Source organism: Myxocyprinus asiaticus, chromosome 40 (genome assembly GCF_019703515.2).
Source record: "Myxocyprinus asiaticus isolate MX2 ecotype Aquarium Trade chromosome 40, UBuf_Myxa_2, whole genome shotgun sequence".
NCBI classification, from domain to species: Eukaryota; Metazoa; Chordata; class Actinopteri; order Cypriniformes; family Catostomidae; genus Myxocyprinus; species Myxocyprinus asiaticus.
This window is the reverse complement of record NC_059383.1, coordinates 33632208-33698800: the sequence shown is the minus strand read 5'-3', so window position 1 is coordinate 33698800 and position 66593 is coordinate 33632208. Positions and strand designations below refer to the sequence as shown.

The window sequence follows — 66593 nt, the reverse complement described above, 5'->3', positions numbered from 1 at the left end:
GCCATGGTACATTTCTGTATTACATTTTTGATTGCGATTTTGAAATCTGCGCGTGTGCGGAGATCTTGTAATTATGATCTCGGCCCCAAAGATGCAGGTAATCCCAGCCCAGCTTCTTTTATGTCTACATAGGCCATCGTGATCAAGACATCTGGAGAGAGAAAATATGATTTAAGATTTATGTAAGGCGGTTTATAAAGCCCCGAATAGAACCCACTATTGTGCCCACAAGGATCTCTGGGAGGAGTTTAATACTCAGGGACAGTACTAGATCACTCTCTCTGGCCAATCTGACGTTTCTTGACGTGTCGAAAGGTGATGTCACTCGAACAGTAGGGTGCAGATAGAGGGGGATCCATATAAGGCCCCTGGGGGCCATTGCAACCTCACTGTGTGCGGGACCACAACTGGAGAAAGTTGCATCAATTCCCTCTGCTGGGACAGAATCCTGGAATACTGGAAATAGAATATTTTCTAGCATAAGGTGAACAGGAGTATTTTTACTACATAGAAAATCAGAGGAAATCATTCTTTAGCTGAAAGTGAGACTTTTTATACTTTACTACGTTTTTTTATTTTGTATTTATTTATTTTTTTCGTTTCATCTTTCTAAACAAAAAGTTCGATGCGGCTTGTCGGATCTCAGTCTCAAGACATGGAAGAGCGTCTCTCCCCATCTGCGCGCATAGTTCGCAGTCCTGGATCCCAGACCAGAATTCACAGCATTGAGTCCATTTTGGGATTTAAAGGAGAGAATATGTTCCACCCAGCGTTTTCCTATGGATCAGGAAGACCCGTTAAAGACACTGAACTCTCCAGTACCGGCGTTTTGTCGTCCCCGAAAAAGGACTCCAATAACTCCAAAAACTTTACAGGTGAATACAAAGGTTATAAAGAGTTGTTAAAAAATATAAAAAGTTAGTAAATTAAATATACAAATATTATTATTATTATTATTATTATTAATAATAATAATAATAATAATAATAATAATAATAATGTTGTAGGCTAAAAGTTGGTGGAAGTTGTCATTTTTCAAGGTTTTAAATTATCATAGTAAATAAACTTTCTTTTAAAAGTCATTAACAAACATCGCAATGCTTAACAGATTCACGTTTGATGCGCATTAAAATATGAATATATGCCTATAGGCTAATGCTATTAATTAAACTTGTAAAAAAAAAAAAAAAAAAAAATTATAATAATAATTATTAAAAAAAAAAAAAAAAAAAAAAACAAACATTTAAAGAAAACTCTGTTGTAAGACCTACATTTTATTTAGAATAGGAAAACCTCGACACACCCACTTCAAGACAAATGTCATTTTCTAGTGCAATTCTTTTACAGGTGTCTGTAGGTCTGGTGCCATGGTTAGTCCAGATCTGCCGGACGGGGATGGCAAATTATCGGACGATGAAAATCTCAAGAAAAAGCACCGGAGGAACCGGACAACGTTCACCACCTTTCAGCTGCACGAGCTCGAGAGGGCGTTTGAGAAGTCGCATTATCCTGACGTGTACAGCAGAGAGGAGCTCGCGCTCAAGGTCAACCTGCCAGAGGTCCGAGTTCAGGTAAGCACTAACAAATAGCATTTACACATGACGTGCTAAAATGATGACAATGCAGACTATTATGAGAATAAAAACGAAAGAAGTGCAGTACTGATCTTCCACATAGACACATAAATAACTGTCCGCACAAGTAAGTGTACTCATTTTGCTAGTTGCAATACATACGGAATTATTTCTATGGCTTTCTTTTGTAAGTCAAGAAGGCTTTCTTTGAAATACATGGTAGGCTATTTAAGTGCAATTGTGCATTTAATATCTTACAATTGTTGCTAAATCAGTGACATGTCTGGCCCTGCAATTTAAATCCACGGTTTTCAAACTTTTTGATGCCAAAGACCCTCAAATGTAATGAACCCCTTGCGAGGGACCCCCTTCCTTAAAAATAAAGCCGGCTATATATTTTCATGTATATATTGCATGTAATAATAGTGAGCATGACATTACAAAGAAATGTTTCCAAACATTTTCCAAAACAAAATAATTGGGTTTTATGTAATTAAAAAAACACAACATACATATGTTTTACAAAACTATATGCTGATTTCCTTTCCTTTAAAAACTATGGCTGTCAATAATTTACAAATAATAAATCTATAAATTTCCAACCAGTCTGACTTACACTTAAATTACCTTAGAAAACCTCTGATTTAGATTACAACCATTTGTTTCTAGAAATATATATATATATATATATATATATATATATATATATATATATATATATATATATATATACATATAAAATAAAAATATAATATATATAAATTCACTTTTTATATATATATATATATATATATATATATATATATATATATATATATATATATATATATATAAAGTGAATTTTAAACCAGTCAACAATCAAATCGAAGTACATTTTAAGCTTGGCAAAGAAATGACCAGGGCCTCGTTTCCCAATAACGATTGATCTTAACGGTTAAGAGCGTTTTCTACGAGCGATTTTACGAAGGTTCTATATTTTTTACGTGCGTTTCCCAAAACTGCACTGAACATGAACTATCTAGGACGCGCTTTAAATGCTATTTAAGAGAGACGCTGTCCACAAACATGAAGTGCTGAAATGTGACCATAAAGTGCTGCTCGTCATTGTAACGTCATTAGCCTATATTTGTTGCATAACTTTAAAAACCTTTGTAATTTTAAAAAATATTTTCTTAAATGCACAACTTAATTCACCACATAGCTGCATTTTGTTTTGCAATCGTTTTGTGCAGAACGATATATTTCTTTTACACAATCACTGCTTCGTTCATCAGATGTGCATTTTAATATTTCGTTTTCAAAATTTGCTCTGTGGGTCGAGATTATGCTTCCAGGATCAGTGAAGACAGCGGAGACCCTGTATATGGTCCTGCTAATGACACGCATTTATTGAATATAACGAGGTTCACCGTGTTACTGCAGAGCTCAAAATAAGGAGACATGTGGAAGATGCGCTTTAGGGACATTCGCCAATCAAAGGGAGGACTGCTCTTTACTCCCAAAAGTGGTAACGGTTACAGCAATGCTACATAACATGTGCGGTATTACACAAAGCGTGGTGCAGGCAAGAGCGCCCTTAGGTGTCAGACAGGAAGAGGAGACGAGGATGAGGAGCCAATATACTGTATGGACGATTTTCATGCACGGCATCAAGTTATTGACTGTTCATTCAATGTTGACTAACCATTTTCTGCATTTATGATTGCTATTATTATTATTATTATTATTATTATTATTACTACCACTACAACTACTATCCTTGTCGGTTAAAAATAATAATAAAATAGAACGTATGTATATTGATATTAAATGGGCATAAAGTGTAGCTATAGGTATTTAAAATGTATAAAGTGTAATTTCACGATTGTCCTGCAGGTGTCTGCATGAGTCTGTGTCCTAACGATGTTCTTAGTGGTGTACGATTACTCCAGAGCACTCGTTAATCTACCAGCATGTATTTTTTATTTTTTTTTTAAGTGTCTAATGCAGCTAATTTATTTTGGTTCTCAAATATCTTAGCTAATTGCTAACAAATTCAGATTCAGTCAGATTGAGGACATCAATTCAGACAATCATTAGTCATAAACACAATCTAATCATTATTAGATTAAGGAAATGCAAATTCCAGCACGTTATTTATTTTTGCAAGACAATTGTGTGGGCTGTTTGAAGTTAATCTTAAACCAATTTTGAAAGTTGGAGTGTTTTTCTTATTCTTTTTTATACTTTTCTATAATTTCTCACAGTGTAACTTTAAAATATAGATGCTGAATTTGCACTGTGAGTTCAGTTCTCCCTTTGTCACATTTTAGGTGTGGTTCCAAAACCGTCGTGCTAAGTGGCGCCGTCAAGAGAAACTGGAGGTGAGCTCCATCAAGCTGCAGGAGTCCTCAGTGCTCTCCATCCCCAGATCCGGGCCACTGTCTCTGGGAGGTGGTCTCCAGTTGGAACCCTGGCTCACCGCACCCATTTCCTCCTCCACCTCACCCCTGCAATCCCTACCCGGCTTCATCACCGCCCAGCAGGGTGTACCAGCTAGCTACACCCCTCCACAATTCCTCAGCTCATCTATGCTCAACCATTCTCTGCCCCATATAGGGGCGGTGTGCCCCCCTCCTACATATCAGTGCTCTGGGTTTATGGATAAATTCACACTGGAAGAGGCAGACCCACGAAACACAAGCATCGCATCACTCAGAATGAAAGCTAAAGAACACATCCAGTCTATAGGGAAGACATGGTAGAATGAGACTTATGCAGAGACAATCAAAGACTTTGGAAAATATGGTGCATGTCCTATAACCTGCTGTATAAGAGACATTGGGGCCATCATTCAGGAATCAAGAAGAAGTGATCCTGAGATCTATTTGTGGTTAGGAAATTTCCCTGAGTTGTTCATTGTGGTTGACAATCTTTGTAAAATGATTGAATTGGGCTTTGCGTACAAGTCTTTTTTCTTTTATTTTCATCCTGAGTTGATTTCATAGAGTGAACTGATAATCTTCTCTGTAAATTCTAATAGACCGTCAGACTCTTTATTGTGACCACAAAAAATGTACCGGATTTAAAGATGAGTAAATGAAATCATGTTTGCATTGCTTCATAATGCATGCATTTTATTTCATTTGAATCAACTGTCTCCCATTCAAAATTCCACTTATGTAAAACAACCCATTCAGTGCCATTGAAACAAACTATTTAGGCTATTGTACAATACATCAGGCCACTTTCCATGACTTTTGTTGTATTCTCTCACATTGTACAGATTAAGTTTGTATTTTATAAAAAATCATAATAATAATTACAAAAATCCATTAAAATATTAAATGCAGCCTGTTTCCAGTAGTTCTTTGTCATTCATTGACACTGATGTCTGGGCTTGTCATAGCACTATAAAACAGAACTTTAATAATTCTTATTTGTTCTCAAACCTTCCACTTAAATGTATGTTTGTTGATTGATTTATTTGTTTGTTTTTGTTTGTTTGTTTGTTTGTTTGTTTGTAGATTTATTATATATCTTCTATGTCTTTTGGTCTTCTATTGTAGGCTATATTTAGGTATTTACAGCCTGTTCTATAAAAATCCATCAAGTCAAAATACTAGTTTTTGTTGTCCAACATTTATGAGCAACTTTTTAAGATGCTTAAGGCAATTCTGTATATTAGTGGTCAAGCCGGAGAGAGGGTTTTTATGTTTATTTGTGTTTTTTTACTTTACTTTTTTCATCAGTTGGCGGCTGAAAAAAGGTCCATAGACTGTAAAATGACAGTAGACAGCAGTGTAGCGCTTCCTCAATATTGAGTATGCCGCCCTCTAGTGGCTGAATTTGGAACACTGTGTTAGTGAGGCCAGCAGGGGGGTGCTGTAGAAAGACAGAGGTCATTGGGAACACCAATGCACTTCTCGTAAAATAGTAGGGGTATAACCCCAGTGTCCTGGCCAAATTCTCCCATTGGCCCTTACCAATCATGGCCTCCTAATAATCCCCATCCATGAACACTACACAAAGGCACTAAAAGTATTTGTGCAATGTATCCAATGCATAGGGGCGCCACATCAAGGGGGACACTGGCGGCACACCACGGGGGTGCCAAGAGGCACAAATCACCCCCACCCCCTAAAGGCAAAATGGGGGCGCCAGTGTTGGTGTTGCATATTTCCCTGTAAATGGGTAGTTGCACCCCTGACTCTACACTCTCCTCTCCACCAATATCTGGTGTGCGGTGAGCATACTGGCGTACTATGGCTGCCGTCGCATCATCCAGGAGTCCCCTGTCCTCTATGTAAAGGCTTTGAGTGTAGTGTCAGAAAAGTGTTACTCACTATAAAACTGTAAAATTCATTCATTAATTCAATCAACACTATTTTCTGCCCATACTGTGATAATGAAGCAGTCTATGTTACACCGTCTGGCCTTTACAGTTCTGTCCCTAGGCTGAACCAAGGCAGAAAGATGCCATCCTCAAACCAAGAACAGAGGTTACTGCATTCAGCAATGCAGTGTAATAGCACAGAGTGCAACTTTTTAAGTGTAAAGCCTAACCCATTTAAGAATGTTGGCAAAAAAATGGTTGAAGTCCCTACCACACTGTAAAATGTAATAAGTTGACTTAAAAAATGTGAGGAAACCAACTGCCTATTCCTAGTTCACTTTACTTGAGTCAAATAAGTACATTTACTGCCAAATAAGTACATTTACTTAGATTTTTTAAGGCAATCAGTTTACATGCTTTTTTTAAGTAAAGTTAACTAATTAGATTTTACAATGTCTCTTTTTCCATCTGTGAATAGTTTTTGCGAGACCATTAGACAACTTGCTGGATGATGTTTCATATGGTGGTGTATAATTCTTGCTGCCATTTCTGTTTACGAACAACTGCACCTGGCAACTATACTGGCCGGTGGGCAAAACCACTTGTTATCTAAATTTTATACTGTAAGTTTCTATCCACCTTGATCCGAAATGCGGAAGTGTTCCACAATTCAAAACGGAAGCCAGTTTTCGATTTCCGGTCTTGAGTATTTTCTCACATCGCCATTGCCGAATGCTTTTAGCAGATAATATGATGTTTTGTATATTACATTTGTACAAGAAATTTGTGATAGCCTAGTTTACAGAGTTGTGGTGACCATCTTTTGACAGTGCCTCAAGATAGTAGATTACATGATGCTATGGAGGTTAGTTATGTTGATATCACTGCAAGGTGGTATGACAGCCAACAACTGCACAAGTTGAGCCGAAACGCGATTGGTTTTTTGTTTTTTTTTACTCTGACATTTAAAGGAGCAATATGTAACATTGACATCAAGCCTTTAAAATGGGTACTGCAGTCCAAATTCAAAATATTGTAGAGAGTTGTCTCCCCAGATTCGAAACTCACACGGGTTGCCAGGTTGAGGACACGCAACAGGAACGAGCAAACTGACCATGTCAAGCGACGAGCCTTACACTGTAAGTTGATCAGCTAATGTATAAGTTTGCAGTGTTTTAATTGTGTGCAAATTATGTGCCAGCTCATGTGAATTTTTTTTAACTCTGTCAATGTTAGCTAGATGTATTGCTGGCTTCCATGGCTGCAGTGCGCTGTGTTTGCTTGCTAACTTGTTTCAAATCTGGCAACCTGGGGTTTCGAAATACTATTGGGAAATGGGCATTGGGCGGGATCACACAGGCCAAAACACAAACAGAAACAGACATTTCAAAGTAGAATATACTGGCTGTAGCGTTGTTTCCAGTGAAGCCAGTTTTTCAACTTAGCATGTTTCCTAAATCTCTGGTAACATATTATGATAATTTTATGCTTTAGTACAGTAAACATATTACATATTGCACTTTTAAAATTGATGTTTTTCATCTGGATCGCTCGTTTTGGTAGTTTTTACATTGCTTCTAATGGAGACCGGAACCAGAAACCATTCTAGCAGCAATCAGAATCATCATGGCGCCGCTCAGTGGCTGGTCAGGAAAACTGTGGGAAGGAGTTTCAGTAAAGAGATGCTACATAGGGATTATGGGTGCCCTCTGGTCACTTAAGTTGTATTTAAAGTATTTAAAGCATTTCTGGCAAGAAAGGGCATTAATGGTTCAATAACATGCAGTTTTGCCTTAACAGTTATGCACAATTACACTAAAATCTGCATTCATGTCATATCATGTCTGCATGCAGTTCTTTGAGAGTGCACAACACTGACTATCATTTAACCAGGCATCTGGCATTTGTGCAGTGCCTGGTAAACTTTATCAATGCTGCAACTGGATTCAGGTTGATGGAGGTCACAAGTATTGTGAATTTCTATTGTTGGTCATTCGCATGTGACAAATGAGAAAATCAAACATCAGAGAAGAAACAATCCCTCGGACTGTGTGAACTAGAATAGTTTAACCAAATGAAAGCGGCTCCAATTGTTAGAAACATCAGGATTTATAATTGGACCCATCATTATGCATGGGCAGCTGAGAGCGGGGAGACAGCTAGGCCATCAACAATTTCCTGCCAGTTGTCACAGACAATGCTGAAGTAGTGATGTAGTCTGTCACTTGGTCATTAGTGTGCGCTGAAGAGCTTCCCTGTCACCTGCTTGCATCTGTTAAGTGTCTGCTTGACTAATGGGTAGTTTATGGTAGGTCAACCTCAATAAATCAATCATAACCAGCAGGCATATTAAATGAAAGAAATTAAAGAAAAGTGCTTTTTTATCCTATTTGACACACATAGCTGTACTGGCCCAGCACATTCATTGTATATATTTAATTCATTACAAATACATAAGGAATTCCTAAATTGTCTTTTGCTCAATATAATCAAGACATTTCAAATTACACACAATGATACTAGTCCACATTGTCATTTTTTTATGTCACCTTAGTCATTTTACTGCTGATAGTAAATCAAAATTAAAATTGAAATTTGACTACAATGGATTAAAGATGAATTAATTTCTATAAAACAACAGCATAAACATGGAGAATGATGATACATAGTATATATGTATTTCATAGAGAGATTTTACATACAAAAATATAACATGCTTATTTATAAATTGTTGAATAAAGAGATTTGTATCCGTCAGAGTCAGTTGTTGAGGAACTGCTGTTAGAAGCATGCCCTCAGCGTGTGTTGTCATCCTTCATGCTCACAGCCTGTAAAATTAAGTCGTCGACCTGTATATAAAATAAGGAAAAATAAATTAGGCATTCTTATAAAAGTGCCAAATGGAACATTTACCCTTTGCCCTAGGAAAACAGCTATGTTTATTAATCATAGGCAAAACATACACAATGTCATACCATACCCAACAAAAATCTGTACAATTTCTAAAAAAAAAAAAAAAAAAAAAAAAAAAAAAAAACAAATAGAAAAGAAAATTATTCTTCTTTGACTGAGTGTTTCAAAAGTGTTTTTGTCATTGTCAAAACGATGATTTTTTTAATTTTTTTTAAATATTTTTTTATAGCCTCTTTGTAGACCAGCTTGAGGACAGTTATTTGATAAAACCACCTTTTCACTCTAAATACGTTTTACATGCACAAACTATAAAACCAGAATGGGCATAACATAATTTACCAGTTTGAGTTGTCTTTCCCTCTCGCGCTCTTCCTCCAAATGACGCCCCTTTACTAGCACGCGCTGGAGCAGTTGCAACTCGCCGGTCTCCCGTGTGCTCTCTCGCGCGCTCTCCGGTACCACCTGCTCTCTCACAAGCTTCTGCAGGAGTCGCAGCAGAAGGGAGTCTTGATTTGGGGTCGCCATAGAGCGCTCGTCATTGCTGTCTGGATCGTCCGTGCTCAGCTGCTCATCTATACTTTTCTTACCCATCAAGTGCCCTAAAAGAGATATGCTGAAAGTCATTAAACAGGCAGTATAAGAAACTGCTGCTGTTTAGGTGCTCTGAATACAAGATAAATGCATGCAGTTAACACAAATACCAAAGTACGGATAAAGAGCATCTCTACACCTGAATAAGACCAAACTGACACAATACAGACTCTGTGTGCATGTTGCAAACAAACTCTTTTTGAGCAATTGTTTAATACAGACCAAGGTTTTAACGTAATTAATTCACTATCAGCACAACTATAAACGACATAATTTCACATTACGTTTGATTATATCCACAATTTAAACCCAGTCATCAGTTAATACTAAACACTCCAGCCAGTTGCATGGCACTTATTTTGATCCAATCAAGACACAACTGTTAGTCTGCTCACTACACCCCTGTGGATCCACTTTCCCTCTTCATTCTCAAAGCTTAAGTGACATTTGAGAGACTTGTAATCACTCCAGATATGTACCCAATACATGTAGCCAACCTAATACATTTAATCAAGTGATTTCAATGGCACCCTGTCGTATTAAATATAGGCTCCATTAAAGTGTTACATATGTTCTTCTATGTTTCTTTGAAGCACCAGCAAAGGATCATCTTCTCATCCAAACATTTATGGCTACAAGTATGTTTTTTTTTTTTTTTTTTTTTTGTTTGTTTTTTTTGGCAGAGATCAACAATGTTCTTGATGAAATAAGTTCTTCAGATCAGTGTATAGAGCTCTTAGATGTTTATATATATATATATATATATATATATATATATATATATATATATATATATATATATATATATATATATATATATATATATATATATAACCATTTTAGGTCTAATTAGAACCCTTATTTTTTGGGTTTATATGACGCTGGCTGTCGTAAAGTCACAATGCGATCTTTTATGTTTTCAACATCCAGTCTTTTCGATCACATATCAGTGTCTCTATTCACTTTAACACATTTTTCATTTTGAAAGTATCTAATTTAAAAGCAAAGTGTAATTTATCTTATCAATGTATGGAATATATATATATATATATATATATATATATATATATATATATATATATATATATATATATATATATATACAGGCCTACACTTTTCTTCACAAACAAAATTATGCAACATTTTACATTACAGTATCCAATTTGGAAACAGAAATGAATTTCTTTTCAACAAGGATGCAAGCAGCTCCACAAAATGTATTAACGCTCCTTAAGTGCATTATATGATACTTGTTAATTACACGGTAACAATGTAAAGTGTGACCCACAGTGACGTTGTTGTTGTTGTTACAAATACAATAAAATATAATAAACGCTCACCAACAGCCCAGTGGTTTCCACGTGGATAAACTTTTCCAACTGGTTGCGCACCATCCGTTGCATACACATCACAAACCACTAAAACCAAAATAACTGAAACAGCTAATCTGTGTCTCCATACGAAGCACATAACGCCCATGTAAGACTCGGGTCTCTTCACCTTCCCTTGATCAATATTCCTGTAATTGCTCGTCCAGTTATGAATACTGGCCCTTCTAATGGTGCATGTGCAAAATCGGTTAATTTATATGCTCCCGTGACGGCGAGCACTTAGTAAGTGAGGCGATAATGACGCGATAATTTCGTGAGCTATAGAGTAATTGTCGTGCCAATGTTTGAATGACGGATTCGTGTGTAGGGTGATACGCTGAAAGTTTATTGCCCCCTCCCAGGGATTCTGCGTCAGCGGTATCTTGGCGGGTTAGTCTGCTTGACATAAAAAACACCGAATGCCTTGTTGAGCTAACCTGTCATGGCTATTATGCTCCCCAACGACAGCTTCACTGTGAAATGTCATCGGTATTTCATTAGATGGGGGTAAAAATAGCTTGTTAATGGTTGCTCATTGTTTTCTTGCGCCATTGGTGCAATAGAGTCCCAAGAAAAAAATTAACAGGGGAAAAGCATAAAGACAGAGAGAGAAAATTAGATAAATAAGTTCCAGGTAATGGATAGGTCAAGCCAATAACCCTGGTTGCTCTCTATGTCAGTATATCAACAGTTGCAAATCCATGCATACTATAAAATTATTTTATGAATGGATTTTAGACATAATAAGCTATACATGCAATACTCAATTACCCAGGATGACCTTATTTTTTTTTCCAGCTTAAAATTCAATTAAACTGACACAATGACCACAGAATGCATGAAACCATACAGTATGTCATTAAATTTAACACAGTTTTTGTTTAATTTAACTCTTCATTGCAAACCAGAAGTATTTTAATGAAATTAAAACTATAAAAAGAATAGGAGAAGAAATCCCAAAGCATAATAAGGTTGTGAAGGTTTTTGAGGGGGCAAACTTGCACTAAACTGTACATTAATGATTTTGATAGGATTTCAGCCTGATTAGCAATTACTTGGCACTCATCACTGATACATCACTCATCACCAGCAAACAATGACCGAACGAGGGTTTCTGCAAAACCATGCAAACTAACAAACACATGACATAAGCCGTGAAACAGAAGAAATAAAAAGAATGGTCTCATTACATGTTAAATACTGCAAATATGGCTGCATTGAGTGCCACTGTATGAAAACAATGTCCCTGACCACCTATTATAAACTTGTATTGTTCTGTAAACCAGAAAGAACAGATGATCTTTGTGATTGTGGCTTTACTTGGATGGAAATATCAACAAGTAAACAATAGATACATGCAAATGAGGTGTTGCAGTTTTTTCTGTGAATTTTTGTAATGATTATACATGAGTGATCTAATTGATATAATATTTAGGGATATACTTAAGGATATAATATTTCAGGATAGCATGACCTATACATGGCAGAGCCTGAAAAGGAAAACTTCCTTTTCACGTACTACACCACCCAGCCCCTGGCTCTCTGACGTCCTTCGTGAACATTGGACTGACCTCAGGGCAGCTGAGAGGAGATGGTGGAAATCTAAAGATCCAGCAGATCTAGGTAAGAATCAGTCTCTGCTTGCAACTTTTTCAGATAACCTTAAATCTGCAAAAACTTCCTGTTTTACCAGAACAAGATCAACAGCACCACAGACGCAGCTTGTTTAGAACATTCAACACACTTCTCGGCCCTCCCCCTTCACCACCTGACACATCACTGACAGCAGATGTCTTCGCCACATTTTTTACTAATTAGGTTACAACCATCAGCAATACATTCTCAGCACCACACCCTGTCAAACACCCGTCTCCTGTATGCAACTCTTCTGTCTCTATGTTCTCTCCTCTGACTGACACTTAGGTCTCTAAACTCCTCCTCTCTAACCACCCCACCACCTGTTCCCTTAACCCCATTTCTTCTCACCTTCTCCAGGCCATCTCTCCGTCCATCCTACCTGCACTCACACACATAATTAACACATCTCTACTTACAGGCACTTTTCCCACTACATTTAAGCAGGCTCGAGTAACCCCGCTGCTGAAGAAACCCGCACTTAACCCCACACAAGTAGAACACTACAGACCAGTCTCTCTCATCCCATTCATGGAAAAAACACTTGAAAGGGCAGTTTTCAATCAAATCTCTGCCAATCTCTCAAAGAACAAGCTGCTGGATGACAATCAGTCAGGCTTCAAAAGTGGACACTCCACCGAGACTGCCCTGCTGTCTGTCACTGAGTCACTGAGATAGGCGAAAGCTGAATCCAGATCATCCGTCCTGATTCTGCTGGACCTTTCTGCAGCCTTTGACACAGTCAATCATCAGATCTTACTCTGCACCCTCCCTTCGCTGGGCATCACAGGAACTGTGCTTGACTGGTTTAATTCCTATATCTCAGGTAGGTCCTTCAAGGTAGCCTGGAGAGGTGAGGCGTCCAAGCCACATCAGCTACTTACTGGGGTACCTCAGGGTTCAGTGCTTGGGTCACTTCTCTTCTCTATATACACAACATCACTGGGACCCATTATTCAGGCACATGGTTTCTCTTACCACTGCTACGCTGATGACACGCATCTCTACTTGTCTTTCCAGCCCAACGACACCACAGTAACTGCTCGAATCTCTGCCTGCCTGGCAGACATCTCGGCCTGGATGAAGGAGCACCACCTGCAACTTAACCCAGCCAACCCTGCTGTTGAACATAACATCACCGTGCAGCTGGGTGCAACTACAGTAACGCTTTCCAAAACAGTCAGAAATCTAGGGGTAACCATCGATAACAAATTACATTTCACAGACCACATTTACACTCTACAATATCAGGAAGATAAGACCCTTCCTCTCTGAACATGCAACACAACTTCTTGTTCAGTCACTTGTTATAACTAGATTGGACTACTGTAACGCTCTCATTGCAGGCCTCCCTGCATGTGCAATTAGACCCCTGCAAATGATCCAGAATGCAGCAGCACGTATGGTCTTTAATGAACCAAAGAGAGCGCATGTTAAACCACTCTTTGTCTCTCTTCACTGGCTGCCGGTTGATGCACGTATCAAATTCAAGTCTCTGATGCTGGCATACAGAACAGTCACTGGGTCTGCTCCAGCATACCTAAAATAATTTCTGCAGAGCTACGCACCCACTAGAAGCCTGCGGTCGGCTAAGGAACGTTGCCTTGTTGTACCAACACAAAGAGGCACCAAAACACTTTCCCAGACTTTTGGCTTCATCATACCACGTTGGTGGAATGACCTTCCCAACTCCATCCGTGAAGCTGACTCACTTTCTGTCTTCAAAAAACGGCTAAAAACACATCTTTTCCATGAGCACAAAAAAACAAACAAAAAAAAAATTCTTGTTGCACTTTAATCTGATTTGAATGCTACTATTCTGATGCTAGTGAAACTTTGTAATATGGCACTTTTCATACCACTGTCTCCTTAAGATGATTCGCTTATGTTTTCCTCTTTTAAGTCGCTTTGGATAAAAGCGTCTGCCAAATGAATAAATGTGAATGTAAATGTAAAACTTTTGGAATGGTAGAATATGTCTGAGAGTATCTAGAGGGTACTGTCAGCTTTGTGAACAGTTCAGTATGGTGTAGGACAGGCATGATTTCACATGTTGTTTATTTTATCTCTGACTGAGGTTTCATTATGCAAATTGTTAATGCAATTAAGTGTAAATGTCAAGACAGAAATGTTACATTATAAAACCGCATATAGGTGGAATAATTATTTTATGTGGATTGCTTATTTTTGGGAAAGTCTTATGCTGCATTAAAAATGCTATTTTTTGACAGTTGAAAGATATGATAAATACTGTTATAAAAGCTTATTTGGTGTGTTGCCATCAAGTGGGATTACATTTAGATTTATTAAAGTACTGCAGTGAATAGAATTGTCATTTGTAACTCTACCTAAATCTCTTTTCCTAACTCTCATTTTCTATCTCTTCTAATTTATTTTACTTATCTTTAGACATGACCAATAAATGACAAAGCAATATATATATATATATATATATATATATATATATATATTGCTTTGTATATAAATATATGTATAATTAAAGAACACTGAAATAATCTACAAACGGAAAGTGGTGGACATGATTGCAGTTTGACTGGCCTGAATGAAATCACTTTCACCACTAGATGGAACTATTTATTTTCAGTTGAAGCTTACACACCCAGGGCAAAACACTGCACTTACTTTGGTGTTGACATGATAACTTCTCAGTTTACAAGGACAATAACTGCAGTGTACCACTTTAACCTATGATAACAATAAAAGCCCGATGACAAGCATGATCTATTGTAATTTGATTATTTGATTTCACCATGTGAAGAGCAAATACGTTTATTTACAATATTGGATGTTATGTCTTTTAATTTATTCTCAGTTAGACAGGCGATGGTCTGCATGCTGTATTCTGTATAGAATGCATTCAGAGAATTAAAATCACTAAATTACTTAGAAACGAGAATTCAAGTGAAACAATAACTAAAGGGATAGTTCAGCCAAAAATCATTCATCTCATCATTTACTCACCCTCATGCCATTCCAGATGTGTACGACTTTCTTTCTTCAGCAGAACACAAACAAAGATTTTTAGAAGTAGTTATTATCTCAGCTCTGTGGGTTCTTACAATGCAAGTGAATGGTGATCAGACCTTTGTAGCTCCAAAAATCACAGAAAGGAAACAGAAGTAAACCATAAGACTCCATTGGCTAAATCCATATCTTCAGAAACCATTGGTGGGTGAGAAAATGTAAGTCCTTTTTTTTTTTTTTGTACTCCTAATCTCCACTCTCACTTTTACATCTGAAAGTCACATGTGGTGCCTGTTTAGTTTCACTTTCACATCTGAAATTGAAAGTTAAAGGGGAGATTTAGAGTACAAAAGGACTTAAATATTATTCTGTTTCTCATCTACACCTATTATATTGCTTCTGAAGATATGGATTTAAATGCTGGAGTCATATGGATTACTTTTATGTTTCCTTTATGTGTTTTTTAGAGCTACAAAGGTCTGATCACCATTCACTTGCATTGTATGGACCTACAGAGCTGAGATATTTTTCTAAAATCTTATTTTATGTTCAGCTGAAGAAAAAAAGTCATACACATCTGGGATGGCATGAGGGTGAGTAAATGATAAGATAATTTTCATTTTGGGTGAACCATCCCTTTAAATAATTATAATAATTGTCTGTTTTTTCATTCTCTTTAATACGCTACAATGGAAACAGACCTTAACGCAGCATGTGTCATTGTGCACCCATTTAAATGGTAAAAGCACTGTCTTTTATGGTGAGATAAATGTTGCTTTAAAAACATATTTTATGGGCACAATCATTGAATGGCTGTCTATTATCAGCTTTGAAAGCTGAATATTTTTTGCTTGGTATGGCCTTTAAATGAACAGTTCCTTTTAGTAATGACAGTCTGAAAGCTGGTTTGCTGAAACACTCAACTGGAAAATCACAATGATTATTTTTATATGATTTATGAATATGAATGGCCATAAATGCAAAGTGTGCAGAATGTTCCGGAATGTTCCATGCTTTAACTATTAACTTTATGCTTTTGAAGCAACAGAGATTTATCTTCTACCTAACTCAGTAACCATGAGAAAAAGGCCATCCACATAGATATTTTAGATCTGTGGTTAATAATGATAGCCTACAAATTATGCTGCACGGCCAGTGAGTAAATGAGTAACTCTTTGTTTGGGGAACAGATTAAAAATGAAAAGGTCAGAAATCAAAATATGTCAACACAATTCTGCCCTTAAAAGCAGGTTTATCCAGCTTAAGTATCAACCAGGTGTACCATTTGGACAAGTTTCCACAGGCTACTGCTGTCCTTTAAGGTCATATGTTGACCAAAAAATTACCAATCATACCAACCATAGTCAACTCAAATGTGGTATTCAGATTTTATTGATGGACATGTAACTCATGCGTCTGGGTTGTTTATTTGTGATTCAGCCAACACATTGTTGATGTGTGCAGCAAAGACTTCTGGGAATCAGGTTTGATCCCAGAGGAACTGAACTGGGTGGCTGCCACAAACGAAGTGCTTGCATCCATTATGTAAATATCGTAATGCAATATAATCCTAGCATACAGTCATTTACGTATGACAACAGCCTCATATTATAATAAAAACTGTATCGGGAGCATATTTAGATATTATCCGACTTTGAAGGCTATAAAGCGCGAGCTCGGTATCACCGCAGTGATTCATGGGTAAGTGTGGCACAAAACCAACAATCCACAAGCTTTCCCAAGAATCGACCGTTATGTCCCATCGTTTCGCTATTATAACGATATTTTAGTAACGTAAGAGCAGAAATGCATTGCATGCACATGTTTACCGACAATTGCGACTTGAGAGAATGTCTCCAAAACGAGATGAAAACTAACTAAACCACAATCCTCATTCTTTCCGTTAATAGGAAGCGTGTGAACAGTAATGCGCTTTCTATTTCGATCGTGACGCCATAGAACGTTCTAATACTCGAGTGTAAAAATGTTGGAAATGGCAGTGTTATGGCACAATATGAGGAATCAATAGGACACAGTCGCGTCACGTGACTGCGCTTGCATCTCGGGGGGTGGGCAGCAGCAGCCTCTCCATGTCTTACTGCTGTATTCGGCAGGCAGGCAGGGGAAAGCCATGTATTCTCGATCATTTTAGAGCTATGCTGTCATGAGAGCTGCATTCACCCATGAGCAACGTTTTGCAAGGCTTTTTCTAAGCACTGCAATGTATTCCTCTGAGTCCCTCTTGCATGCATACTGATGATGTGTGTCATTCTAGGCTCTGCTGAATTTGGTGGTGCAGCAAGAATCATGGCTGGCCTTCTTGCCTTTGAAATTTGCCTTTGCTGCCCTGCTGAGAAGAAGAGCCCTCTCATGCAAGCTTTTAATTGAGACACAGCCCCGCTCTTACAATAACCCGCAGGTAGGTCAGCATCTGTTCTTTGCTCATTTCCAATAGCTGTCATTGTGGATTTTCCTGGTTGCACAAGGCCAGGATGGTTGCTGATAATGGGGTGTAGTGGAGAGGATACATGCGTTGCTGCCGTCATGGATTTCTGATTTGAATGGGGCTTTTTTGTTCTGTGTACTTTGAGTCTGTGGGTTAATTGTGCAATAGCTCCATGCATTCATGTTTTTCTCATTCCAGTTTTCCAAAGTCATCACAGAGATGTGAATGAATTACTGCTTATAAATGATAGAAACCTCACGTAGGCCACATTGAACAACAATCATTGACAGGCTTTTCATTATTTAATACAAGAAAAGATGTTTAAAATAATAGTAAATGTTTATTTGTTTTCTGAATCATAATTTTCTTTGGGTATTATTTTATACTATTATTATTATTATTTATAATCTTTATAGTTAAAATAGACACTTTCTTTGTATTTTTTATAATGGGACTTTAAAAAAAATGGAATGTGCAAGATCTCCATGGTAGGGGTCAGGGTTCAAGTTCAAGTTTGGCCCTCTATGGGCTGATCTGTCTGGTATTTGAAATAGTAGGCTATTTGATAGTTCTCCAGTATTGGGTTGCATTTTTCTGCTTTCTCAAAGGGCTTTTCTAATCAATGTGTTTGCTCAGCTGAAGCTGAGTGTCAGAAAGTAGAAGCATCTAGTGCTTATTTGTAAATTTGCATCATTACTAGCATGTAGAGTAAACAGAAATGGTACCATAGGGCCATAATTAAGCAATAATTTACAAAAGGCTGTGCTGTGTCTATCATGGCTAAAGGGTGTTGTCAGGCACAGTGCAGAACATTGTATTAGCATTAAATATTTAGGAAACAAATTTCCATTAAAAAGATATTTTACTAAGCATATTCAGTAAGTGTCATGCTTCACTACAAAATGTAGTACCATAAGTCTAAGCTAAGTTTATTAGTCAGCCCAATGTGTGCTGCACAGTGATATACACAGTATCTAGGTGGACACACATTTTGTGCCATAACTGACTATATCATGTATTTTAATACGGCTGGAATGCTGCCTTGACCAATCAGCATCCAAGACTGGGATTATCTGTTTTATAACTTAAGAATTTAACACTAATGCATTAAATGAGTATTGTAAATCAAATCTGTAAAGCTGCACTTGGCCTCAAGGAAATTCCTGCCTTGAAATTGGCATTTTAGGATGTATAGAATGTATAGCAGCAGTTTGGAAATTCTATATATGCTGTAATATGCTAAATACAAACATGCTTGAGCCCATATCATTTGAAAATGTTAGGAATGCTAAGAATGGAATAGTATAATATTGCTAACTGAATGTTTCTCTACACACCTGTGTTTTTTAAAAAACAAAGAAACAACAAGCATACAGTACATGATATGCCTCCATTCTGTTCTGTCTGGCTGAAGCTTGCTAGCACCATCATGGGCCTTTGTTCTTCCTGCTTGTTGTCTTTCTGTAAACGTCATTCCAGAAAGGCTCCCTTCACCCCTCCTTTCAGTCCCTTTTTATATGCCTAATTCTTTCTCCAGCTCTCCTCTGCCTGTTCCCCTCTCTCCTTAAATCTGTCTCCTGCCTTTAGCTGCCGCAGCTGGTTGCAGTCTGGAGTCTCATCCCTTCGACCCCCCCCACACACACACCTCCCCTCCCCCGCACCTCCAAGTGCATGCTAAGACAAAAGGCCAGAGCTTCTTGATGGAACACTGCCCCCTTCCTCCCTGCACCGACTTGCATTTGCGGAGGAGAGCCTGACCTATAGAACAGTAACCAAGCTCATAGTGTGGAAAAAAAAGTCACAAAGACAGAATGGGGCCTGGCTGGACTGTTGCATAAGCCTTTCCATGGAGATTACTGGTAGTAGGGGAGAGGAGAACTAGGGTAGGGCGAAAGCCTAGTTTTTCCCATTTGTGTGTGTGTCTCTCTCTCTTTCTCTGTTTTTATATGTGTCACGGCCTTTGTTTTGCCTTTTATTTGGCAGAGAGAAGATAGATGTTTGCCCAGGGCTGGAGGATTAGGAGCAAGCAGCTGATTTTAATTGAAAGATCTGTTTTTTTTTCCCTTTCTCACTCATTTTCTGAAAAAAAAAAAAAAAACAGAGGAAGAAGCAGGGACACTGGATAGAACAGAGGAACAGGAACCACGGAGTGAGAGAGAGAGGGTGGGAGAGGAGAAGGGAGGCAGAGTAGGAAATAGAAGCAGTCCAGTGCTACAGAATGGGTAAAACCGAGAGGCACAATCAAACAGAGGTCAGGTACCGAGCCTGTTTAAATTCTACTTGCTATCTCTGTGTGCTTGATGTGTTTTTGGATAACACAGCGTTTGTGGTATTTCCTGGAATGTGCATCTGTTATTTGTCTTTCATTTTCCTTTTTGCCATCCATCCTTCTATCCATATAAACCAGATTTGAATCTCTGGTGTGCATGTTTTTCCAAATATAGTGTGTATTTTCCAGGCCTACCATTTGATTCAGCTTGGCAAACATGAATTCCAGCCTCATTCTGAACACAAACCTCTTCAAATCCGCACCCAATAATATTAACAAACACCCAAGGTGATATTTTTGAAGGAATATTGGAAATTTGATGGTGAAAACGGGCCCTCCTGTGCCTCTAGTGTGGTTACACTGCAGCACACGCATTATGCAGGGTGACCGGAACCAGCTGAAACCGATTTGAAGCAGAAGGGGAGGCTTGGAAACAATACACTCACTGTGCGACAGGCAAAAAGCTGAGTGCTCCATGGCAGCCAAACCAGCAAAAGGGTCTTCAGAGATTATACAGCCCCAAGCAGGGGCACTGAAAAGACAACGTTTGCACACCTTAACATGGTTATGTACACCAGGGCCGGTTTTACAGGCAGGAAAGCAGCCATTAGTTGTAGCTGCAATAAGAACTGAGCAGATATGGGGACCAGCTACAGTGCTGGGTCACTATATACTGGTATTCATGGTGGTCACTATCCAGAATGGCCTTGGCTTGTTGTCCTTCCTGGTGGATCAGTTCTGGATGGGCCCTGCCTAGTGAAAAATGTGGAATTTTTTTCCTCTGCTGTCAGGGAGGAGGGAGGTGGCGGTGTTTTGTTGTGGAGATGGTAAAGAGAGAGAGAGAGAGAGAGAGAGAGGAATGAAGGAAGGAGGGATGGAAAGCAAGTGTGTTTTGTTGTAAAGTTGTCGGAATACCATGGGTGAGGAGCGGCTCATTTGCATGTTTCCAGTTCTATATGTTTGCATGTTTCTTCACTTTTATTGTGTGTTGTTGAAATAGTTGGACTGATGTGTTGCACAGCACACTCCTATTAAAGGCCTTAGACTGAGGCTTAAAATCACATTTGTTTTCTTTTAACACCCTCATTTGAAATCGGGCAGCTTGGCCAAGCCTGTACGGCTGTAAATGCGTTTAGGCCCCAGAGTGGCATGAACAGCTTAATATCTTTCTTTACAATTCTCTTGGCTGTGCGTTATTTCTCTCATAATTTTTCTCTTTTGTTTTTTTTGCTCCTTTTCTGCTTACATGCCTTACCACATTGGCTCCATTGTGTGCGGGAAGGCCGCCTTGGCCCTGCACACCCTGTGCATGCAGATGTTATTAGCTATAATGGAGGCAGGGCTGCAGTGCTCTCTTCCATTTCAATAAAAGCAGCAGCAGGAGTAATGGAGGTTGGCTAACCCCACTAGCACAGCCTTTATTATTATTATTTTTGTTGTATTTTTTAATTATTCTTTAACACCTTTAAATATGACAAAATAGTGTGTTTGTTAGTGCTGATGTTTTCAAATCTGCTTTTGCAATAAATGTCCAGATTTAATAAAATGAGCCAGATTTTTTTTTTCTTTTCTTCTAAAGTCTAACTTAGATTAGGTTGCCTTAAATAATACAGTTAATAACGATTCTGTTGTCAAAGAAGCTGTGCTCAACAATTATGTTCTGTGTTTGTGCCATTCTTACTGTACAGGGTTGGCCTTTTTAGTGCCTTTATATATTTGTTCCCGAGACTGAATCTCTTAGGAATCAGTTCCAAATAAATCAAATTTAGCCTACATTCTCATTTATGTGCATTTAAATAATAATTTGTGTCTCCGTAAAATTAGCTTTAATGGCATCTCTGGTTTAAAAACAGCACACATTAGTAATTTACATAAATAGGTTTTCATATCTCTCAATAGCTGATTTTAATTCATTTTTGTTTCGTATGAACAGTGAATCATTATTATTAGTAAAATGTAATGATTAAAATTAGATATTACAAAGAATGTTTGTTTTAGACAACCTTCTAGGCGTAACTAATTGTGTATTCTGGATTGGGGAGGGCAAATATTATAGTTTAAGAATTTGCCATTTGGAAAAAAAACATTGGCTGACCAGGGCTGGTGCTTGGATGTGATCTTTGTTGGGGCACTTGTAAGTTTAAGCCCAAAGTATACTTCGGTTTTGACATGAACGCTTAGCATATATGCTAAGCAGTTAACATGGTCAATATTTTCATGGTCACAAATTTTCTTAAATTAGATTAGTGAGCAAGATAGGTCCGTGTACCTTTGCGTCCATTACTTGTTCTTTTTTTAACCCAAAAATGAAAAACTAAAAATGCATTTTGTTCTTTATTGGTTTTAACATAAAGAGATTGGGAGGAAAGACTCAATTTTTGTTTTTCTTCAGTGTTTGAAAAATTAGTTTACGCGAATATTTAATACGCACATGTGAGTGGCACTGAAACGCCCCTTTCATCTGATTGGTCAACTTGCCCCGTTGTCTGTAGTCTACTGCCTTAATCCTATCAGCTAGAATTTTTGCTCTGCAAATTTGTCTAAATTTTCATTAAATATTGTCCTGAACCACCACTAACTGTAAATTATGCATATGTATTAGAATCTTGCTGCTTGGCACATCATGGTGTTGTTGCGAGGTGCCTCTAATGGATGATGCATGAGAGATCGCAAGCCACATCACTTGGCCAAATGCTGACTGGGAGTTGGTCTATTATATATTATTTTTATTTTTAATAACATTGTATGACTTTGTAGTGACTGTACTGCCGCATCCCATTGATAAATGTAATTAAAAAAAGATATCCAAAGCAACATAACTTTTTTAATTACATTTATCAATGTGAAACGAATACACAGGTACTACAAAATCATACAATGTTATTAAAAATAAAAATAATATATAATAGACCAACTCCCAGTCAGCATATGGCCAAATGATGTGGCTTGCGATCTCTCACGTGTCGTCCATTAGAGGCAACACCTCACAACAACACCATGATGTGCCAAGCAGCAAGATTCTAATACATATGGCATGCATGGTTTACAGTTAGCGGTGGTTCGGGACAGTATTTAATGAAAATTGAGACAAATTTGCAGAGCAATCCCAACTCTAATTCTGGCTGATAGGATTAAGGCAGTACTGAAAATGGGTCGGGTTCAGCATTCAGATAAAAGGGGCGTTTCAGTACCGTTCACATGTACATATCAAATATTCAAGCCGTAAATTAATTTTTGAAAAATGAAAGAAAATGAAAATTGAGCCATTTCCCCCTTTCTCTTTATTTCTTTTTTAAATAGAAAATGAAATAGTCAACAGAAAATGAGAATTTTCAGTGTGGACTAAGACTTATTGACCCCACTGTCTTTGAATAACATGATATCTTTGTCCAGTTGCTATTGTTTATACCTGTACTTTCTAATTAAGGAGTTTAGGAGTATTTATATTATTTGTTATGCTGTAGCTCAGGAAATGGCTTATTGTTTAGAAACCACACAGTTATAATGGAAGATAACAGAAATAATTAGAATTTTAATACAGCCATTATATATAACAAAAATTACTTAATACATTTTTTGAAAATGCAGCTATTGTTTATTGTCTGACCGAAGAATACTTTGGGCTTTATCGGGGGCAACTTTGATGGTTTCACTGTCTGTCCAGGGGCAGAGTGCCCCTGATGCCCCCGCTGTCGGTCTTAAAAAAAAGAAATCTTTATAGTTTGATAGTATAATAGAAAAACTGAAAGGTTAAAATAGCTTGAAAAGACATTTAGTCCTGGTTGTGGTCATTTTGTATACTGCGTAGTGAGAAAGAATACTATTTGTTTTCATGTAATCTTTCCTGTCTTGTATCTAAGCAGTTTTTCAGAGATTTTAAATAGCATTTCTTTCTTTTGATTCAGACAATCAAACCAGTCAAAGACTGTATTTTATTTTCACTTATCTAATTGTAATACGGAGTGTCTTATTCTGTGTCCCAAAGGTTTTGCCCTCATTCTCCTAAGACCATGGGTGACATGAAAACACCAGACTTTGATGACCTGCTTGCGGCCTTTGACATTCCTGATATGGTTGATCCCAAGGCCGCTATTGAGTCTGGCCACGATGACCATGAGGGACAGCTAAAACACAGTGTCCACCATGAAGAGGACTCCGATGTCTCCTCTGGTCCAGACATTGGGGTTAGTGTCATAGTCAAGAACGTCAGAAACGGCAGTGAACTTGCTCTCTCAGAAAAGGATGTCCACCCTGCTGTCGGAAATGGAGTGCACAATGGTTCCTCGCCCATGACACCCAACAACAGATACAACAAGGAGAACGACAAGCTCCAAAAGAGTGAAATTCATGGAATGGCAGGAAATATTGCCACATTCAACCAGTTTAGTCCCATCTCTAGTGCTGAGGAGTTTGACGATGATGACAAGATTGAAGTAGATGACCCTGCTGACAAACAAAGTAATTTACCTTTCAGACCTAACCCTGTAAGCGGTCTAAGATTGAAGATTGAAGACCAGCGTTCTCAGCACTCCAAGCCTGTAATGTCAGATGGTCCATCAAAGCCTAGAGCGATTGGCAACCACAATCATTTGAAAGTTGTGAATAGTAAAGCCAACGGACACTCAAACCTATATGACACTCAAAAACCAAGAAAAATTGAGGAGCAGCCCAAAGAAATCTCCAGGTACCAAGATGCTAAAGAGCAAAGAGAACCAGTTGTTGGGATGACTGCAACCAACCTCTCTCAATCCAAGGCCAAATCATCTTTAAAGCTTTCATCTTGTATTGCTGCAATTGCTGCACTCAGTGCAAAGAAAGCTTGCACAGAATCAACATCTCCAGAGTCCCTTTCCACACCTCGAGATTCACCTAGAGAGGCTAAAGAGATCCCCAAAGTTACAGAGAAACTTCCAGAACAGGAGTCATCTCTGGAGCTTCCCAAGAAGGTGCTCTCAAAACAGCCTGAGAGCCCTTGCAGTGTTACAAGTGAAAGCAGCAGCAAAGGGTCTCCTTCATCTCCAGCAGGGTCCATCCCAGTCATTCCCAAAGTCCGCATCAAAACCATCAAGACATCTTCAGGGCAGATCAAGAGGACAGTGACCAGAGTGCTGCCAGAGTTTGATCCTGAAGGCTTAAGGAAAGGTATCGATTCTCCATCCAATGTTGTCTCGTCACTGCTGTCATCGTCAACCTCGCCTTCTGTCTTCTCATCTTCCACCAGAACAACCCTACCTACCAAAGTAGTAGCAACTTCTGCTGGTTCTGCCATTGAGGTAACAAAGCAAATGACCATTAAGCCGGTGGCCACTGCCTTCTTACCTGTCTCAGCCGTCAAGACTGCAGGCTCCCAGGTAATAAACCTGAAACTTGCCAACAATACGACTGTGAAAGCCACGGTCATACCGGCGGCATCTGTTCAGAGTGCCAGCAGTGCCATCCTCAAAGCTGCTAATGCCATTCAGCAACAAACTGTCATGGTGCCTGCTTCCAGCCTAAACAACACCAAACTTGTGCCAAAGACTGTCCACCTCACCAACTTGAATCTTCTGCCACAGAATGCGTCAACGGCCGAGCTCCATCAGGTACTGACCAAGCCCCAGCAACCCATCAAGCAAGCCATGTTGGCCCAACAACAACAAAAGAAAGTCTCCCGGGTCCAGGTTTTAACCAGCTCTCAGAGCTCGGTGGTAGAGGCCTTTAACAAAGTTTTAAGTGGCATTAACCCTGTGCCAGTTTATGTACCCAACCTCAGCCCTCCCACTTCAGCCTGTATTTCTTTACCATCCCGTGGCTACAAATGTTTGGAATGTGGTGATTCTTTTGCCTTGGAAAAAAGCCTCACTCAGCATTATGACCGTAGAAGTGTCCGCATTGAGGTCACTTGCAACCACTGCGCCAAGAATCTGGTCTTCTACAACAAGTGTAGTCTTCTGTCTCATGCCAGGAGCCACAAAGACAAAGGGGTCGTCATGCAGTGTTCACATCTCATCTTGAAGCCAATTCCAGCTGACCAGATGATCCTGGCACCATCGGCAAACTCCAGCGCCCCAACCTCTTCAGCTAACCTTGGATCCTCCATAGGGGGGAGTCAAGGGAAGGGAAACCCAACCACAGTGATCTCTGCTCCCTCTATGGCTCCTGTTGTGGCTGCCATGCCCTTGGACAAGGACACCTCCAAAGTTTGCAGATCGAGTTTAAAGTGCTTGGAATGTAGTGAGACATTTCAGGAAGAGTCATCTCTTGCAATGCACTACCAGCAGGCTGCTGAGTCAGGCGGGCAGGTGAGTATATGTATTATTATATGCATGCACCCCAATAGTCTGGTGGAACCACAGAAATGTATGACAAAGTCAAGCTGCAGTGGGGTGGAGAATAAAGACCAATGTGAATATGTTTTTTGAGCGAGTGACCCAAGTTCCAATTCGCCATTTGTCCCACTCTTCTGCCCATCCTGTTTCCCTGTCTACCCTCTTAATGTTTCCTTTAATACTACTTAAAATTATAACTAACAATAAACATAAAGGTTGACTTCCTCTTAGTGATTTGGTCACGGCCATTTGCTTGGTCGTGGAGTTCAGAGAAAGGTTTGGTCAGAGTAGAGAGCAGGGTCTGTTGGTCACACATGCTCCCCTACTGGTTCGTTGCGCAAAGCACAATGCTTTCTCCAATGACTTGGCTTAAAGTTTTACTCCTTTTGCGAAAATGTCACGATACTAAAGTTAGATTAAAGGTTAGGATTATATGTAGGGTTAAGGTCAGATATAGGTTTAGGAATAGGGGTTGGTGTAGGGTTTTGTGGGCCTCCAAATAAACACAATAAACACTCTGCAGTGATGCCCCTATACTGTATGTATTTATGCTATTTAAATTGGGGTCCAAGTAGTATCTGCCACTGTTTACACCAGGGTGTAAATTACATATGTCATAATTTGCACCAGGGTGCAAAAAGCAACTTATATTACATTTTAATGTTGCTTGTACTTCTCCTTTATTTAAAACAGAAAACCTGCACCATTTGCCAAATGCTACTGCCAAACCAGTGCAGTTTTGCCTCCCATCAACGGATCCATCAGCACAAGTCTCCATATATCTGCCCCGAGTGTGGAGCTATCTGTCGATCTGTCCATTTTCAGTCCCATGTGACCAAGAACTGCCTGCACTACACACGCCGAGTGGGCTATCGGTTAGTACCCCATTACTCCCTATAACTGTCAGGGCCTGAAAATAGCTCCATATACGCTAAAAATGGCTTCATGTTTCCCAGAAATGGCTTTATGTAATTAAAGGAAATGTTATTTATTTTATAAGCACTTAATATATGAATGCAACACTAGGTGAATTTTAAAGGGACAGTTCACCCAAAAAATAAAAAAAAAAGAATATAAAAAATTTGTAATTGCGCATCTTTCTGTAATATGAAAGTCAATCGTAGAATGTTTCATGAAGGAGAGTAAACAACAACAGATTTCATTTTTGGGTGAACAATCTCATTAACCTCACCCAAAGATCAGCAAAACTATGGAACAATCTTTGTAGGCCTTTTCCCCGTATTTCTAAGTTGTCTCATAAGCTCCTATTTATGCATAAAAATGTATTGAAATACAAAGTGTCCTTAAGTGTTTAATTGGTTTTGAGTGGAACATGAAATGAGGGCTCGTCATGCTTTCACAAAGGCAAACACAGAGCTATTCACTGTTATTATTCTGTCCTTCACCCCTGATTGATGCCACGTTAAAGGTGACTGGCATCGATTAAGGAAACAAAGAAAGGCGGATTGGTTATTTGCATGAGTAACACTCTTTTTTTTCCTTCTTTGGTCATAGCTGTGTACACTGTAGTGTCATCTTTGCTGACGTTGCCGCCCTCAAATCACACATTCAGGCATCCCACTGTGAAATCTTCTTCAAATGCCCCATTTGCCCCATGGCTTTCAAATCTGCACCGGGTACACATTCCCATGCCTACACTCAGCACCCAGGAGTTAAAATTGGAGAGCCCAAGTGAGTCTTCACTCTGTAAAACCATTTAATTAGTAATATGAAATAGTGCTTGTTTGAAAATTACAGTGGGGTCCAAAAGTCTGAGGCATGTTGCAAAAATGGTTCTATTTTGAATTATTTTTTGTGAAACATGATGATCCATGTTATTTATACTTGCGTTGTTTAGTTTTTGGACAAAGCAGTTAACATGGTCAATATTTTCATGGTCACAAATTTGTGAGCAATATTTTTTATTCATTGAATTATTTCATATTCTTACAGTATTTCAATAATAAATTTTTTTGTTTAATAATTTTTTTTTTCTTTGAATTTTTCAAAATCTAAAAACTTTTTTCCAGGTTTAAATGTAATCCCAAAATTTCAATGTGGACTCATTGACCCCACTGTTTTTGAATAACATGGTATCATCTTGGTATCATCATGTCCAGTTGCTATTGTTTATACCTGTACTTTCTAATTAGGGAGTTTAGGAGTATTTAGATTATTTGTTCTGCTGTAGCTCAGGAAATAGCTTATTGTTTAGAAACCACACAGTTATAATGGAAGATAACAGAAATAATGACAATTTTAATACAGCTATTATACATAAAAAAAAATGACTTCATAATTTTTTTTTTTTAAATGCAGCTATTGTTTACTATAGACATTCTTTTATGTTTTATGCTTTGTGGATTCCTTTTTGTAAGTAAAACACTATCAGATTCCAGCTTCCAGATCAGTTTGTTACAGTGCTTACATGGTCTTTACACTGCCATCGTTACAAACAGCTAGTACAGTGGACAGTAACTCAATAGGTGTGTCGAATTCGTTCATTTAGAACGCATACACCACTGACCTTTTCAGGTGGAGAAAGAAATTATGCATGGTGAATTTAATTACTGCATCCATTCTTTAAATCCAACCACCAACCCATGAGCCCTGTCATGTTCATCAACACTTGCTAATGGAAAGAGCAGATGGTCTGTTTGCACTTCCTGTGTTGCCTGTAACAATGTCGGAAACATGATCAGCTGGCTCATTGACAAGTGAGCATTTATTGCAGATGTTTAACACAAATAAGTGGGCACCCTTCCATGTGGCAGTTTCAGTGGTCATAATTCCTTCAACACAAAAATATATCTGCAACTTACTGTATATGTTAGAGAGAGAGAATGTATTCTGAGTTGGACCTGAACTATTGAACTTTGTAATGGGAATTAAAACCTACACCGACAAGAAATCCTTTCAATGACCATCTATTTCTTGTAATTTTGCAGGTTGATCTACAAGTGTCCCATGTGTGACACCGTTTTTACCCAGCAGACGTTGCTGTATACGCACTTTGACCAGCACATATCCAGTCAGAAAGTGTCTGTCTTCAAATGTCCAGACTGTTCCATGCACTATGCCCAAAAGCAGCTAATGTTGGATCATATTAAAGTAAGGGGAAAAAAGAGATCCAGTGCTTCTATTCAAAATCTCAAAAAGCCCAGTTCCATTGTCACAAACTCGTATACCTTCAATGAAATATTTATGTTTTGATCCAGTGTTGTTGGCATAAGAAAAATCTTTCTTTTTTTTTCTTAAGTCCATGCATGGCATCTTGAAGACCATCGAGGGTCCTCCAAACCTTGGCATCAATCTCCCGCTCAGCTCCAAACCTACTAATTCAATGAGCTCCTGCCCCAACAACAAAGAGGGTGGCTCTATAAACAGCCTTGAGAAGGGAGAGAAGAAGCTGTCATCCCCGACAAAGAAGAACAGCAATGGGACGGATAATCCCAAAAATGTCCAATCCTCCAATTCCGGTCCTGGCTGGACCTGCTGGGAGTGTGACCGGCTGTTTACACAGAGAGAAGTCTTCATCTCGCACATGAAGAGAGAGCATGGGAAGGTGGGGTAAAATATAGTGCAGCACAACTACTGATCATGGCTTTGGCGACGTCCACACTAAAGGCTGATTTTTGCTTCTGCGTCGAACCTATGGCCTAGGCTTGGCGTAGTGGCCAACGAGAAAACTGCTTTTAGATTTATAAGTTGTAAAAAGATGTCTTTTTGTCGCGTTTTCACTTGTAACTTCATGAAACACAAACAGAATATAAAAACAGCAGATATCTCAAAAAACGAAACTAAATACGATCACTGATCAGTGGATACATCAGAAGAAAATGCGCTGCTACCTCAGATATATTTTTTTGTCACCGTGGGGGAATCACAGCTGTTGTGGTCTGTGTTAACATGATGCGCAATTACATTTTTGGAGAAGTGCGTGTCAGGCTGTGACGTAATTGCCATAGCTATGCGTTGCCTACGGCATGGGTTCGACGCAGAAGTATAAATCTGCCTTAAAACGTTTTCATTTGAAAATGCTTTGATTTTTTTTAAATATACGCCTTTCATCCACACTGAAACATGTTTTCCTTGGAGATTTTCGAACGCTCTCCATAACTGCATACTTTGGAAAACAATGACGTTAGTAAACTAAAAATGCAGTTTTCAAACGAAAATGGATTAGTGTGGACATGGGCTTAGTTTTAAGCTACTCTGAATGTTTTCTGCTTCGAATAAACAAATGAAAGATCTGTAATATACCCTCACGTTATGGATGAGCAGCTATAGTGTGCACGTCTAGTGTGACCATCTCTTATTTAGCATGCATGGTAGGAAATACTTAGATAAGCTAGTGAAATCTTGGATTTGCAGATTGAAATGGCAATTTTTCTATCTCTGTCTCACTCCAACACCAGCAATTGAAAAAACACCCTTGTCGGCAGTGTGATAAGTCCTTTAGTTCCTCGCACAGTTTATGCAGACACAACAGAATCAAACACAAAGGCCTGCGGAAGGTCTACTCATGTCCGTAAGTATTGTTTGTTTCTTAATCCATCAGAAAATCCGTTATTTGCATCCGTGCTGGTGAATTCAGTTCCAAGTCGCTTACTTGTGGATTTTAAAGAGTAAAACAGTTAAAAGCCTGCTTTGCCAGCTCCACTAAAACAAATCCCCCTGATTGTCTGTGATGCTTACGAGAGTCAAACAGATCTCTCTACTCTGTTTCCCAGACACTGTCCAGAACCCAGTCGCACATTCACTAAAAGACTGCTGCTAGAAAAACACATTCAGCTGATGCATGGCGTCAAAGACACGAAGGCCAAGATTCCAGCAGATTCCAACAGCACAGATGCCACTGCGGACAATGAGCAGGTAACCAAACCAGCACATAGTGTATTTAGTAGGCTATCTGTATTAGAGGTAGACAGATATATCAGTTGTACCAATTAATCAGTGCCAATAGTTGCTTTTTGGAACTATCGGTTACATGCAAAAATCTATGCCAGTTGTTGCTCCCAGTTTTTTTTATCTGTTTTCATCCGTGGCCGGCACTCAGTGATTCTATAGTTAGAATAACTTGGTTCTGGAGTAAAAACAGCAGTCTATAGAGGTGAAATAAAAACACTCACTGACTGACTGTATTCATCCATATTTTTTATCCTCACTTCAATGCAAATTTGGTTATTATACATTAAGTGTTCTAAATGGAGGCGAGAGCATGAAAAGAATTATGCAAATATATGGAAACATGCCCCGTTTGCGTATACATTACATATACATACATCCACTTCATATCTTATGAATAATAAACCTCATCTGGTGAAATATATATAAACAAAATCCTTAATCTGGTCAAAATATAGACTATGAAAATCTTAATTTGGTAAATATTTTAATGTAGAGCATTATCACAGAGCCAAGTCTCCGTCATTTCAAAATAAGAGTCCCGAAATCCCGCCTTATGTTCCAAATCTTAATATTTTATGGTTATTATTGGGATTTTGTATGCACAATAAACTGCATCTGGGATTTTATTCATTTTTTAGCCTCCATGTCTGTGCCTGTCATAGTAAGGAAAGCCTAAGAATTTTTTTTTAACATTCTATAAATCGACTTTAAAAACTATCGAGCAGTTAATCAGTTATAAGCCACCTTAGTTATCGGTATCAGCAAAATCCACAATTGGTCGACCTCTAATCTGTATTGTTCAGTACTGTTGCAAGTGCAATAGATGGATGATTCCAGGGCCAACAAAGGTTAGTGATCCAAGAACATGGCCTTCTTAAAGGGATAGTTCACCCAAAAATGAAAATTCTCTCATCATTTACTCACCCTCATGCCAGTCCAGATGTGTATGACTTTCTTTCATCTGCAGAACACAAACATTTTTAGTAGAGTATCTCAGCTCTGTAGGTCCATACAATACAAGTGAATGGTGGCTAGGCCTTTAAAGCTCCAAAAAGGAGATGAAGTCAGCAGAAAGGTAATCCAAAAGACCCCAGTGGTTTAATCAATGTATTCTGAAGCGATCCAGTTGGTTTTGGGCAACAGACCAAATATAACTTCTTTTTCACAGTACATCTTGCCATTGCAGTCTCTATGCAAGATCATGAATTCAGTGAAAAAGGAGTTACATTTTGGTCTGTTCTCACCCAAAACCAATTGGATCACTTCAGAAGACATTGATTAAACCACTGGGGTCTTTTGGATTACCTTTCTGCATATTACATATTAATGAATATGCACCTGTGGAACGGTCATTAAGACACTAACAGCTTACAGATGGTAGGCAATAAAGGTCAAAGTTATAAAAGCTTAGGACACTAAAGAGACCTTTCTACTGACTCTGAAAAACACTGAAAGAAAGATGCCCAGGGTCCCTGCTCATCTGTGTGAACATGCCTTAGGCATGCTGCATGGAGGCATGAGGACTGCGGATGTGGCCAGGGCAATAAATTGCAATGTCCATACTGAGAGATGCCTAAGACAGTGCTACAGGGAGACAGGAAGGACAGCTGATCGTCCTCGCAGTGGCAGACCATGTATAACAACACCTGCACAGGATCGGTAAATCCGAATATCACACCTGCGGGACAGGTACAGGATGACAACAACAACTGCCTGAGTTACACCAGGAATGCACAATCCCTCCATCAGTGCTCAGACTGTCCGCAATGGGCTGAGAGAGGCTGGACTGAGGGCTTGTAGGCCTGTTGTAAGGCAGGTCCTTACCAGACATCACCGGCAACAACGTCGCCTATGGGCACAAACCCACCTTCTCTGGACCAGACAGGACAGGCAAAAAGTGCGCTTCACTGACGAGTCGCAGTTTTGTCTCACCAGGGGTGATGGTCGGACTCGCGTTTATCGTCGAAGGAATGAGTGTTACACCGAGGCCTGTACTCCGGAGCGGGATCGATTTGGAGGTGGAGGATCCGTCATGGTCTGTGGCGGTGTGTCACAGCATCATCGGACTTAGCTTGTTGTCATTGCAGGCAATCTCAACACTGTGCACTACAGGGAAGGCATCCTCCTCCCTCATGAGGTACCCTTCCTGCAGGCTCATCCTGACATGACCCTCCAGCATGACAATGACACCAGCCATACTGCTCGTTCTGTGTGTGATTTCCTGCAAGACAGGAATGTCGGTGTTCTGCCATGGCCAGCGAAGAGCCCGGATCTCAGTCCCATTGAGCACGTCTGGGACCTGTTGGATCGGAGGGTGAGGGCTAGGGCCATTCCCCCCAGAAATGTCCAGGAACTTGCAAGTGCCTTGGTGGAAGAGTGGGGTAACATCTCACAGCAAGAACTGGCAAATCTGGTGCAGTCCATGAGGAGGAGATGCACTGCAGTACTTAATGCAGCTGTTGGCCACACCAGATACTGACTGTTACTTTTGATTTTAACCCCCCCTTTGTTCAGGGACACATTATTCACATGTTTGTGAAACTTGTTCAGTTTATGTCTTAGTTGTTGAATCTTTTTATGTTCATACAAATATTTCACATGTTAAGTTTGCTGAAAATAAAAGCAGTTGAAAGTGAGAGGACGTTTCTTTTTTTGCTGAGTTTATATACCTCAAAGTCACTGTAACTCACTTACAATAGTGTCTGCCAAATGGGTAAATGTAGTATGTTAGATAGTTTTCCAAAAATAATGTAGTTTCAGAGACATTTTAAAGAATTATTGATATTATTTTGTGTCCTCAGGTACCCAGTCCTAAACGCAAGCGCCTCTCTGAAGATGAGGACGCTGAGGGAGAAGATGAAGTGAAGGAGGACGGAAAGGGCGAGTCTCCCGTTGAGCAGCACAAGAGCTCTCCTTCACAACCTCTAAAGAAGCTCAAGATTGATGTTTTCAAGACACACAAATGCGCAGTGTGCAGCTTTACCACTGAGGACATTGTGCGATTCCACGAACACATTCCCCAGCACAAGACTGACGTCTCGTCTTACCAATGCCGCGAGTGCGGCCTGTGCTACACCTCGCATCACTCCCTAGCCCGACACCTGTTCATCGTTCACAAGTTGAAGGAGCCACAGGGACTCAGGCGTCACAATGGGCATCAAGAGAACACACCGAACCCCGAGGCTAATGACGATATCCCGGATACGCAATGTAAAGTATGTTCCAAAACTTTCGAAACTGAGGGAGCCTTAAACACACACATGCGGACACACGGAATGGCCTTCATCAAGTCCAAACGACTAAGCACAGCTGAGAAATGAGAGAGAGGTAGTGCCCTCTTGTGGATGCATTGCAAAAATCTTTTTTTTAATCAATATTTTGTCTTGTTTTCCAGGAGAAATATCTAAACATCATTAAAGCAAAATGGTGTAAGAAAATGAGGTAATAACTTGTTTTCATAGAATATATCTTGAATTAAGTTAATCGTCACTGTATATTGTTTATATAACAATGCTTAAATAAATAAATGTAATTCAAGATAACTTATGAAAATAAAGTCTTAATTAAGTTAATCTTTTTTAAAGGATGTTTTGATATTTTTACTCAAAAACAAGACAAAATGCTGATTAAAAAAAAAGATTTTGTGTGTTGCCAATTTTTTGTAATATGTTTGTATGTTGTAATAGAGACTGTTTAGAAGCGTTCATGTCATATCTTCTCTCTGGCCTCGTTGTATGCTCATCTATTGTACATACGTATACAGATATACATACAGTATATATGAAATGTATAAATCTATACACACAAAATGTGTTTAAAGATGTGTAATATATTAAAATCTGAGTTACATGTATTTAAAATGTATGAGAACATTTTGTATTCTTTATGATAGATGTTTTTATGGGTGTTGGATCGATCTTTTTTTTATAGATTCTTTTCATTTCTATTTTAGACAGTTCTCATTGTTTACTCATGAGAGCAGATAATGTATCAATCGTAGGATATACATTGAGTCCTGAGTTTACTTGCCGTGTTCCAATTCTCAAACTGCTGCTGAAAGTGCACAGAATGTTCTATCAGTGAAACATGTTTAACTTTAAGGACAATCAGTCCAAAATGTACAAGCTAACTGAATAGTCTCTAAAAGCAGTTGAAAATGAAATTCGACTGGGGAATTTGTCTGTGAGCGAAAGCTTTTACTTGATGTGAATTTCTGTTCTGTGAATTAGTCTAAATTTAAAAATAATATAACCTAACACTATATAATAACAAGACACGAATTTTGATTTTATATATCTCAGCCACTGCCAAGAGATTGTGTTGAATCGATGTGTGCTTTCGAATTTTAGGGTGTCTTAAAGGGATAGTTCACCCAAAAATGACAATTCTGACACCATGCATTTACTCACCCTCATATTGTTCAAAACCCATATGACTTACTTTCTTCTGTGAAACACAAAGGGATTAGGCAGAATGACAGCCTCAGTCACCATTCACTTTCTGTGTATGGATAAATGATGCAATGAAAGTGAATTGTGTTCCACGGAAGAAACAAAGTCATACGGGTTTGGAACAACATGAAGATGAGTAAATGATGACATAATTTTCATTTTTTAACTTTTCCTTTAATACCAGTTTTGTTTTGGTATCCTCACTCCATTTCTTCTCAGGCAGCTTGTTCCAAATCATAACTTTTAGTTGAGTTGTGTTTTATGGCAATTGTTTTTGAAGCATTATTACTTCACTACAGTATGCCAACTTTGGCATTTAATATATATATATATATATATATATATATATATATATATATATATATTTCGAGTTTTTTATTTTTGCTTCTAAGTAAGATATACTACTCTTAAGTGCTTGTTTTCTTCTTGAATTCAGTTACTCATAAGTGCTTGTATGTAACAGAGTGGTCAAGTGCCTCTGGCGCTGGAAAGCCAAATGTAGATTAGCCATTTACGTCTCCAATTTTATTTTATTTTAATTTTATTTTGGCCAAAAATGTCACAGGATGTTTTTAAAAGTGTGGTGTTCCACTGAGTCAGTCATAAGAGGAATAGTTTACCCCAAAATGTAAATTCTGTCATTTAAATTTACATTTTTGGGTAAACTATTGCTTTAAAACACCTGCCCTATAAATGAATGTTTTGGTAAAAATATGAAATAAGCTGTTCTTTGGTTTATTTTATCCATTGTTCCACTCAAAGGGATAGTTCACCCATAAATGAAAGTTCTGTCATCATTTAGTTCCCCTGATGTTGTTCCAAACCTTTGAGTTTCTTTCTTTTGTGGAATAAAAAAGATATTTTGTGCACAATGCAAAAAAGCAGAGTTATCATTTTGTGTTCCACCAAAGAAAGAAAGAAAGTCATAAGGTCCGGAATGGCATGAGGGTGAGCAGCTGATGACCGAACTTCCATTTTTGGGTGAACTGTCCCTTTAAGTCAGCTGTTTGCTGTAGCATTTTGATTCAGCATGTTTCACTTTAAAGAGTTGACCTCAGCAACAATTGTGAAAGTACTACGGTTCTATTCTTCAATGTTAATAATGTTTTCATTTATCCTGGATTCCATCTGAGTACACGATTATTTGGGTTTGTTTTCCTTTTTTTTTTTTGGGGATAAATGAGTACTATTGAGGACACATACAGTATGTGCATGAGAGAAGCCATTCACAGTGGTTGTTCTGTTTTATAGAATGTCTTGCTGCTGTTCGGTTGACTTGTTGTATGTTTGTAAAGAAAAAGTTATCATTAATAAATGATACATAAACAAGTATTTACTGTCTAAACAGGTCTGGATTTTATCTTGTGCGTATCGTTCTTGGTTTACCTTCTATTAATTAGCCTAAAAGAATATTCCGAGTTCAATACAAGTTAAGCTCAATCAACAGCATTTGTGGCATAATGTTGATTACCACAAAAATGTAATTTGACTCATCCCTCCTTTCTTTAAAAAAAAGCACAAATATGGGTTAAAATGAGGCACTTACAATAGAAGTGAATAGGGCCAAATTTGTAACGTTAAAATACTGTTTCAAAAGTTTAGCCACAAGACATTAACATTATGTGTGTAAACGATTTTAGAAGAGAGATGTAAACATAATTTTATGAGCTTCACATTTCTGCTTTTAAACCCTTCACAAATTGGCCCCATTCACTACCATTGTAAGTGCCTCACTTTAACCCAGATTTGTGCTTTTTTTTTTTTTAAAGGAGGAACGAGTCAAAATTAATTGACTCAACAGTATGCCACAAATGCAGTCGATTGAGCTTAACTTGTATTGAACTCGGAATATTCCTTTAAAAGCAATTCTCCGCTTGCCACTGATCTTGGTTACCATGGTTACAGGGGAAATAAAAGTCAAGATTTTCAGAAAAACCTTCAGTGTGAAATGCAGCTGTGTGATTGGTGCTTTCCTGTTGACAGAGGTGACATTGACTGTGTGTAATTGGTTGGTGTAATTCTGAGGGAGAGAGTGGATGAGGGCAGAGGAACCTTTTTATTAAAAAAAAAAAAAAGAAAAAAATTATTCTATCTTTCCTCGAAAAAAAGCTATTATGCTGTGTTATTGAAGCATGTTATCTTCCACTGTGGCATCCATATTCAGATTATTTTTTCCATGCAAAACACACCAATTAGCTCTTTCCTGGCCCTTGATGTAAGCGGTATTATGACTGATTTTTGACTGGTTTAAAAAAAAAACTATACATTTTTCTGTTTAATTGGGCTGTAATGCCAAACCCAACTATTTTATTGCTCAGTTGTTGTTCTTTCATAACTCGAGATCACCTGTCATATGTCCAGCTCTTCTCCGATCATGTGCCCAGCTCCTATTTAAAGCAATGAAACAGCCAAAATGAGACACTGTGCAAGATGTTACAGTTGAGATGGACTGTTGTCACTCAGATGTGGCTGCTCTTATACCACGCTGCATGTGCCTGGAACATGTCACTAAAATGCATGCAGGACACTATGATGTTCCTTATGGAATTAGAGAAAGACACAGAGCCAATATGCAGTGCTGAGTAAGTCACATATTTTTTATTAATTTTTTTCATTGATTTTATTAAGCATTTTAATTCTGTTCTGTTCATTTTTATGAGACCTGTATGTGTCTGTACATGAAGGGGTCATATTTTCTGGTTTTGCTTTTCTTTTCCTTCCAAATGTAGGTCACCTTAATCTTTTTAAAATTAGTGAAGTATTTATTGTTAACCTATTTTGCACATTTTCTGTGCTTTTGTAATACATTGTTGACCTTTTTCATAACAATTAAATTGTTTATAATGTCTAAGAGTTCATCATTTTTGTGTTACTTGTTTAAAATTACTTTTTAGAAAGGGTTTATTATTATTATTATATTGGTAACTTTTTACAATAAGGTTCCATTTGTTAACATAAGGAAATGCATTAGGTATCATGAACTAACAATTAATATATATTTTTTAAACAGCATTTATTAATCATGGTTAATGTTAAATGATAAAAAAACAAATTTTCGTTGTTAGTTCATGGTAGTTCGTATTGCATTAACTAATAATAACAAATACAACTTTTAATTTAAAAAATGTATTAGTAAATTATGAAATTAACATTAAACATGATTAACAAATGCTGTAAAATGATTTTGTTCATGTATTGTTCATTGTTGTTCATGTTAACAAATGTAGTTAACTAATGATAACAAATGGAACCTTATTTTAAAGTGTTACAATTACACTCATCTATTTTTTTAGCAGTTATTGTGCATTTTAGAATTATTTTCCCTTTGTTTTATTATTTATTTTATTTTTCCTTTATTTTATTATTATGTATTTATTGTGTATTTTCTTTTATTGTTTTTAAAACAAATTTAAAAAAAAGTATTATATATTTAAAAAAAAAAAACATTTCAATTTATTCTGCTGTTGTCCTTTTCAGATTAACATTTTTATTGGTTGCTTATCAAACACAGAACAAAGCAAAATATACATGCACAGTCAACCATTATCCCCCTTAACACCCATTCATTCCTTATCCCCCTTCCAATCCCCAACCCCAACCCAACAAACGTTCCCATGGTCCAAGCCTGCATACACACTTAAACATGAAGAAAGAGAGAAAGAGAGAGAAAAGGTTTCTTTCCACATGGCCCTCACCAAGAGCCTTTCAGAAAGGTCATGTGTTTGTCCCATTTCTTACCATAAGCATCTAATCTGCCAAACTGTTTGTATGACATCTTTTCAAATGCAGCAACCTTGCCCAATTAGGTGAACCATTCTTGTCTGCCAATCATTACACTAGTTTGGACACAGATTTTTGTATATTTGTCACCTACCTTAATAACCGCCCCATCACCCAATATACATAGTCTGGGGCAGAATGTAATTTGAGTACCAAAACCTCACAGATAAATTGCTGGACTCTTACCCAGAATTCTTAAATCTTAGCGCAAAACCACAGAGCATGGGCTATGTCTCCGTCCTCTAACTGACATCGCCAGCAGGTAGGTGTCTTTTAAACCAAGTCTAATTAATCTAGAGGGAGTCCAATAAAAATTATGCAAAATCTTAAACTGAATAAGGCATACCCTTGCATCCCTAGAAAAGGTAAAAAATAAAATAATTTTTATACTTTTCCACTTCCCATCCTCCAATACCAAGTTCAAATCTCTTTCCCATAATCTCTTAAGAGCTGTTAAGGCCCCGTCGCCAAGACTCTGAATCTACGAGGAATAATACACTGATGATTCATGCCCCTTTCCTACCCCCAATATATATACAGGTGCATCTCAATAAATTAGAATGTCGTGGAAAAGTTCATTTATTTCAGTAATTCAGCTCAAATTGTGAAACTCGTGTATTAAATAAATTCAGTGCACACAGACTGAAGTAGTTTAAGTCTTTGGTTCTTTTAATTGTGATGATTTTGGCTCACATTTAACAAAAACCCACCAATTCACTATCTCAAAAAATTAGAATATGGTGACATGCCAATCAGCTAATCAACTCAAAACACCTGCAAAGGTTTCCTGAGCCTTCAAAATGGTCTCTCAGTTTGGTTCACTAGGCTACACAATCATGGGGAAGACAGCTGATCTGAAAGTTGTCCAGAAGACAATCATTAACACCCTTCACAAGGAGGGTAAGCCACAAACATTCATTGCCAAAGAAGCTGGCTGTTCACAGAGTGCTGTATCCAAGCATGTTAACAGAAATTTGAGTGGAAGGAATAAGTGTGGAAGAAAAAGATGCACAACCAACCGAGAGAACCGCAGCCTTATGATTGTCAAGCAAAATCGATTCAAGAATTTGGGTGAACTTCACAAGGAATGGACTGAGGCTGGGGTGTCAAGGAATTTGGCTACAGTTGTCGTATTCCTCTTGTTAAGCCACTCCTGAACCACAGACAACATCAGAGGTGTCTTACCTGGGCTAAGGAGAAGAAGAACTGGACTGTTGCCCAGTGTTCCAAAGTCCTCTTTTCAGATGAGAGCAAGTTTTGTATTTCATTTGGAAACCAAGGTCCTAGAGTCTGGAGGAAGGGTGGAGAAGCTCATAGCCCAAGTTGCTTGAAGTCCAGTGTTAAGTTTCCACAGTCTGTGATGATTTGTGGTGCAATGTCATCTGCTGGTGTTGGTCCATTGTGTTTTTGAAAACCAAAGTCACTGCATCCGTTTACCAAGAAATTTTGGAGCACTTCATGCTTCCTTCTGCTGACCAGCTTTTTAAAGATGCTGATTTCATTTTCCAGCAGGATTTGGCACCTGCCCACACTGCCAAAAGCACCAAAAGTTGGTTAAATGACCATGGTATTGGTGTGCTTGACTGGCCAGCAAACTCACCAGACCTGAACCCCATAGAGAATCTATGGGGTATTGTCAAGAGGAAAATGAGAAACAAGAGACCAAAAAATGCAGATGAGCTGAAGGCCACTGTCAAAGAAACCTGGGCTTCCATACCACCTCAGCAGTGCCACAAACTGATCACCTCCATGCCACGCCGAATTGAGGCAGTAATTAAAGCAAAAAGGAGCCCCTACCAAGTATTGAGTACATATACAGTAAATGAACATACTTTCCAGAAGGCCAACAATTTACTAAAAATGTTTTTTTTTTTATTGGTCTTATGATGTATTCTAATTTTTTGAGATAGTGAATTGGTGGGTTTTTGTTAAATGTGAGCCAAAATCATCACAATTAAAAGAACCAAAGACTTAAACTACTTTAGTCTGTGTGCATTGAATTTATTTAATACACGAGTTTCACAATTTGAGTTGAATTACTGAAATAAATGAACTTTTCCACGACATTCTAATTTATTGAGATGCACCTGTATATATTTATATAGTTACATAGTTATATAGCTGTACCTTACTTAAGACCATTGGATGACATGCGGTGCTCCAGTTCTGTTTCAGCACTTTTAATACTCTTTTCCAATTCCATTAATTCCTGTGCTTTGGTCTTTTTAATGAATGAGGCATATTGTATGATCCGCCCCCTAAAACCTGCCTTAAGTGCCTCCCATGCCACACCCACAGAGGACACTAAGGTCCAGTTGGCCTCCACATAAACATTAACTTCTGTCTTTAACATTTGTTGAAATGCTGGGTCCTCCAAAAGAGATATATTAAAGTGCCATCTATATGATTTTCTTTTCTCTATATATGAGGCAACATCTCTAAACACACCAAAGCATGATCTGAAACTAAAATGTTCCCAATTGAGCAATCGGTGGCAAATGGAATAAGAGACTTATTGTCTCTGTAGTGTCATCGTTGCTCTAAAAAGTCTACACACTTTTGCATCACTGTGATCGAGGACCGGATCCACTAAAAGATTGAAGTCTCCACCCAAAACTGTATCATAGAGGATCCCAGCGGCTTGTAACTTTCCCTCAAGATCTATAAAAAAGTTCTGATCATCAGCATTGGGTGCATAAATGTTAGCCAAATAAAATGTTGCCCCTGTGTTCCAGCCAAAACAATAATGACTCTTCTTAAATTATATTTAATCTGTTTGAGACAATTAAATTGTAAATGGTAACTTATCAATGTGATGACTCCCATGCTCTTACTCGAACCAGCACTGCAAAACACATTCCCACGCCATGCTGTTGTCCTTTTGCACCTGTTGATGTAATGTATGATGCGTTTGGTAAGATGTTGATGGAAGTAATGTGAACAGACCGGGATCTCTAAGAGAGTATCAGTCTGTGGAGGGGCCGAAGTTCAGGGGACAGTACTGCTAGGTCTTTCTCAAACAGGTACAATCGCACAACCAATTCAAATGCATAATATTTACACAATAATGACAGCATGAAATGTCACAGTAAAAAATTTAAGTGCATGAGTTGCATATAAAAATTTAAAACTACTTTAATACAATATTATTCATATAAAATTAATACTACAAATGCATTTTTATATAATATATATAATGTTGTATTTTTGTATTATATTGTATTTTATTTGTATAATGAAGTATTTTTATATTGAAAATTGCATTTTCCATAATAATTGTTTTTCAGTTATTAATCTATAATTTATCCATTTAATTAATATTTTGTTCATTGATATGATTGTTGTGTTTCTGCTCCAAACTGTTGCAAAGATATAATCATTTTAATATTGGCTGATATAATCCATTTCAATTGTTTTCCTTTTTACTTCAGTACATAAAACTCAAAATGTGTTTCTGGGTCAAAGTTACACAAATGACAGAGCAGGTCATATTTGGTGATTAAATACATTATGACTTAAGATAGTATTTTGAATCAAGATGTATTTGTTTGTTGTTTCAGGACAGGGTGGAGTATTTTGTGGGTGTTTGTGTTCTGGACTCTTGCACAGAACCAGAAGTCCAAACACTAGTAGTTTATGGTGAGTCAAGTCATTGTGTTTTACATTTATTAGATGCATACATGTTCAGTGCTCTTACATGCACAATTGTAATGCATGGTTGTGTGCAGTTACATGTGCAAATCTGTTTGCAGAGGCACTTGAGCAGGGACGAATCCCTCTGCTTCCACCTGTGCCTTCAGTCTTAATGTCAGATTCCACATTGGGAATATTTATGACTCAGTGCTATAGTGATTCCCCCCATTCAGACCGGTCTGCTATAATCTGTCTGTGAATAACACACATATTCACACTTGGTATAACATTAGGCCACATGTACAACCACATGTACTTTCTGAGGAAACCCATTTTAAATACTTGATTCTATCCCAACAGTGTCTTTATATACTGGTGTTCAGAGGAGTAGTTTAAAGTTTCAATGTTTCTTTCAAAGCCTTAAACTCACATATCACTCAAAAATTCTGTAGATCAGAACAGGAGAATATCAGGCAGAATATTTAGTTTCAGGCTGTCATTCTGTGTAACATCGTTTTACAGAAGAAAGTCAAATGGGTTTTAAAAACAAGAAGGTGAAAAAATTATGAGAATTTTCATTTTAGGTGAACTATCCATTTATATGAATGCACCTGATCATTCTTAGTGTTTGTTTCATTTTAAAAATGCATCTTTGAAACAATTTCTAGCAGTTATGTCAGATGACAGATGAGAGCAAGAAACTATTCAACAATTCCAGTGATGCTTTTAGGACTGAATTAGTGTTTTTCCCCCTTTAGATTTGTGTGTAGTGTGTTGTTAGCACTTCCTCTTGTAGCTTCGATGTATGTGGCCTTAATCAAAAGGAAGAAATTTAGAGAGGTGAAGCCAGGGCCACACCAACCAATACGGAACAGTCTTGACTAATGGCTCAGCCAATCAGAGAAAAGAATGCAGTGCTGCCCAGGATGCCACACAGACAAGATACCAACAGTACTTCACAAAGAGCAAGTACACACAGACACAAACACTCATCTTTTATCATATTTTAGAGGTGAAGTGAGTGTAATTTCTGCACTACTAGTGTCACCAAATAGAATTACAAAAATAATTACTGTTTTCAAACAGGTTTCCCGAACACTCTCTTGTCTGTCATTGGACGGACAAAGAGAAAGTCATGCTTCAACTGGGTGATTCTCCAAAACCTGTCAAGAAAATGTCCTGGTCATATTTAACCCCCAATCAATGCAATAAAATATGAAAAATATATTTTGCATAAAGAAAATTAAGTCTGTATTTAGGACCATAAATATTTTTTGCATTGGCACATTATTTTCAGGACACTCAAGCATGTTTTACCACCCAATTCTCATTACCATAATACGTCTGGACATTTTACTTTTATTATTTCCATTGTTTTTAATGCTGTTTCTCATTACCGTAACAGTATTTTATATACATATAAATTACAGTAAAAAAGATGTTATACAATTATTATTTTTTTAATCAGCAAAAATGAAAGGCAGTAGAGTACTACTATGTTACTGTGATAAATACTTTTTAATTTTAATTGTATATCATTTTGTCACGTTGTGGTAACCAGAATATCACAGTTATCATCTTTTCTCACATTGAGAAATGTAAGCGCAGCATAGTTCTAGTGGGAAGACTAGCAGTTGTACATCATCGCACCATTAGCTAGGTAACTCCTAGCCAATCACATGAAAGCCATTGCTTTATAAGTCTGCCCACAATCTATCACATTGCTGTTTCAGCGTGCAAACACGGCAACCTCCACCACCACACCACCACCAGTTGAGTCCCGTCCTGCACGGGGGTAGGCTCCTCGCCCCTGCCTCCTATCTCCAGCAGGATATGACGGTTCCGACTACAACTTCTTTGGACCGCCAGACTGGGCTTACGCCAATGAGAGACATTACATTTCTGTTTTATATTTATCAAATAAATGTAATCTTGAATTTCACTCAAGTCTGCGAGTCTTCCTGATAGAACTGTAGGGTAAAATGTGCAACTGTCATGAAAATAATTTAACAATGTAAAAAATCTTAAAGGCCCTAAAAATATGCTTCATTTTCTATATGCAGAATATAATTTCTTATTTGTTTCTTTTCATTTTGGAGTAAAGTAGGACCAGGACATTTTCTTGACAGGTTTCGTGAGAATCACCCAAACTCACACCATTGGTTGAGACACTGTTGCTGTGTCGGGTTGGTTGGTATTCTTAAAGAAATGGAGCAATGTTATGATAGCACCACAGAGCCAAGGTGTTTACACTTTTGGCTAACTTATAGACGTATCTGCAAATTAAAGAAAGTAGTTTAACATCTAAAATTGACACACGTCATCTTTTAGCAAACTGACTGTGACTGTTTTTATTTGACCCTTGATTTGAATTGGTTTCCAGGTGTCTTGTCATGCCTGCATGGACTATCCATACAGAAGAGTAGTCAAGGTTTGCTGTGCACAGCAAGTTCTGGAAGCATTTATTCTCTAAACGGCATCTGCATCCTCAGTCTGCTCTGGATCATCTCAGGCCACTCTGTACAGATCAGTGTCTGGAGCAACCTCAGTGAGAACAAGGGATCTTAAAAAGAGAATCAAAAAGCAAAAAGAATATACAGTAGATTTTGTCCATGTCTTGAAGATATTTGCTTTGTTTCTTCATAGACAATGATAAGAGATGGAAGGCTATAGTAGAGATGTATCATAGTGCGCAACTAGCAATACAACCAAGCGAGCCAAGGGTGTAATCAAACACGCTCTCGTTTATATGTAGTGTTGGAAGGTCCAGTTTATTTTAGTAAATCGGTTTGCTTGGTTGGTTCATGTAAATGAAATGTGTCTGTGGGACTTTAAAGAAACACAAAAAACACACTGCAGTGATGCCCCTTTGCTGTATGTTAGTATTTAAATAGGGGTGCAAGATCTGCCACTATTTGCACCAGGGTGTAAATAGCATCTACCTTGGATGCAAAAAAGCATTTCTTGTTTGTTTGTTTGAATCAGTGGTCTTCTGAGTGCTAAGTCCCTGTTAAGCTCCATCCGGAGGTCAGACAACACTCTTAGCACTAGTCTGATGGCTCATTTTCTTATCAAGAGGTTCAAAGGGTCTGTTTTATCACTATTGCTTTCGTGTTTATTCTACACCACAAATGTCTGGATTGATTTTCTGTTTAACTGTTTTGTTTATACTAACTCATTCCCTCCATATATTCAGCATTCAACCTCTCCACCTCTTCATCATGTGTCTGACCATTTGACTGTTCTCCATTGCTCAAAGTGGGGTCTTCTGGTTTATAGCTGAAGATGAGATCTTCAACTGTAAGAAATACTGGTGGCCAAACCTGCTCCTCATCAACAACCTCTTCACAATTACAGACATTGTATGTCTACATGAATTCTGCATTATACATTACCTGCACTGCATAATATTTCAATAACATTTTGAAGTACAAGACATTTTTACAAAGATAAAATTTCTGTCTTTGAAGTGTGCCCCCTGTACGTGGTATCTCTCACTTGATTTCCAGTTCTATACAACAACACCTCTGATTATATACATATATAGACCTTCTTGCCTGTCTCATAAATATATAACTTAACACTTAAGAATAAAATGCATTTACCTATATAGTTATTATGCTGGATATACAGTTGTGCTCAAAAGTTTGCATACCCTTGGAGAATTGGTAAGATATGTACCATTTTTAAAGAAAACATGAGTGAGCAGGCAAAACAAATTTCTTTTATTTCTTATGGGATTCATATTCAACTGTAGGTTATAACAGAATGGCACAATCATAAAACAAAACATGGCAACAAAGAAAAAAATGAAATGATCCCTGTTCAAAAGTCTGCATACCCACGTTTGAGATCTCCCCAGAGTGGCTCGATGATATTAAGGTCAGGAGACTGTGATGGCCACTCCAGAACCTTCACCTTTTTCTGCTGTAACCACTGGAGGGTCAACTTGGCCTTGTGCTTAGGGTCATTGTCATGCTGGAAAGTCCAAGAGCGTCCCATGCGCAGCTTTCGTGCAGAAGAATGCGAATTGTCTGCCAGTATTTTCTGATAACATGCTGCATTCATCTTGCCATCAATTTTCACAAGATTCCCCGTGCCTTTAGAGCTCACACACCCCCAAATCATCAGTGAGCCACCACCATGCTTCACAGTGGGGATGGTATTCTTTTCACTATAGGACTTGTTGACCCCTCTCCAAACATAGTGCTTATGGGTGTGACCATAAAGCTCTATTTTGGTCTCGTCACTCCAAATTACAGTGTGCCAGAAGCTGTGAGGCGTGTCAAGGTGTTGTCGGGCATATTGTAACCGGGCTTTTTTGTGGCATTGGCGCAGTAAAGGCTTCTTTCTGGCAACTCGACCATGCAGCTCATTTTTGTTCATCATATTGTGCTCCTTGAAACAACCACACTGTCTTTTTCCAGAGCAGCCTGTATTTCTCCTGAGGTTACCTGTGGGTTTTTCTTTGTATCCCGAACAATTCTTCTGGCAGTTGTGGCTGAAATCTTTCTTGGTCTACCTGACCTTGGCTTGGTATCAAGAGATCCCCAAATTTTCCACTTGTTAATAAGTGATTGAACAGTACTGACTGGCATATTCAAGGCTTTGGATATCTTTTTATATCCTTTTCCATCTTTATAAAGTTCCATTACCTTGTTATGCAGGTCTTTTGACAGTTCTTTTCTGCTCCCCATGTCTCAGTATCTATCCTGCTCAGTGCATCCACGTGAGAGCTAACAAACTCATTGACTATTTATACACAGACACTAATTGCTAATCACTAATTTGAAAAGCCACAGGTGTGGGAAATTAAACTTTAATTGCCATTTAAACCTGTGTGTGTCACCTTGTGTGTCTGTAATAAGGCTAAACATTCAAGGGTATGTAAACTTTTGATCAGGGCAGCCATTTGGGTGATTTCTGTTATTATTATGATTTAAAAAGGAGCCAAACAACTATGTGATAATAAATGGCTTCATATGATCACTATCCTTAAATAAAAGACAGTTTTATTTGCATGATCAGTCCTATTTTCAAAATCAATGCCAAAATTTAATAATTTCTGCCAGGGTGTGCAAACTTTTGAGCACAACTGTACATATTTTAAGGAGGTAGTCATTTAGCAGATGCTTGTCTCCAAAGTGACTTACAGAGCATGTAGGCCTTACAGGGACAGTTTAAGTGTCTTGCTCGAAGACAGAATAGTGATACACAATGATGATATGGCTTACTACTCAGTAAGACTCAGACTAGGGCAGGGTCAAGGTGGTCATGGAATTGGGCAGGGTCAAGGAGGCTGGGGACTCGGGCAGGGTCAAGGGAGCAAGGAGCAGAGGGGCCTCTGTAATAGGAGTCTTCGAGACCAAAGGTGCAAGCAGCGGAGGGGCCTCCGAGGTAGGAGTCTCTGGGACAACCAGAGCAGGGAGCGAAGGGGCCACGATCATGGAAAGAGGAGGAAGCATCCCCATCACCATGACAGGAGCCGATATCTTTCTCCTCCTCCTTCTAGAGGCCGCCGTCATTGGTGAGGGAACGCTGGGTACCAGATGCCATGGTGGTTTGTTTGTTTTACCCCACAGTGTAAGGGGAGAAACTGAGTCTTGGAGCGTATTCAATGTTCTCTAACAAGGAAAGTTCACATCTGCCTCCAGGCAGACGCGATTTAATTGGATCAAGACCAAAACAAAAAAATGTCAGTGAGAGCCATGTCTCCCAAATCCAAAACATTAGCCATGGCACAAATGAGTTCAGTGTACACTTCACTTATTTCCATGCTATAGGGATAGGATTTCCACTGCTGGATCCATTTAGTGGTGAGATCTTCTGTAAAGTGGAGTCACAGGTTGAGCAGATTGAGGATCCATATGCTGTGTTTTAACAATATAAACAAAAACAAAGATCCAATATCATCACAAGAAAGTATCAAGTAATTTTTAGGACCATTAAGATTTTTGGCATGTGACATTATTTTCATGACAATTAAGCACATTTATAAAACAATGTGATAATTATAGAATTATGGCCTCTAAGAGCTACCAAATGAAATGCTGAGACATTGAAGCAGCTTCAGTGCCATTAAGCAAGAGTTTGGACCCCAATTTCATTTTAATTTAGTAATTTAGTGAACCCTATTATTTCGTAATTGCTTTTAAATGAGTCATTCTGTATTGGTTTGACTTTATTTTGTCTTCAGAGCATATGAGATCTACTTCCAGTATTACTACAACAAACCATATACAAGATATGGGCCATATCTAGTGGGCATTCTCGCAGGAATTTACATGACAACCAAGAAAGAAACACTTATAAAACAACAGTTGACGTCTTTAAAGTCAAAATGAAATCAGAATTGACCCTTTTATTGTCAATTTGTATTGTCAGTTGTCTTAGTAATCTTGTATCAAAATGGTATACTGTAACTTCCTTCACTGAAACACTGTTACTTTTCAGATAATGTCATTAAGCCCACTTATAACGATTCAATATTATATATATATTTTTTTTATATATATATATATATATATATATATATATATTTATTTATTTTTTTTTTGTAATTTGTAATTTTAATTTTTTTTAATGTCTGATTTTATCTTTCTATATTTTTTGGTCAGTTCTGGCTGCCATGTTTAATTAGTTTGCTCTTTCCCTCTGTTTCTTTTTGTCCTCAGTTCTACCTGTTTCTAGGTCACCTGCTGTTGACTGTCTTGGTCGGTTATGTGTTAGCTGTGCTAATCGAATAGCCGAATCTCTTCCTGATGAGGGTGAAACGATAAGTCCCGCTTCATTCAATAATGACTCGCTGGAAGGTAAAAGTTTTTAAAAAGAGCAGGATTAAATATATTTATTCATTTGTTCATCTGCACATGAAAAAAATGCTGCTATAACTGTTTATGAACCATGTCATATGTGCAGAATTTAAAGATGAGTTGCAAATTTTATACATCAGTTATAACGTACAATGCAATATACAGTAACAGTGACAGTAACAATAATGACCCTTGCAAAAAGTACTGTGGCAGTGCCCTGGTACAACAATGGTTATAGTATTATAGTATTTACATGGTACTTCAAATTACCGAGTAGCAATAACTTGGAGAACAATTTAAATATCATAGTGCTCATAGAATGTCCAATGTCCAAAAAATTTATTTAATACCATTGCACTTTTTGTTAGTGGAACTGTGAGTTTTAATAACCTATGATGTGCTTGTTTTCCAATCATCCTATTTGGTCCATGCATCTCAGCTGCAAAAGTGGAATGATGTCATGCACATGACTATATTAAAGGTTGCATCAATTCAAAACAATTAAACAATAACTAGGCATCAGTATCTCAAGTGTGGTTAAAGGGAAAGTTCACCCAAAAATTGTAATTCTCCAATCATTTACTCACCCTCATGCCATCCCAGATGTGTATGACTTTCTTTCTTCTGCGTAACACAAACAAAGATTTCTAGAAAAATATCTCAGCTCTGTAGGTCCATACAATGCAAGTGAATGGTGATCAGACCTTTGTAGCTCCATAAATCGCTTAAAGGAAACATAAAAGTAATCCATATTACTCCAGTGGTTAAATCTATATCTTCAGAAGCGGTATAGTAGATGTGGATGAGAAACACAAATTCAAGTCCTTTTTTTACTCTAAATCTTCATTTTCACTTTTACATCTGAAAGTCACATGTGGTGCCTGTTTAGTTTCACTTCACATCTGAAAGTGAATGCAAAGGTGGAGTAAATAAGGACTTAAATATTGTACTGTTTCTCACCCACACCTATCATATCACTTCAGAAGACATGGATTTTACCACTGGAGTCATATGGTTACTTTTATGTTTGCTTTATGTGATTTATGGAGCTACAAAGGTCTGATCACCATTCAATTGCATTGTATGGACCTACAGAGCTGAAATATTCTTCTAAAATCATTGTTTGTGTTCTGCAGAAGAAAGAAAGTCATACACATATAGGATGGCATGAGGATGAGTAAATGATGCGAGAATTTCATTTTTGGTTGGACTATCCCTTCAAGGTGACTTTCATTCAGAATGGCAAGAAAGGTTTTCAAAAAGCAGTAAACATTATTATCGCACACATAGCCTAATTCAAGTTACTTCATGTTAATGAACAATAGGTTGAGTTCTCCTAAAGTACATGCTCTGAAAATGTACATTTTGTACCATGTGGGTGGTCACATTTAAGTGTTGTTACCCCACCTGCTGGCATCTGATGAGTCATAACAAATGAATCATACTGTATGCATATCAAGGCAATCAACATCAAGAGGCCAATCAACTGTTTCACAACATAAATTACAGAATTGCTGTAGTCTTAAAACTTTATGCAACTAACTAAGTTTTTCATTTTTTTTAGATTGTATTATGTTCAAACTGCGACTGCTCTGTTTTTTCAAATAAAAGTGCAGGAGAGACCGGGTGTTACATGAAACAAATAAGACATTAGCCTGAAGCAAAAGAAGTTATAATTTGTGTACAAATATAAAGAATGTTCAGTATAATTTGATTTGTGACCATGTTATGAAATGACAGAACTGTTATCAGGTGTTTGGGTCACACAGTTGTCTGACTGAGCTGGTCACTGAACCAAACCATAATGATGCCCGAATCATGAACAAATCTTTTTTGAAAACAACTGACACGCTTAGGGGCTGTTAACACAAAACACGTTATGCACGTGTGCATTTACATGGAAAAACAATTCCAAAACAGCGCAGACAAATGCAAAATTCTTAAACATGCAGCACTTAAAATAATTTCATTTAATATTTTAAAACAAAGTGATAAACTGTTTACCTCACATAAATATTAACCCCACCAGCACAAAATATTACAATATGCTGCTCAGAGACTCCTGTGGACACTTTATGAGTGACGAATCCATTTTTAGAAGCTGTTTATTGAAAACAACCATTCGAACGAATCGATTTGCTAAAATGAATCGGACTTCCTAAACAATCTGTGATGTTTCTACAGTGAGAGTTTATTCAGCTGTTAGTTGTTAGATGAAAAAGTGCCTCTCTAATTAAATTTGTAAAAGAGTAGCCTATGTGTTTCGAATACCACGTTTATGTGTAATATTTAGCCTACAGTAAGTGTTATTTAATGATGTAGTTAATTGTTTTTATGATGGTTGAGGAAACATTTAATGATACTACCAAGAAGATTACTTCAAGGAATAGTTCATCCAAACATGAAAAGTCTCTCATTTTTCACTTACCCTGAGATTTGTTCAATGTGAATTGTCAACTGAGTAAAGAAAAGACATTTTGCACATTATAAAAAATGTTGGTATCATTATTAAACTGAGTTGTTTCATCAATGTCTGTTCTAATGAATTTGACACAGATTAAGAGTGATTTTAACGGTTTCACAGGGTAACATCCACAGGTAAGTTTTTCAAGTGTTTACAAGTGATTGCAAGAGCAGTAAACCATAAGTGGAACTCTTTAATTTGCAACACTTAAGCATCACAGGCTGAAATGTGTCAGTAATAGGCATATACTCCATTTATTAAAAATATATATATATATATTGTTTGCAATTGATAGCAATGTCAGTTGGTCCAGCGGTAGCTTGTTTGTAACCATATGAGTAGACCTGTGTTCAATTCCCTATAACCATCTGTCAGTTTAATTAAACTGATATAATAATATCCTTTACTTATCAAAGGTTCTGTGCATGACAATGTCATATATTTATGATTACCCATGACACTCCCACAAGATGATCTTTCAGAAGTGCAATTTTGTTTTTGTGTGGATACTGGAGAGCATGTATTAAGGTCAAACTGACCAATGATAAATGATACTCTGAAAAAGCATGAGAAAGCTCTTCAGAAACAACGATTTAGTTTGTTTGGCAAGATCTTAAGATTTTATCTTAAATCTTAAAATTGTTTGACAATTAAAAAAAAAAAAAAAGCCTGTAAAACTATAGACAGCGTAGTTCATAATTTTCTTCTCAGTAATTCAAACATTCTCAGAAAATTCAGTAGGTTATACTGTGATTACTGGCTGTCAGATTCGGTTGCAATTTTGATAGATTTGTTTAAAACAATATAATAAATTGTGTCTGCATTTTACAAAATAGTTTTCAGTAGACCTATTAAAAGTACATCATAACCTGCAGCAAAGATACAATTGCACTTAATGAACCACGATTTGAACCCAGGTTGAAGAGTGATGTATCAGCGTGACTTACCACTGAACGAGCTTCCCTGCTATAATTAGAGGATCGCTTTGTTCATTTTCAGTGGTAGGAGAAAGTTACTCAAACTATCCTGGTTAAGCCATTATTCATTATAAAGGAAAAAAAAACATTTGAAAGTATATTATTGACACACATCAACCTATGATGCTTTAGTGTTGCATGTAAAAGAATTCCACTTGCGATTTATTGCTCTTGGCAAGTGTAATCGCCAGATCCCATTCCAACCAATGTCCCACGTTAACATCGGAAACCAGATGTTACCCTGTGAAACCATTAAAATTGCTCTTAAAATTGTGTCAGATTTATTGGAACAGACATCGATGAAACAACGCGGGTTAAGAATAATACCAAAAAATATTTTATAATGTGCAAAACGTATTTTTGACAGTTCTCATTGAACGAATCTGCTGAAAAGGCAAGTAAAATTATACACATCCCCAGTTAACATGATCCCCAGTTGATCCATAACACCAGCCAACGCTGGGATGCTGTTTGAAATGAACTAACTCTCGCATGTCGTTCATTCCTCTGTTGTTTACAAAGCGCGCACTTCTGACTCATAGCACTTACGTCTCTGATGCGTCAACTGCTGGCAGGAAACAATTTTTTTAAAGTTAAAAAAGTTTTAATGATCGATTTGTTTCTTAAACCAACCTTGCTACAGAAGAGTTAATTGATTGACTGGAGTCGTGTGGATTACTTTTATGCTGCCTAAATATGTCTTTTGGACTGTCAAATAGCCAGCAGCCTAATGGCACCTGTTTATTTACATTGTAAGGACACACAGAGCTTCAACATTTTTCTAAAAATCCTTATTTGTGTTCTGCTAAAGAAAGCCAGTCATACACATCTGGGATGGCAACAGGGTAAGTGAATAATGAGAGAATTTTTATTTTTGGGCGAACTATTCCTTCAAGCCTGTATGATAATAACCACGTAACAGGTCAGAGAGTGCCCCCTGTGGACATAATAACAAATAACAGGTTTCCACAAGAACACGATCAGAATCAGAGAATCAGAATGAGATTTATTGCCAAGTGTTCTTGCGCTGAATTAAATCTGAGTGGATTTACATATGTGCATGAGATATTTGTTTACATTATTGCATTATGGGAGAGTCCTGAGGCAGTTTAATTGTTCATGTGGAAAATGGCCTCAGGGTTAAAACTGTTCTTGTGCCTGGATGTCCTGGCACTCATTGCTCTGTAGCACCGGCCAGAGGGCAATAGTTCAAAGAGGGAGTGGGCAGGGTGTGTGGGGTCCAGAGTGATTCTACCTGCACGTTTCCTCAATCTGGAGACGTACAGGTCTTGGAGGGTGGCCAGGGGGGGCACCAATAGTCCTCTCAGCTGTCCTGACTAAGAAATGAGTCTAAGAAACACACACTGTGAAAGGTGACTAGAGTGAATCATCAGGGTGGCTTATCGCTTTTAGTCTAGAGCACAACATGACCCATAGACTAAAGCATGTTTTACTGGCACTGTACTTAAGACATTAGTCTTAAATAAACATTATTCAAGAGCAGTGATAGTATGACTCCAACTATAGTCATTTAGCAGGTGGACTTGTCCGCAGAAATAAATAACTTCACAGTGACTTAATTACTCACAATGTCTTACGGTCAGTGTTGTATTTGAGACCAGCTCATCCGAGTCCAAGTCCAGTCCGAGACCAGAGTAGGTTGAGTTTGAGTCAAGACCAAGAACGGAGAGGGCCGAGTCAAGACCAAGACCAGTAAAGGCTGAGTCTAAGACATGTTTTTATGAATGTATTAAATAACAATTTATTTTATTATTTATTTTAAACAATTTCCTCAATCGCACTACTATATTTCATTCACTGTAGGTCAAGTAAGTATTTCTGCTTAATTTTACCTTCAAGATTTTATCTCGAGGTACTCACAGAAACCGTTTTTTTTTTTTCATTAATTATTCAGTTCTGATGACATTGAGAGAAATATTTTTCTAAATAATGTGTTCTAAAAGACTAGAGGCTGTTCAGTGCAACGAACCCAGATAGCACACGTACAGTGGTGGCCAAAAATATTGGCACCCTTGGTAAATATGAGCAAAGAAGGTCTAAATATGAGCCAAAAAGGTCGTTATTGCTTATCCTTTTGATCTTTCATTCAAAATATTCACAAAAATGTATCCTCTAATGGATATCAAACAATTGCAAACACAACACAAGTTTTATCAAAAAACAAATATTTTTTTGCCAATATGTGTGGCACAATTAATTAATAATTTATAATAATTTTGTTTATTTATCACACATTATACATTTGCACATATTCAGTGAAATTCTTTTTTTCACATACAGTGCATCCGGAAAGTATTCACAGCACTTCACTTTTTCCACATTTTGTTATGTTACAGCCTTATTCCAAAATGGAATAAATTCATTATTTTCCTCAAAATTCTACAAACAATACCCCATAATGACAACGTGAAAGAAGTTTGTTTGAAATCTTTGCAAATTTATTAAAAATAAAAAACAAAAAAAATCAGATGTACATAAGTATTCACAGCCTTTGCCTTGACACTCAAAATTGAGCTCAGGTGCATCCTGTTTCCACTGATCATCCTTGAGTTGTTTCTACAACTTGATTGGAGTCCACCTGTGGTAAATTCAGTTGATTGGACATGATTTGGAAAGGCACACACCTGTCTATATAAGGTCCCACAGTTAACAGTGCATGTCAGAGCACAAACCAAGCCATGAAGTCCAAGGAATTGGCTGTAGACCTCCGAGACAGGATTGTATCAAGGCACAGATCTGGGGAAGGGTACAGAAAAATTTCTGCAGCATTGAAGGTCCCAATGAGCACAGTGGCCTCCATCATCCGTAAATGGAAGAAGTTTGGAACCACCGGGACTCTTCCTAGAGCTGGCCGCCTGGCCAAACTGAGCGATAGGGGGAGAAGGGCCTTAGTCAGGGAGGTGACCAAGAACCCGATGGTCACTCTGACAGAGCTCCAGCATTTCTCTGTGGAGAGAGGAGAACCTTCCAGAAGAACAATCATCTCTGCAGCACTCCACCAATCAGGCCTGTATGGTAGAGTGGCCAGACAGAAGCCACTCCTCAGTAAAAGGCACATGACAGCCCGCCTGGAGTTTGCCAAAAGGCACCTGAAGGACTCTCAGACCATGAGAAACAAAGATTGAACTCTTTGGCCTGAATGGCAAGCGTTATGTCTGGAGGAAACCAGGCACCGCTCATCACCTGGCCAATACCATCCCTACAGTGAAGCATGGTGGTGGTGGCATCATGCTGTGGGGATGTTTTTCAGCGGCAGGAACTGGGAGACTAGTCAGGATCAAGGGAAAGATGAATGCAGCAATGTACAGAGACATCCTTGATGAAAACCTGCTCCAGAGAGCTCTGGACCTCAGACTGGGGCGAAGGTTCATCTTCCAACAGGACAACTGACCCTAAGCACACAGCCAAGATAACAAAGGAGTGGCTACGGAACAACTCTGTGAATGTCCTTGAGTGGCCCAGCCAGAGCCCAGACTTGAACCCGATTGAACATCTCTGGAGAGATCTGAAAATGGCTGTGCACCGACGCTCCCCATCCAACCTGATGGAGCTTGAGAGGTCCTGCAAAGAAGAATGGGAGAAACTGCCCAAAAATAGGTGTGCCAAGCTTGTAGCATCATACTCAAAAAGACTTGAGGCTGTAATTGGTGCCAAAGGTGCTTCAACAAAGTATTGAGCAAAGGCTGTGAATACTTATGTACATGTGATTTTATTTTTATTTTTATTTTTTTAAATAAATTTGCAAAGATTTCAAACAAACTTCTTTCACGTTGTCATTATGGGGTATTGTTTGTAGAATTTTGAGGAAAATAATGAATTTAATCCATTTTGGAATCAGGCTGTAACATAAAATGTGGAAAAACTGAAGTGCTGTGAATACTTTCTGGATGCACTGTATCCCAGCTAAGCTGGTGTTAGAGTGCAAGGTCAGCCATGATATGGCACCCCTGGAGCGGATGGGGTCAAGGGCCCAACAGTGGCATTGTGGCAGTGCTGGGGCTTGAACCCCCAACCTTCTGATCAGTAACCCAGACCCTTAACCACTGAGCCACCACTGCCCCCCTAGAAATTCTTATGAGTAAAGTATATCTGAAGTATATTCCCATTCATATTTTAAATTTTTTAGTACACCTGGGTGACTAGGTACATGAAATTGTTCAGCCATGACTTCCTGTTTCAGAGGGTATAAATATGAAGTAACACACAAGCCAAATTCCCTATCACAATGGGTAAGACCAAATAATAAAGTTATGATGTGCAGCTAAAGGCTGTTGAGCTTCACAAAAAGGAAATGGCTATAAGAAAATAGCTAAAGCATTGAAAATATCCATTTCCACCATCAGGGCATTAATTAAGAAATTCCAATCAATTGGAGATGTTAAGAATCGACCTGGAAGAAGACGCGTGTCTATATTGTCTCCAAGCACGGTAAGGAGGATGGTTCGAGTGGCCAAACATTTCCTAAGGATAGCTGGAGAATTGCAAAAATTAGTTGGGTCTTGGGGTCAGAAAGTCTCCAAAACTACAATAAGACATCACCTACATCACAACAATTTGTTTGAGAGAGTTTCAAGAAGAAAGCCTCTGCTCTCATCCAACAACAAATTCAAGCATCTTCAGTTTGCCAGGCATTACTGGAACTTCAAATGGGACCGGTTTCTATGGTGAGATAAAACAAAAATAGAGCTTTTTGGCAGCAAACACAAATGGGTTTTGGGCACACAAACTCAGAGCTGTTATCTTGGCAAAGTGAGGTTGCACAAAGTATTGAATAAAAGGGTGCCAATAATTGTGCCACACATATATTTGACAAAACTATTTAACTTGTATTGTGTTTGCAATTGTTTGATATCCATTAGAGGATATATTTTTGTGAATATTTTGAATGAAAGATTAAAAGGATAAGCAATAAAGACTTTGCATATTTACCAAGGGTGCCAATATTTGTACGTCTCTGAGATGTCTGTTTTAGATCTTTTCATCTGGAAAGCATCTAACATGCTAAACATCTTAAAATAATCATATTTACAATCATTCTAAATCATAAATGTCTCAAAGACATTTGCTGAATGTCTTATTGACATCCGAGACATACTTCTTATAGCAAACAACGTAAAATCGACGTCTTCCAGATGTAAACACACACATCAAATAGACATATGGGTGTTGTACATGTGCTATCAAGGAATTGAATATAACACAGGTAGTGCTCCTGCACCCAAAAAAAAAATAAAAACAGCAACATTTACCTAGAAAAACAACTGAAAAACAGCATGGATGGACGCAAGAATGTGTTTGGTGTGAACAGCCCCTTATTAACAAGACACCGCATCAATGAAAGTTTCTCAAAGTATGAATATAAAAATATTTTTTATATTTATAGAATATACTGTATGTATTATGTATTATTTTATATATACTATATATATACTATATATATATTTGCCGTATAGGTTTGTATTTCTTAACTTCATTCCAGATATGTCACTTAGTTCACCAAATGACATAATTTGACCACGTCAGACCATGTCATAAATGCACGTAACAACATCAACATGATGAATAAATGGTTCATCAAAAGACTGCCCTTTCTTGGGCTGTTCGTGCTGGCAGCTGCGGCGTAAGAATGAGAATGAAGTCAAAGGGTGCTCCATTTTTTGGTAAAGCTCCTTTTTTTTTTTTTCTTTTTTTTTTTTACACCTTTTTCAATCACCTTCCTCCCCACCATGCACATATACCGCGTATATAGTGATTTAGAGGGCATAGCAAGCCATTCAGATGCCCTGCGCAACTACGCATACTTGTGAGGTTATATTTAACTGACTTTAGTAAGGTGACACTCTGGATGTGCTCCATATCTCCATACACTCATGAACGCTTCAGTTTCTGTGCCAGAACCGGAACAAATCAGTAAGCATGTGTCTGGACTGGCAATAACAGCACAATTAAACCCTTACAGATGCTCTTTTTCATAACCACAGAGTTTTCAGTGCTTTTACAGAGCCTTTTAGATTTAGGAGTGTATAGAAATGTTGACTTTGTTCTGTTTAATGAAGACCCCCTGTAATTATTTTATGTGCATCAACTGTTGGTAAGTGTCACCCCTGGTAAAGCTGATTTGAGACCGTTTTTCATTAGAAGGTATACTGCACTCTTATAGGTAGCCGAGCAGATAATGAAATTAGCCAAAATATTTAATAAACAAACAAACATGCAAGGAATGGGGAATGCGTAGAACTTTTATGAAGGAAGAATTGAGCAATTCTATGGAGTTTACGGCAGAGTTCTGCATGCTAAGATTCCGTCTGGGCCTTGCCATTGCCTAATAAATGTACACATACATTTTAAAGGTGCGAAAAATGTTTTTTTTATTTTTTTATTTATTTTTTTTACTCACACCTAAAGAAGTGCATAATACTGCATCCATGCTCATAGGTGTCCATTTAAAGATGACTATTGTATCGGCCAGTGCAATATACACTAAATGAAAAAATGTATAAAACATTTATCATAATAATTTTGTGCATCTTTGATCTATAATCACTTCTGTACTTTCTGTACTTCCATTACTTTTATTAGGGGCATCCAAAATGGCACAACACATGGCATTCTACCTAGACTTTACAGTCAGAGAGAACTGGCAGAACTCTTGGCAGTCTGTCTTCTTGGAAAAAGAGTGAGGTTTATCACTTAGCAACCTTAGAGGTGACACATAAAACGTCATAACCTCTAACCTGTAATGATCCAGGTAGTTAATGCACCTACAAACAACAAGTAAGTATGTTTAAATATGTATACAGTATGTACAGTATATATGTAAGTGCTGCCAGTCAAAATATGTAATCGCAATTAACTAAGCGCTGAAATTTGATACTATATATGCTTCTATTCCTGTCAAAATGTATTTAAATCCTTCTTAGGAAATAAAACAATACAATATGTTACAATAATGTTTTATTTACATTTGACAAAAAGCCTTCCACAGTTTAAAGATAGAATGTCTTAGTGGGATGATGACTAATTAAAATAACTATTTAAAATAACTAGTTATTATTATTATTATTATTATTATTATTATTATGATACCATGGTAATACTGTGATTTTCTGGGTATATATGGTATGGCCATGGTATTCTTTGAAGTCAAAATGCAATGGTATTCTCATCTGATGCCATCAGTGCACCAAAATAGTACTTTTAATCTAGTAAATCTTAAATGCATTACTAGAGTTCAAAAACAAAGTTTCCAAAAACTGTAATTTATGAACTGTGATGTGAAATTGTGGCCGAGTCTCCAAGAAAACAAATCAGTACAAGACGTCCAACCCACATCAGCCACTGTATGTGTCTGTGTGTGTGATAGAGAGTGTGAGTGGTTGCTTAACTTTGGGATGAGAATGACGCTTGGTATTTTATTAGTGTAAAAGTGCTTGGATGATCTGCAACTCAAGATGTGTGTGTGGGTCAGGTTTTGTGGGGACCAAATGTCCCCTCGAGGATTGTAAAACCTGAAATCAGCTATGTTGTGAGGACCAGTCAGCAATTCCTATGAGAACAACAGCTTGATAAATACTAAATAATATCTAACTGAAAATATCAAACTTCAAAAAGTTATCTGTGAGGGTTAGGTTTAGGAGTAAGTGTAGGGTTAAAAGATTCAAAAATCATTAAGTCAGTATAAAAATAATGGATGTCAATGGAAAGTTTCCACCATGATAGCAAAACAAATCCGTCTGTATGAGTGTGTGTTTGTAGGCCTACCCCCATGACAGAGAAAGTACCCAACCCATATCTGCCCAGCAACTGTTCCATTCAGACACACACATACAAACATAAGAAGCATCAACATGCCCGTTAAACACACAGTAATGGCCATGCTGAGTTTACAAGATGTACAGCCTTTCCACACCTGTTCCATTTTCCAACACAATGCTGTCAGTGATCGGCCACAAATTTATCAGCATTACAAAATAACATGTCTTCCATTACACACTCACACACAACCTGAATGATGCAACGTTGTCTGTTTGGTGTTATTATTTATTTACAGTGGCAAGCCAGATTAAGCTGTAAAAATTAGAGGAACTTCTCCTTTAGAAAAAAAATTAAATCTTTCTGTGGAAATGTGTCAGGGCAAACATTTAACCTAACCCTAACCCAAGCATAACCCTAGCAAAACCCTAACCATAGGATAATCCTAACGATTACAATGTCAAAAGAATCTCTGTGAATATTTTTTGTTTATCATAAATAAAAATGACTTAGTGCGTTTAATTCATATGCAAGGGGGCTTTTGATTAAATACTGAACTTAACACAGCATTCCATTCTATCTCTGTTTAAAGATACAGATGTTTTCAATGACCCTCCTTTCTTTGTTTGGTGTCTATAAGAGAGTCTTTGTGTGTGCATGTCTGCATGTGTGTGTGTGTGTGTACATGTTTATACTAAATTGTGGGCACCAAATGTCCCCACAAGGATAGTAAAACCTGAGATCACCTACCTTGTGGGGCCCAGCCAGCGGTCCCTAAGAGGGAAATGGCTTATTAAACATACGTTTCTTTGAAAATGTAAAAAATGCAAAAAGTTTTCTGTGAGGGTTAGGCTTAGGGGTTGGGTTAGGGTTAGGGGATAGAAATCATTGATCGATCTGTATAAAATCCATAAAGTGCATGGAAGTCTATGGAGAGTCCCCGCAATGATATAAAAACAAGTTTGTGTGTGTGTGTGTGTGTGTGTGTGTGTGTGTGTGTGTGTGTGTGGGCAGGTTTAATTGATTTATGAGGACATTTTTTTTAGGTTACAAACTGGTAATTACAAGGGTATTATGCTATAAATGTGGTTTATGAGGACATTTCTAGTGTCCCCATAATTGAAATCGCTTAAAAAAAACATACTAAACGATGTTTTATCGAAAATGTAAAAATGCATACAAAGTTTTTTGTGAGGGTTAGGTTTAGGGGTAGGGGTAGGGTTAAGGGATCGAATCTATAGTTTGTACAGTATAAAAATGTCTATGGAGAGTCCTCATAATGATAGCTGCACCAACATGTGTGTATGTGTGTGTGTGTGTGTGTGTGTGAGAGAGAGAGAGAGAGAGAGAGAGAGAGAGAGAGAGGGGGGGGAAGTGTCCAGTGGCACAGAATCAGATAAGTGGGGCTCAATGGGGAAATAAGGCCACAATACTTGACCTTTAGGCATGTGTAAATAAAAGGAGATAATGAAAAAATTATACTGTGTTAAAAGTAATGGAAATAAGAAATATGGTTGTGTATAGATCTTTTTGACTGTAAAAATAAAAGATGTTAGGCAGAATGTTAGGTTCTGACAAACTCAGAAAAAAAAGTAGCATCAACATTCTTTCAGCTTTCTCTACTCAGATTCCTCGGAGAAAAAAAAAAGGAAGCCTTATGGTTTGGAATGACATGAGGGTGAGTAAAAGAAATTAAACATGATAAAACCTTTCATAAAATGAACTTTGGAATTGTAGGGCTTACTTGCAAACCTGTATTTTAACCTAATTTTTCATCTTTTGCATTCAATCTGTGAGGACTGAACCACAGAAATTGTGCATTCAAATTCTGTTACTCATTCTAATGTGTCTTCCTGTTTAAAATTCATGCAGCACATAATGACATTAATAACAAAAAAGTAAAGCAAAATAATGCAAGCTACTTGTTGTCTTCTCTATGAATCAGTTTATTTAGACATTCAGAAAGATAGTGAAAGTTTCCATAAGTCATATCTTAACAACTCTGTGTTCTTCAAATTTATAACACCTGTTAGGAAGGCCCCCTCACATTACAGATATTTACACTGGAGAGAGAGATAGATAGGAGGGAGAGAAATGTTTTCATTTGCATAAAGGAGGTGGTTAATAGTGTGTCTAAGAAAGAAAGAACGAGGCACTTCTAAGAAGCATCCCTCTCCTTCCTTTGTCAGAGCTCATGTGATTTCCCCTGTGGAGCTTTAAACATTTCTTATTTAACCCTCATGTTCAGTCTGGTGGCTGAGACACCATGGCCTGTTTAATAGCTCGGGAAAAAAATTGCCATTGAAGTATCAGGATGATACTTCATGTTTTCCTTATTTAACGAGAACTGATTGCAAACAACTTTTCAGCTTGATAACATGCTTCAAACATGTTCCAAGAAACATGTTACTTTTATCTTTTTTTTTTTCTATACTATACTTCTATTCTATTTTGGGTCTCAGACACCCAGGTATAAAACACAAATAAATCCAATGAATTTTCACTTACTAAGATTTTCTGATTACACACTGCAGCAGTTATTTACTCTTTTGTACAGTGTACAAATTGAAACGAAACTGAAGAAATGTAGCTATATGGGATAAAAATCACATGTCTGAAAAGCCAACTTTGTTGCAAAACAGTGTTAAAGCTTCAAAAATAGAGAATACAAACATATCAAAAGTAGTTGAAAGTATAATATTAGATACATTTTGAAACTAGTATTTTTACCTACACATATAACATTCTTCGATTGAGACATTAGGCAAAATGTCAGCCTCAGTCACAGTATGCAAAAAAGATGCAATGAAAGTGAATAATAGCTAAGACTAACATACTACCTAACATCTCCTGTTGTGTTCCGCAGAAGAAAAAAGTAATGTTTAGAACAACACGAGGGTGAGTAAAATAAGAATTATCATTTTTAGGTACACTATCCCTTTAAGACAATTACAACAGAACATAAGGGCTGAAATTCCTCTGTCAGTGATAAAGCACTGATAGAAGATAAACTCTCATCCCACCAGTGTTTAGAGGCATTAAAATACCACTCAGTGTCAAATTCCCTTCCACTGTTCTGACAGTAATAATCTCATACTGGCTCTGAGGATGAAAACACCTCAAGTTTGTCAACTCTGGTGAACGCAAGGCAGGCAAATATAGCCATCGAGAGATAAATAGTCTTACACGGCACATGTCACTACTATCAGGTAACCCACTTAAGGGGGACGTTTACTAAAAATAAAACCTCTACCCAAACCCCAAGACCTTTCAGCTTTATGTGCACCTCATACTCTCCAGACCTACATCACCGTTGAGAATAATTTCTGATTTTGATGGAACAAAAGGTATGTGGATAACTTTATGGGGATTTTCCAACTGGCACAATTTCTCCTCTGAATTCAGAGAACTGATTCTAAGTACTACCTGATGTCAGTATGAGATATTTGGACTTGGTCTGTCATGACAGATGTGTCCAAAATTAGGTAATAGGTCTGTCAAAAGTTGTCAGGTTTTATGGGTCTGACTTGTAATTGAATCATAAAAAATAAAATAAAAAAAAAACTGCCAGGGATAAGCTGATTTATTTAGTTCTAAAGAAACAAGGGAGGTTATATTTTGTTTTCTAAAAGCTAGATATGTTCTTTGTCATTATTTTTACTGTGACTTTTCATGATATACTGACAAGAAATGGCCATACTGTGTTTAAAAATGATTTATTTTATTCTTTTTTATTCTATTTATTCTAATACAAAAATTACTTGACCATATGTGAATTCAGCCTTTTCAGTGTTTATGTCTGTTTTTATCATCAGTTTCAAAATTAGGTCATACAATCCTCTGTTTTGAATACATTAATATGTATTCTTACATGTAAATATGCTCATGGAAGTGAGTAAAAAGTAAGGTGTTAGGTGGAGCCAGTGAATATGAGTAATTGAGCTTTTTTATTATGTTTTGCATTACGTCTCAATAGTTATTTATGACATCTTGCATCTGCTTGAAGTGTGCGATGACAGCTTTAAAGAAGCTTAAATTCATGTGCATAGGAAAAAGAGGTCTGAGTCATATTCATCCAATAATTCCAATGTGCTCATAAGATAAGGCAGCATTAATTTGCCTATGATGCCTAAAATGCTGTCTTGGTAGGCAGCTCTTTAGGGATAGAAACAAAGCCACTGATTGCTAGTGACTGGGTTGCATTAGTCCAGCAATTAGTAACTCTTACAAAAAAAAAAACAAAAAAAAAATACTCTGCCATGGTGCAGTGATGATACCAGATGGTACTAACATGATACATTGATGCATACTGTGCCATGGTACTGAATGATTACCACATCCATGTGCTGGCTATGGTATTTACATGGTAGTCCAAGGTACTTCAAAGAATACCATTATACTACCATGGTACCACATGTTAATAATCCAGCATACAGTGATAATTTGAGTAAAATGGAGACATTAGTCATAATTTTAAATGACCTCATTAGGTGTTATAAGAATTTACTGGGATCGCTTTCATCTTATCCCTTATTTTGTCCCTTTTCTTCTCCCCTTTCCTTCTCTTCATTGATGTGTTTAAAGTGACACTGAGAGAGATGAGATGACAGATGAACACGTTGACATGGCCACACCAGACAGTCTGCAGCTCTTGGACACTGATGCTGTCAACTCTTTCCTCACTTCAATGCCCTTGCAGAGAGATGATTCAGACCGGGTACTAGACAACCAGACAGATGATGACTTCAGTCCACCCCCTGATTACCACCCGGATCCAACCTCAGAATGCTCAGGATCAATGCCATTTCCATGCCAAGACAAGACCATGGAGATCGATAGTCCTAAAATTCAAAAGGAAAGAATATTTGAGAATGCATCAGATTTAGTCTTAACGCGGTCCTCTGATCATACTGGATTGCTAGAAATGACTAGAAATCATCTAAACAAAAATAAAGTTAATTGTGACTTTGATACTTTTGCTGTAAAGGAGACTGACAATATCTCAAACAATAATAGCAACCTTGACCTACAGCATCAAACATCTCAGAGACTTATGGATGTAGACAATATGACAGACAGAGACCAAAATGACACAAACATTAATGCAGTTCCAGATGAGGCTGATGGGAGTCATTTTGCAAGTCCTGAAGTCCCTTTGAGTCAATTTTCTTACTCTCCAACATTAACAGAGCACCAAAGACCTGCAGAACAAGACAAAATGGGCACAGACTTCACCTTTAACCAATATGTCTCATCTAAAAGTCTTGGACTTCAGATTAGCCAAGTGGGTAATGATGTTGAACTTCCTCTGATAAACAAGGTGTCTGACATAAAGAATGCTGAGCAAAGCCCAGACCAGCCATGTTCAATAACAGACAATGCAACT

At 37.8% G+C, this 66593-nt stretch overlaps 2 protein-coding genes and 1 pseudogene across 5 annotated transcripts; all 3 read left to right on the top strand.

Moving 5' to 3' along the window:
• The first annotated feature begins 410 nt into the window (after window positions 1-410).
• LOC127430786 (retinal homeobox protein Rx3-like) lies at window positions 411-5136 on the top strand. Its single transcript, XM_051680853.1, has 3 exons — window positions 411-875; window positions 1348-1571; window positions 3887-5136. Exons 1-3 carry the CDS (start codon window positions 626-628, stop codon window positions 4316-4318), a joined length of 906 nt encoding a protein of 301 aa, XP_051536813.1. The 5' UTR covers window positions 411-625; the 3' UTR covers window positions 4319-5136.
• A 12374-nt stretch (window positions 5137-17510) lies between these two features.
• Window positions 17511-37090, top strand: LOC127430766 (zinc finger protein 532-like). Of its 4 annotated transcripts, none has more exons than XM_051680805.1 (9): window positions 17511-17802; window positions 24084-26379; window positions 27100-27281; window positions 27922-28098; window positions 29355-29517; window positions 29666-29971; window positions 30825-30937; window positions 31140-31281; window positions 34119-37090. In XM_051680805.1, the coding sequence occupies exons 2-9, from the start codon at window positions 24109-24111 to the stop codon at window positions 34635-34637; spliced, it is 3873 nt and encodes a 1290-aa protein (XP_051536765.1). In that variant the 5' UTR covers window positions 17511-17802; window positions 24084-24108; the 3' UTR covers window positions 34638-37090. The 4 variants fall into 4 exon arrangements, with proteins under 4 accessions (XP_051536765.1, XP_051536768.1, XP_051536766.1 ...); XM_051680806.1 differs by lacking the exon at window positions 17511-17802 and adding an exon at window positions 19983-20080; XM_051680807.1 differs by lacking the exon at window positions 17511-17802 and adding an exon at window positions 20979-21018.
• Window positions 37091-39411: 2321 nt separating this feature from the next.
• On the top strand, window positions 39412-44202 carry LOC127430940 (O-acyltransferase like protein-like; annotated as a pseudogene).
• The last annotated feature ends 22391 nt before the right edge of the window (window positions 44203-66593 follow it).

What these genes read in the sequence shown, in the direction of transcription:
- LOC127430786 (XM_051680853.1), top strand. Translation starts at nt 626, where the DNA reads ATGCGGCTTGTCGGATCTCAGTCTCAAGACATGGAAGAGCGTCTCTCC. An exon ending in TAACTCCAAAAACTTTACAG is followed by an intron (nt 876 to 1,347) that starts GTGAATACAAAG and finishes ATTCTTTTACAG; the next exon opens with GTGTCTGTAGGTCTGGTGCC. An exon ending in TGCCAGAGGTCCGAGTTCAG is followed by an intron (nt 1,572 to 3,886) that starts GTAAGCACTAAC and finishes GTCACATTTTAG; the next exon opens with GTGTGGTTCCAAAACCGTCG.
- LOC127430766 (XM_051680805.1), top strand. Translation starts at nt 24,109, where the DNA reads ATGGGTGACATGAAAACACCAGACTTTGATGACCTGCTTGCGGCCTTT. An exon ending in ACACGCCGAGTGGGCTATCG is followed by an intron (nt 27,282 to 27,921) that starts GTTAGTACCCCA and finishes CTTTGGTCATAG; the next exon opens with CTGTGTACACTGTAGTGTCA. An exon ending in CCACTGCGGACAATGAGCAG is followed by an intron (nt 31,282 to 34,118) that starts GTAACCAAACCA and finishes TTGTGTCCTCAG; the next exon opens with GTACCCAGTCCTAAACGCAA.